Source organism: Cucumis sativus, chromosome 4 (genome assembly GCF_000004075.3).
Source record: "Cucumis sativus cultivar 9930 chromosome 4, Cucumber_9930_V3, whole genome shotgun sequence".
In the NCBI taxonomy this organism is placed as follows: domain Eukaryota; kingdom Viridiplantae; phylum Streptophyta; class Magnoliopsida; order Cucurbitales; family Cucurbitaceae; genus Cucumis; species Cucumis sativus.
This window is the reverse complement of record NC_026658.2, coordinates 16,929,250-17,001,338: the sequence shown is the minus strand read 5'-3', so window position 1 is coordinate 17,001,338 and position 72,089 is coordinate 16,929,250. Positions and strand designations below refer to the sequence as shown.

The 72,089-nt window shown below is 33.7% G+C and overlaps 5 protein-coding genes across 8 annotated transcripts in view; 2 read left to right on the top strand and 3 right to left on the bottom strand.

The window, feature by feature from the left end:
* Window positions 1–23,464: 23,464 nt before the first annotated feature.
* On the top strand, window positions 23,465–28,018 carry LOC101205676 (ubiquitin-conjugating enzyme E2 22). Its single transcript, XM_004142606.3, has 7 exons — window positions 23,465–23,617; window positions 25,188–25,319; window positions 25,841–25,985; window positions 26,075–26,152; window positions 26,326–26,438; window positions 26,594–26,697; window positions 27,401–28,018. Exons 2-7 carry the CDS (start codon window positions 25,317–25,319, stop codon window positions 27,765–27,767), a joined length of 810 nt encoding a protein of 269 aa, XP_004142654.1. The 5' UTR covers window positions 23,465–23,617; window positions 25,188–25,316; the 3' UTR covers window positions 27,768–28,018.
* A 735-nt stretch (window positions 28,019–28,753) lies between these two features.
* Window positions 28,754–30,154, bottom strand: LOC101205905 (calmodulin). 3 transcript variants are annotated; one of them, XM_031883896.1, is made up of 3 exons: window positions 30,045–30,154; window positions 29,841–29,925; window positions 28,754–29,534 (listed from the first exon to the last, which is right to left on the bottom strand). In XM_031883896.1, the coding sequence occupies exons 2-3, from the start codon at window positions 29,914–29,916 to the stop codon at window positions 29,161–29,163; spliced, it is 450 nt and encodes a 149-aa protein (XP_031739756.1). In that variant the 5' UTR covers window positions 29,917–29,925; window positions 30,045–30,154; the 3' UTR covers window positions 28,754–29,160. The 3 variants fall into 3 exon arrangements, with proteins under 3 accessions (XP_031739756.1, XP_031739755.1, XP_031739757.1); XM_031883895.1 differs by having other exon boundaries at window positions 30,001–30,148; XM_031883897.1 differs by having other exon boundaries at window positions 30,054–30,072.
* Window positions 30,155–36,225: 6,071 nt separating this feature from the next.
* On the bottom strand, window positions 36,226–43,200 carry LOC101203083. The gene is made up of 7 exons (XM_011655458.2): window positions 43,049–43,200; window positions 39,622–39,761; window positions 38,888–38,948; window positions 38,606–38,741; window positions 38,128–38,458; window positions 37,236–37,361; window positions 36,226–37,134 (listed from the first exon to the last, which is right to left on the bottom strand). Exons 2-7 carry the CDS (start codon window positions 39,719–39,721, stop codon window positions 36,695–36,697), a joined length of 1,194 nt encoding a protein of 397 aa, XP_011653760.1. The 5' UTR covers window positions 39,722–39,761; window positions 43,049–43,200; the 3' UTR covers window positions 36,226–36,694.
* An 871-nt stretch (window positions 43,201–44,071) lies between these two features.
* Window positions 44,072–52,770, bottom strand: LOC101203567 (glycerol-3-phosphate dehydrogenase [NAD(+)] GPDHC1, cytosolic). Of its 2 annotated transcripts, none has more exons than XM_011655457.2 (6): window positions 52,439–52,770; window positions 51,206–52,209; window positions 50,456–50,677; window positions 49,560–49,807; window positions 44,641–44,780; window positions 44,072–44,396 (listed from the first exon to the last, which is right to left on the bottom strand). In XM_011655457.2, exons 2-6 carry the CDS (start codon window positions 51,837–51,839, stop codon window positions 44,273–44,275), a joined length of 1,368 nt encoding a protein of 455 aa, XP_011653759.1. In that variant the 5' UTR covers window positions 51,840–52,209; window positions 52,439–52,770; the 3' UTR covers window positions 44,072–44,272. The 2 variants fall into 2 exon arrangements, with proteins under 2 accessions (XP_011653759.1, XP_031740207.1); XM_031884347.1 differs by having other exon boundaries at window positions 52,326–52,755.
* Window positions 52,771–61,285: 8,515 nt separating this feature from the next.
* The window catches only part of LOC101203321 (UDP-N-acetylglucosamine--dolichyl-phosphate N-acetylglucosaminephosphotransferase), a 13,000-nt gene continuing 2,196 nt past the window's right edge, over window positions 61,286–72,089 (top strand). Inside the window, exons 1-7 of the mRNA XM_011655456.2 lie at window positions 61,286–61,733; window positions 65,360–65,447; window positions 65,796–65,887; window positions 66,022–66,140; window positions 67,623–67,738; window positions 67,813–67,940; window positions 68,040–68,126. Of these exons, the coding sequence (XP_011653758.1) occupies window positions 61,372–61,733; window positions 65,360–65,447; window positions 65,796–65,887; window positions 66,022–66,140; window positions 67,623–67,738; window positions 67,813–67,940; window positions 68,040–68,126 (992 nt within the window). The 5' untranslated portion in view covers window positions 61,286–61,371. The remainder of the gene's footprint in view (window positions 61,734–65,359; window positions 65,448–65,795; window positions 65,888–66,021; window positions 66,141–67,622; window positions 67,739–67,812; window positions 67,941–68,039; window positions 68,127–72,089) is intronic.

Sequence of the window (72,089 nt, the reverse complement as noted above, 5' to 3'; positions counted from 1 at the left end):
CTTCATTTTCTACTCCAAAAAGGAAAGAGAGTTATAAATATCTAGAAGAAAACATTTTTCTTTAATAAATTAATCAAGAAATAAAGTAATAGTTTCTCTTTAAACATTTTTTTCATCTCAGTTGGTTCCCACAAACCAATCTCATCTTAGAGGATAGGAAGGTCTCGAACGGGTGGTGTTCCAATTTGGAGATTTACTCTATAGATTCAGAGACATAAACAAGTAAGTTTTTCATTCTCTTATCTATAATTAGAAAACATGCTTAGCCTTATGTCTTAATAAGAAAATTAGTTTCTTAATAATTTTTGCCAATGTAATGGTATTTTGGGATTTCCAAATTAAATTGAGGAATGATTTTATAAAATCTTCCGCTGATATGGGTTTTTATTCCTTCATAGTTCACTTCTCTTTCTTTATTAACTTAACTTTACATAATTAGAATTTAGATTTTTCCTTACAATGCTACTTAAACATAATGTTAGGCCCTCCTTGCCTATCCCAGCTTTTCTAACTTCGACGCCTTGCTTGCTCACCTCATCGTATAGCAATGTGCCTTATGCTTTTCTCACCACCAAATGCTGCTACTTGAGATTGAGTATTTTGAGGTGTGGAGGCTCAACTTCTTCAATTACCTTGGACGCCCAACAACCCAACTCAAGGATAGTGCTTAGGACTTCCTTTCTCTGTGATCTTAGTCCTTTGGCTCTCTCACCTTCAAACTGGACCTTACCAACTACAGTGTTGTGCTCGCCTTCCTTCAAAATTGAGTCTTCCACTTTAAGGAGTGATTCACTTACCAACTGGCTCCTTAGATGCAAGATAAGATGACACAAACATCATGTCGCATAAGACTACAAAACAACTCTACTTTTTCTCCTTGACTTGGCTGTCATGCGTAGGAATCATCTTTTACTTGGCTTCAATGCCTAACAACATGAGGAGGGAAAAACTTAAAACGTAAGTTAAATACTTAATGAGTGAGAGTTTTGGAAATACCTTTTTGGGGAATACAAAGAAGTAACACAAAGCACTTTTCTAGTTTCATAAACACGAGCTCTCAATGCCTCTTTTCACACATCACAAAAAGCACACATTGGCTCTCTTATTCCTTTCACCTCAGTTCATGAATCTAACTTTCACCAAGACTATTGGGATCACTCTCGCCAGCATCCGAGGGTTTCCTAGATTGATTTTCTGTTACACCAAACGTCCACACGACATCATCACATATTATGAGCACACCACATATTAACAGCTCAATTGACAATAATAAGGTCAATATAATGTTTTGCTTCCCACAATCCTCGCATAAAAATAATTCATTTTCTATTTTCCAACAACACAACAATAGTATCAATAAAACCATAACTATAAGAATATACTCGAGAGAATATGCATAATTACAAACTTAGAAGGAACGCTTTCAAAATATAACTTTCATCCATAAAATCATTCATTTTATTCACAAGGTTACTCACAAAACATTATTTTAATGGGAGAACACCCACACAAAACATCCTTTAAGCATCTGAATCATTTACACGAACATCACTCACACAAACACTTGGCCTCAACTCCACCTTTTCTACTTTAAGGTTTCACCTTTTTCTTAACTGCTCCTACGACCAACCTCTTAGCACTCAGAGCTTCTTCGGGATATCTTTTTCCAAGATTTTTAACACTTTTTTGAACTCCTTCTCTGTTAACCTATGAGTCTATTTATAGTGACATCCCACCTTTAAGGTAATTTTAACGTTTTACATTTGTTGTCTTACCAATTCACCATACCATGCGACCAACCGAAATCGACACATAGGCTAAAGTGCAAGTGGTGATTGGATGATTCCTTGAGGTGCCAACCTTATCTTCTTGGAAAATTAAACTCTTTAAATTGCTTACCTTTTTTTATCTTCTCGGGAAGCCACAAACATTTATTTCTTCTCATAGGGTCGTCTAGTCTTCTCAACAAGACACCCACTTCCCGCCAAGCTCCTTCAAGCATAACTGCTTCTTCTTGCAATGTCCATCTTTAACACAATTTACTCAAACACATCTTTCTTCCCATAACGCTTTTTTTAGGCTTAACTGTTCTCATCGAGTCACTTACTTTCCTGCGATAGAACTTCAACTTGAGCACTTTTTATTCGTCTTTCCTCTTTTCACGTCCCTTTTCTCGCAAAATATCTTGCACTTTTACCTATCCGAGATAGTCCTTTCGGCAAGGGTTCTTCCTTCGAATCAGGACCTCACACATTCTATGATGTATCTCGGTCCAATCTCGAGCAAAATCATCCTCAAGATTACCCCACAAAATGCATGTGAAATGCAACAAATCTTGGGACTTGTACAACGAATCTCAAGGAAATTTCATAGATCTCAATCAAGATTCTCTCATCCACACAAGCTCAAATTGATGAAATTGTTGAGAGTCATCAAATGAAACCACCTTCATTAACTTAAAATAAACTTCTACATTCAACTACAATAGAAAGTCAATTACAAATTTTCCCATCCACCTCTGACTTCACATAAAACACTATAACATAAACTAAAAACAAAGGAATTGTTCAAAGCAATTCACCTTCAGAGATTTAAGTTCGAGGATGACTTCTTGAAATTTCGCGGAGCAAAAATAAAAAAAAAAAATGTCTTCGATTTGGGAGCAAATTTGTTTAGTCTCGACTGAAATAAACACAGTGCTAGGGTTTAGGGCTTTGTGAGAATATCTAAAGTTTGGGCTTCCAAGGGCATTTTAGTCATTTGATAAAGCCCTTTATTTTAAAATTTAAAAACAAAAACACACAATCTCAGTGTCAATCTCGGTTGGGATGGATCGAGAAATTACGTTGAAAGAGTTTTAGTTTTTTTAAAAAAAATCTCGATGTCGAGATCGACTAAGAAAAACAAAATTACAAGTAACATGAAAGTGTGCTACTTTTGAAATATAAAACTAAAAATGTGCTACTTCTTACCAAAAAAAATTGAGATTAGAGTATTTTTGGACACAAAAATGAAAGTTAAGGATGGATAGAAAAGGAAGAAGGGTATTAGTGTAATTTTTGTAATAGGAAACCACAAATACGTGGAGGCAGGTTTTTATGCGCGTAAAATGGATTGAGTGTGTGAAGGTGTGTATTTTATAATGTAAATTGTGAAGTCAACAACTAGAGGCTTCGCCGCGGCTGCCTGCTTTCTCTCCCAAATCAACGTAAGCAAATAAAAATCCACCACTAGTAGTATTTGAATTTTATCACAACTTCAACAACAATAATATTCATTTTCCATTCAATTATACTCAAATATATCCTCCAACTTTCCTATACATTTCAATTTTCTTAATTTATCCATTTTTAAAATGTTTCCCTTTATTCTTTTTTTTTTTCTTTCTTTTCTCTAGAATGCACTTTACAAAGTTTCTTCTTCTCTCTCTCTTTTTTATTACACCTCTCATCTTCCTACTTTTTACTACCATTTCAATATAATATTACAATTTTATTATTATCCATTTTTAATTAAGTTTTCTAAGAATTAAGGGAAGAAAATTTTTAATTTTATTTTTAAAAATTCAATATTGTAAGATGTAAAATTAATATATATATATATATATATATATATATATATATATATATAATAAAATGGACATTTTCATAAATGAGTTCATGAGTTTCATGAAATGAATGTGAATTGTAAAAGTGAAAACCAATTCCAACTGTCCTAGAGTCAATCTCGAGGGTGTTTTTTTATGTTATACCGTATTAGATAAATAAAGAGGGTGTGTTGGGAGTATTTATCATTCTAAAAATTAATTTCCTACAACCAAATAAAATTCATTTTTTTTAAAAAAAAATCACTATAAACTAATTTGGGAATTATTTTTACCCTTCATAGAAAATAGAAAATAAACTGTAATAATTTTTTAATGATTTTGTTATATAAAGTTTAAATATTGCTCAATTTTTTCTATTTTTTTAAAAGAATCATTTATTAAGAAGATATTTTTATAATTTAAATAAAATTAAATATTTATTACTTAATTTTCATAAATTTAATAAAAGAAAAATATAACAAAATTGAAAAAAATCCATAAAACTGACCAATTTTTTAAGAAAAATATTTCAGTTTTTCCATTTCTTTCTTCTTTTATGTACTTTTTCTCTTTTCTTTTTGGAACTTTTTTAAATATTTATGTTGGTCCTTCATTTCCTTTCTTTTTTTTATTTTTATCTTTTTCTTTACATCCACCTTATTTTTTATTTGAAAAAAATCGTATAGATATTGAATAGACAAATCAAAATGATCGTACTACAAATAGTCAAATCTAAACTGTTTTTTTTTTAAAAATCATTTATATTTTGGTAGCCAAATTTAAATAAAAAGAATGGCCAAATTTAAACTATTGTGTGCCAACAAAAATGTTTCATAAAAAATTGTTGAGATTTGACTTTTCAAATTTAAATGATCAATACTAAATATAAACAATGGTGTACCAATAAAACTTTTGGAATGATCAAATCTAAACGATTCTCTAGGAAAAAGTAGGGATTGTTTACCAAAATTATATTACCCATGGTTTTGTTATATTTTGTAAAAGTCTCCTATTTATTATAATTATTTGTAAATAATTTTGTAAGTATAAAATAGTAGAATTGTTATAAATTATAAAATTGCTAAAAGCAAAATGTAGAAAATTTTCAAATTATATTAATAATATATTTCTACCCGTAACTATGTAACTATTAGACATAAAATATAAAATTTTACTGTATTTTAATTTATTTTATTATATTTAATAATTTCTTATAAAATATATTTTTGTAATGATATCACATAATAAAAATTTTAAATCATTTTTATATATTTGAAAGTCATTTTATAAAATCTATAACAAAACTTAAATTAATTTTATTGGATTTTCATTAAATATAAAAATATTAGGTTAATTTTCATAAATAGAATAAAGCAACCAAATATTTACAATCCGGTAATAAAATGAAAAAATTTATAATTTTTTTTAAATATTTCAGGTTTGCTCCTTCTTTTCATCGTCTTTTTTATCTTCTTTTCGTGTGATTTTCTTTTTCTTTCAATCGTCTTTTTCTCTCTTTTTACTGTTTTTTTTGTTTTTTTTCAAAACGATTATTTAGTTGAAAATCGTGTACCAAATAAAAATATCTAACTTGTTAATTTTTTTTTTCAATTTGTTATTTGGTTGTTTTAAATATAAACTATGCTGAAAAAAATAGTTACATATTGAATAGTCAAATCTAAACGATCATTTAGGCGAGTCGTTTCTCAAATATATTGGGGTCATTTGCATATTTCGCATTTTTTTTCTATAGTAGGTTTGTAAGTTTTTTCGGTTTTGGGATTCATTATGTTTAGCAATTAACTTTTACGTGCATGGACAAGAATATATTCTCTACCGGATATTTATTTCAAACGATCATTTTCTCATAGGTGGGATGGTTTTTTTTTTCTTCTTCTTTTCTAAAGCACGTGTAATGAGAAGTGAAAAAAATTATATTTATATAGAACTTTGAAATAGTATTTATCAAAAATTCAAATTAATGTAGTTTGAAAACTATTTAGAAAAATAATGTTGGTTTTCTTGTCTCTTCTTCAACACTAGAACATTTCTCTTCCATTTTTTTTTTCATTCTTCATTTAAATTAAAAAATTTGTAGGGGCATTTTTCAAATTAGTAAATAAATTAAAATGTTTAGAAACTATACCAAAATTTTGGATTTTATCTATAATAATATTTTATTACTATAACATATCAATGACTATAGAAAAAATATATAAAAAAAAAAAAAACATAGAAAAATTATCAACCAAACAGAGACATGGTAAGAGTATCTCCTTCTCGTCAACACTCATCCTTCTCAACACCATCAAATCTCTCCTTATTTTACTAACAAGTTTTCGAAAATACAATATTTCTATAAATCATCCAATGAGAAGCCTATTTTATTTCTAAATTACAAAATTAATAAACCAATTATAAATTTTAAAGAATGACATGTGTTTTCATCGTGATTATATGTACCTTAGAGGTCATGATATTTAGGCCCAAATTCAAATCAGCTAATAATCATTTCGTTTTTAGTTTTTGGTTTGTGAAAATCGTGTCTATTTTCTTTGAATTTGTTACAATTCACTTTCTCTCTTAAATACAATAATTGAATGAGACAGTTGCAAATAAAACAATTAAATTTAAAGTATTAACATATATAACAACACATAAGAAAATGCAAATATAACAAAAGTCTGTCAGAGTCTATCAACAATAAAAATCTATCAATGATAAACCATTTTACAAATATTTGTGAGACTCGTACCTAACAAAGGCTGAAAATTTAACTAAGTGTTCTAAAGAACGCGTTTTGAGCAATTTTGTGCGAGAAGAAGTTGGCACTTAAGTTAGGTATGTGTTGAAGAAAGGTTACGTGACAAGGACTTCTCAACATTTAAGTGTGACCTTGCGATTAAGATACTACACGAGATGAAAGATTTGGTGAGAAGAAGTAAGGAAACTTCTCAAAAATTTTCTAAGTGTTTTAATGTGCCATGTGTAGAGATTAAGCTAAGCATGATTAAGTTAAACCTTAAACCCACAGGTGCACCACTAAAAGTAGGAGCTGGCGAGCTGACAAAAGTTTAAGGGTAACTAAGCTGATTTGAGAGTAGTATAAATAGGAATCCTCAGCCATATTTTTTTTTAGTATTGTTACTCTGCAAATTTCAGGAGAAAACTTAAGGGCTGAAGTGTTGGCCAAGTATCTATGCAAGAAGATGAGCATTTTGGGTTTAAGTTACCAATTGTTGTGAGTGTTTCTTCAAAATAATTTACATGATTTCAAGTTTTGTTTATCAAGTGTTTATTAATTTGAAATAATTATTTCAATATAAATGTTTCCAAAGATATTTTCATGAAAAGTTTATGTTATGTTGAAAGTATGTTTATGTGATTTTAATGATTGAGAAATGGTATTCAAACCATTAGTATTCTTTCTGTCAATAAGCTAACTGTTACGTGCACATAAGGGGTAAAGATTGTCATGTATAAAAGATGTGTATGGTGAAATGAGACGGGACAATGTATAAAAGATGTGCATTACATCTTGGCCTGAGCAACAAGGAATGAATCATGATATTCTCGGATGCTAGTGATGAGAAGACCATCTCAGTAGTCTAAACGCAGGATGGTGAGACTTTGCGTAGAGAAGGATTTAGGTCCTTGATGAAAGGAATGTTGTTGACTAATGTGTATTTATGTCATATATATGATTTTGCTATTTGATAGGTTTATGTGAACAAATGATGTTTACGAAAGATATTTCGTGAAAGATTTTCTTAAAACCTCATTAAGTCTTTTGACTTATGTTTTTAAGTTTTACTTTCCAGGTTTCAGGCGTTAAAGCCAAGAAAGGAAAGGGTGAGAAGTTGTTAAGCAAGAGGACCTATCAGGCGTTCTATGCTTTTTCTCAAAGCTCAAGTGTTGTGTTTATGTTTAATAATTGTAAAGCTTGTTGTAAAGCACTTAGTAAAGTTTTAATAAAGAAGTTGTTCGTTACCTTATGTGCTTATTGCCTAAAGCTTATTCATTAATTGCAAGTTAAGATGTGTGTGGAACGGGATGTGACAATATTAGTTTATCACTAATAGTATACCATATTGTAAATATTAATCTATCATTGATAGGCCATAAGAGCCCTATCAGATTTCTATCGCTGATACACTTAATTATAATCCCTAAAACTGATACCCGAACAATTACCCTAGTATAATTCTTAATCAAATGCAAAAAATAAAAACAAGTATTTAAAAAATGCAAAAAACCAAAACACAAGTATTTGAAAATTGCACCCTTTCAATAACCATTTCGTTGTTTGTTTTGGTTTCTTAAAATTAAGCCTATAAACATTTTTCAACCTCTAAATCTCTTGTTTAATGTCTACTTTTACTCATGTTTTTAAAATCTGTCAAAATTTCACTACAAGAAAAAAAAATCCAATGCATAAAAGAACTGTCGAGAGAGAGTTGGTTGGGAGAACATAAGAACTCCCAACGAAAACTATAAAGTGTTGAGAGTAAGCAAGAATGCTTGGCGGCATCCATAGGTCATAGGGAGTTAGTTGAGAAACACTTTCACCCCACGACTTGCGTAACAGTGTTGGGAGTTCTCACCTAACTCCCCACACTATATGAATATCGATGAAGTGAGAATCTTTAAAAGTTTATGTCAAACAAACTCCCGACGTCGTTTAGATAGTCTTTAGGAGTTCAACATTACTTCCAATGTCGTTTAGATAGTCGTCGTTGGGAGTTTGTATGTATTAACAAATATGAGTTTCTTATCTCTTTTTTTGCTTGAGCCTTAGATCCCTTTTTCATCCATCTCCATCAGTTGCCGCCTCTTGCTCGATCACCAAGCCCATTATTCACCAGTTAACGTTGCTTCTCCCGTTGTTGTTGTTCCTTATGCCACTGTCGTATTGTCGTCATTCACCAAGCCCACTTTTCTACTCGTTTTTTAGTCATAGGTGTTATGTTGAAGTGTTTTCATAACTTGCTGGTTTAAGGGGTGAGTTTTTGCTTAACTTGTTGTGTTGAAAGGTGAGTTTTAAGGTTTTTAGTTTGAATATAGTACTTTTTTACTTATTTTTTAGTCCTAAGTGTTATGTTGGAGTTTTTGCTTAACTTGTTGTGTTTAAGGGTGGATTTTCACTTAACTTGTTTGGGGATAGGTTTTCCTTAACTTGTTGTGTTAATGGGTGAGTCTTGAAGTTTCTGGTTTGACATAGTATTTTTCAATCTGTATTTTAGTCTGTGTTATGTTGAAGTTCTTGCTTAACATGTTGTGTTAAAGGGTGAGCTTCTTCTTACCCTGTTGTTTACAAGTGAGTTTTGCTTAACTTATTGTGATGAAGGACTGAGTTGTGAAGTTTTTTGCTTGAATAGAACACTTTTGAATCTATTTTTTTAGCCTACGTGTTATGTTGAAGCTTCTAAACTTGTTGTGTTGAAGTTGTCTAACATGTTTAAGGGTGTGTTTTACTTAATTTATTGTGTTGAGGGTGGGTTTTAAAGTTTTTGGTTTGAACATAGTACTTTTCTACTTGTTTCTTAAGTTTTTGCATAATTTGTTATTTGTTTTGGAAAGTTGAATAATTTTTGTTTTTTTAATTGTAAATATGTGCTTTACTTGATGTGATTGTACGTAAATTGTTGTTATCTCTCATGCATATGAGACATGCTTGATAGCCTTTCGTACTCCACTCGGATAAGTCACCACACGCCAAAAAAGTCATCAATTCTCCACAATAAAGTTGCATACAATTGAAAGAACTAATCAATCAAAGAATCATAAGTACGCACACCAGAAGTCCATAACTCTTTCAATTCCTCAATCAACGACTGTAGGTAAACATCAATTCTCTTACCAGGAGATCTTGTACCAAGTATGAGCAATGACATGAAGAAGTTTAACTCTTTCATGCATTTCCAATGTCACACCTTCTCTCGATAATCTACTCTAGATCCAAAAGGTGGCATAATGTCAACTGAAATCATCATCCTCCTTTGAAACAACTTCAGCTGACCCTTAGCTTGAAAACATAAAACATTTGCAAATGGAAGTCTTTAAACATAGAAATAACTTAAAACCGTAGTGTAACCCATTTGGAAATGGCTTTTATACATACCAAGTAAAATGTATAAGAAATGGAAGTATAAATTTTCATAAAACATAATGATACTCTTCATAAATCATTTCCTTTCATGACTGAAAACTTATTTGGCCTGGCAATAGTAATTAAGTTTAGCTTACAGAGATTCTCAATGTGTACCTGAAAAAAGGGAAAACATTTTGAAAGAGTAAGTAAAAAAACTTAGTGAGCAACAGTTTTATAAAAAAAAATTTCATAAACAGTTTAAATAACATTTATTAATAAATAATTATTTCATAATAGGATACTTGAAACACTGAATACTTGAAACATTGAACTTTTGCATAGCATTTGGAAGACATGATCCATAGCCACAGACAATATCAAACCTCTTCGTCCTAAGACGAAATAGTCGATATGAAACAACTTTCACTGAAATCCTCCTCCTTTAAGGCATGCACAATAAATATACCCTTCCTGATGGCCCATAAACTATAGACTCATCAACCTTACCATCAATATGGAGTTAACCACATGTATACAATAGGTCTCATGGAATATTCGGGCTTGGATAAAACATATTGAAAATCTTGAAACAACGTCTTTCCTTTCATAACATGTCATCAAATCAGCCAAACATAGCACAACTATAAAATATCATTAGTAAACAGTTATCATAAATCATATATTGAATAATAACATGGAAATCATGTTTTATAAATAAGTTTTAAATCAATGTGTTACTCACAGTGCTTGGACTGATATTTAGTTGAGGAGTTCCTCAAAGTCTCCTTATCCTGACAAATTTACATTAAAACCTCAATTAATACTTTATTGATCAAGAAAATATTCAAAACTTTTCTTTAAATTCTTAAAAATAGCAAAACAACCCACAAATGGCCTTCTGGCGCTTAATGGTATGGTGGCTAAGCTTGGCTCATGCACATGTTCTGGGCAGGCCTTGTCGTGTGCTAACCTCATTACGGGTGTTGCGCGTCGCTTGGTAACCTTGCAATGAGGTGTCACACTCATGTTATTCGCCTACCTAGCATGCATTCATTTTTGTGCCTTACACGTGTTGTGCCCATCATTGCACGCTAACATGACCGCGCATGGTCATGCACGCAGCCTGAGCGCATCCCTTGCCGCTCGACTATGCCATGGTCGTGTTGTATGCCTCATAACAAGTCAAATAAACTCTATGAAAATGAAAATCATGCTCATCTCGCCTAGACATGCTTGACATTCAACACTGCCATTGAAAAATCATAACTTAAAATTCATCTCTTTTGGAAAAACTTTCTTATAAAAAGTTACTTAAAAATGTATTAATTTCTTACCTCAAAATCTCATAGTCAAATTCCAACTGACGTGTCTTGCAGCCTCATCAATGTTCACCTTGGTCACTTTTCCTTTGAAAATGACATTCTCGCCTACTCCTTGCTTAAACACATACCTATTTGCGTCCAAATTGAACAGAAGCAATGATATACAAACTAGACTCAACTTATGAACTTTGGAAGTAATTTGAGGTAAAATTCATGAGTGGATTGTGAGAAATCCTTGTTCGAAGTTGCCTATTTATAGTGATCCTTGAATGAAACTTTATTAACACCTCATACTCACACTTTTCACCTCATGCTTGCATGACTTTGTATTGACACCACTTACTTGATCCCTTTAAACCTCATGCTTGCAAGGCTAGCACTTGACATCACCTCCTTAGCCACTTTACACCTCATGCTAACCTCTCCACACATCAAACAAATCACCCAACGTGCAAGCAAAACGCCTAGGAGTCCAAAACGTCCAACTAACCTCCACGACCGCAAACTTTCCTGCATGCGTAGCTTTGCTCAATATCATATCACCTTACCATCTTGCTTGCTAACCTTTTAGTCCATCGTCTTAAATGCCTATGAGTTGTCTTAAAGGTTATTTCAAGGTGGGCCGCCTATCACATGCCTAAATGCCTATCCTCTTGTGCTTTTCTCGCCTAGCTTAGAGGTTTTTCCTGACAACACTTAGCCACCTAGAACATGTCATTTAGAGATTATCTAAGTCATTTGGCTGCCCACCTAACCTCTATACCACTAGCTCATTCCTTTCACACTTAGAAGCCTGAACCTTGCATCGACTTTTCCAATTATACATACACATTAAATATACACATAACACATACACACACATAAAATTATACATACAAATTTTATATATACATACAAATTAAATATACACATACACACATAACACATAAACAACAAATATACATACAAATTAAATATACACATAACGCATACACACATAAAATTATATACCAACACATAAACAAAAAACATATACATAAACCCTAAACATAAACGAAAAGAGATACAAAAAAATGACCTCAAGATGGCAGTCGGCAAGGACGACGGCGACAGTGGCGGTGCAACAACGGCGAACGGCAACAACAACGGCGACAATGGCGGCAACGACAACGAATCTCACTTTCTCTATCGATTTCTCCCTTTCTTTCTCACTTACATTCTCTTCGGAATGAAACCTGGGTTGAAATAGCCTGGACTTTCCGCGACGTTTTCAAAAACGTCACAGAAAGTACATTTCCATGACGCGGAACTGGTTGACGTCGCGAAAGTGGAAAATGCAATTTATTATGTTTCCACTTTCTGCAACGTGTGTCAGAGGCACATCACAAAAATATTCCCTTTCCGGAATGTTCAAGGACAACCACGTCACAGAAAGTAGAAAACAAAATTTATTACGTTTCCACTTTCCACGATGTGTGTTAGAGGCACGTCGCGAAACTGTTACCTTTCCGCAACATTCAAGCACAACAACGTCGCAAAAAGTGTAAACGTAATAAATTTGGTTTCAATTTTCGCGACCTGTCACTGACACGCGTCGCGAAAACGTGAAACATTATGTTTCTTTGTTACCTTTCAACGACGTTCAAGGACAACCGCGTTGTCGAAAGTGGAAAACAAATTTATTATAACATTAATACGTTTGATTTTTTGCGACATGCGTCAGCAGTGCGTCGCGGAACGTCGAAACATTTCGATGACGTTTCGTCCTACGACGACGTCGGAGGACACTGCATCGCGAAAGGTCAAGCAGCGAAATGAATCGTTGGCTGTTCTGTGACGTTAGTTAGCAGTGCCTCGTGAAAAGAGGAATCGTTACGTTGAAGTTTCGACTTTCGGCAACTTACAAGGACAGACGTCGCAGAAAGCTTGATAATTTTAAATGATCATTTCTCTTTCCGCGACGTCTTGTAGAAGGCGTCGCCGAAAGGTTATCATACCACATTATGGTTTGATGTACCGCGACGTGGAAGTGACTTGCTTCGCGAAAAATCTTGACCAAAATGAATCGTTCGGCTTTCCGCGACATGTTCGAGACAGATGTCGTGGTAAAGCGAAACAATATATTAATGAGTACATCTTTCGCGACGTTCGTTTTCCAGATGTCACGAAAAGTTGTATTGGAAACATACTAACACAGACGTCGCGGAAAGTCCAGCAACGCCGACATTTCTTTCAGTGACGTCATTCCTGGCGTTGCGAAAGCTCAATTTTCTTGTAGTGTCTGCCAACTAAAAGGTTTTTGTCGGCAAAAATAAAATTTCTCCCCACACTACATTTGCTTTTAATAATATTTATTTCTTTTTTGCCCATGCACCGAACGTCACCAGAGCTTTCTAATTGCCAACATATTTCTAGCCACATAAAAAACGTGACAAAAACTATTTTAATTTTTTTTACATTTATTATTAATATTGTATGCTTCTAAATAAAATTTCAAATATATAATGAATTTCTTGCCTATAACAAAATATATTAAACACTACAAACAAAAATTTAAAAATGAAATTATTTACAACCATTAATATTAATTTTGTCAAAATATGACAATGCATAATTCAAAACATAGTCAGAATATGACAAAAATCATTCTCTAGTGTGCCAAGGTTCATGAGTCATATTAAATTTCATTTTGACATAACAAAATGAACAAAGAGAATATTACATACACAAAAAATGGTTAACTCAGTTAGAAAGTCTTCATTCTTCGCTCTTTCAAACTACGTAAACCTAAAAAAGGTACATTAAAATGAATAAGTTCCATTTTAATGTGAAGGTTCAAATTAAACAACATGCACGACCTATGTTAGGTAGATAACTTCAAATGTTTACATGTCTAAATTAGGCAACATAGCATTTACAAGAAACCAAGTTTAAAATTTCAATTATAAGGCATGTACACAAAAGCATTATTTCAAGTACCTCACGACCAACTATTTGCATAACAACATTTCATTCTATGGTTTCTTGGGATATCATTCTCATGTTAAAATAAGAGATTAGCTTAAAAAGAAAGATCAAAACACTTGAATTACGCGTTCGAAGTATTTTCTAATTCCATAGCAACAAAAATCAAGAGCAAACTCAATTTCTTGTTTTTTGCCACGTAAATTACGTCGCCAAATATTTAAAATATCTTCCCACATACAATACGTGACCATAAACTAAAATAAACGTCGGTAGAACTTCAACTTAAAAATTATTCTTACAACCACACAACTTTTTGCCCACATATATATTTGTGTAGGAAAAAACGATGATATGCCCACGCAATACATTAGTTTTTGCCCACGTCTATATTTTCGTCGGCAAAAACGAAGATATGCCCACGTAATGAAATTTATGTAGGCATATCATATCTTTACCCACAATTTTTTTTACGTTGCCAGAAAAAATTGTCGCCAGAGACAAAAATTCTTGTAGTGAAGTAAAGCCTGTTTTGTAGTATTGTTAGTTTATTGGATTTAGCTTATTAAGACAAAACTAATAATATAATCAATAACACTTATTGAAATAATAATAATATAATTTTATTAGTACTAACAATGGATTATATTTACTATCTACGAGTTTTAGGACATAAAACCTAACAATTAGACACTTAATAGATGATTCTAATCAATGAAGTGTCAACATATTCTCATGCAAGGATTTCTATAAATAGGCAATTTCAATAAAGAATTTCTAATAACTAACTAGAACAAATTTACTCAAATTAGTCTTAAAATATCAGAAATTGGGTCTAGTTTGTGGAGAAGGACTATAGTTAAAGTTGGATGCGGGAAGGTTTGCGTTTGGATCAAGATCAGGTGAGAAGGTCATTCTGAAAGAAAATATGAGCGAAGTGCATTCCAAGTAGGCTACCGTACTCGTCTTTTGGATTTTAGCTCTGAAGTTTTTAGGTAAGAAAGGTAAGACATTTTAGGGAAACTCTGTAGAAGGAAGTTTGGTCGAGTTATGGATTTTGAGGTATGATTTTTCAAAGTTGAGTCATGTATTCTGGATGAAAAATGAAGTTCTGGACAGTAGGTCGGTATCAAGCACGTTGGAGAGATGGTGGCGTTATGGTCATAGAGGTTATTTTGTATTATTTTAAGGTTTGTGACAAGGCCATGACACAACTGAGCAGTAAGGGATGCGCTCAGGCTGCACACACCTTGCGTTAAGAGGTTAGCGCGCAAGGTGTGCAGGGAGCATAACACTTACAAGGCACACGATGGACATGCATGGTAGGCAGCAAGGACACGTGCCAAAACCCTCATTAGGAGGTTAGCACGTGGCGTATGACCCACCTTAGTAAGGTTAGCACGCGATAAGGCCCCAGCCCATGCATGTGTGGCCAACCCCATCGACCATGTCTATGGGCACCGTTGGGCTATTTTTAAGTTGTTTTGGGTTGTTGTGATATTTTTTGGAAAATTTAAGGGAAGCTTTTTATATCTTCATGTTCAAGTGAATAATTAAGGGTTAATTATGGATTTTTCAGATCAAGGAAACTTAAGAGGAATCTCACGACCAAGGCTTTATTCAAGTGTTGTGTGTAACACATTGATTTCTAAAAGTATTTATTAAACATGATTTCAAGTTACACGAGCAATAGCTTATGAAATGTGAACATGTTTTCTATTACTGTTCAAGTTGTAATTTATGATAAATGTTTTATGAACTGATATTCAAGTTATCTAGGTTAGAAATATTTCATGATCAAGGCCAAAGAAAATATTTCTACATTTTAAATGTTTTCTCCATACCCAAAAATTTCATGAGACCTATTGTATACATGCGGTTAACTCCATATTGATGGTAGGATTGACGAGCCTATAGTTTATGGGCCATTTGAAAGGGTATATTTTTATGCCTTAAAGGAGGGGACAACTTCCCAATGACTTTTCCATCTTCGGACGAAGAGGTAAATACTATTCATGGCTATGGAAGACTGTCTTCAAAAATAAAAATCTTCAATATTTCAAGTATCATGTTGTGAAATGATTGTTTACTAATAAATGTTATTCAAGCATTTGTTTTATATAAACCTGTTTATGAAAACCTATTTCCTAAAATCGTTGCTCACTAAGTCTTTCGACTTACTCTTTCAAAATGTTTTCCCTCTTCCCATGTATAGATTGTGAAACTCTTCATGCTAAACATATTGTTGCCAGGACAATTTAGTTTCAATCCTGGAAGGAATTGTTTTGCTAAAAGTATTACTATTTCACTATGTTTAACAAAGATTATTTTCCATGTTTTATTTTCATAAAAAGGCATTTCAAACAGGTTGCTTTATGTTTTCAAAGTATTTCAAAGTTTTAAGATTTCTGCTGAAAAATATTTTTATCTTTTAATGTTTAAAAGTCTTTCGTTGTTTAAATGTTTCAAGCCTTCAAGTCATGGGTCAGTTTAAGTTGTTCTGAAGGCGAATGGCTTCAGTTAACATCACGTCGTATCTCAGGCCTAGCTAGCAGGTGATTAGGTCAAGGTGTGATAGTTTGGTATCAAAGCAATAAAGTTCCTAGGGAACGGAGTAGTAAAAGTCGAAGTTTGTTTAAAGAGTCTAATACCACTTGGTACCCGAGCAATAGTTATTTTCTTGAGAATAGAAAAATAGATTTTAAACAAAATTTAAAAAATGCATAAATGTAGATTGGCTGGCAAAGTATGTAAGCAGCAACCCGAGACACAATCTTGCCCAAAATCTATGTAAGTATTTCTCTGTTATTATTTCAAGCTAAGAAAAGAAAAATGCTTATAACTCACAGATCTATGGAAAACAAAAATGTAAGAGGACAACTAGAACTTTGAAATATATCTGACTGAAACTGAGGAATGGATGCATAGGTGCGAGAGTGCTTTGAAATAATTAGTTGTGATGGTGATATAAAAGTGACATTAATTGAGTCTATGCTTATTGACGATGCGAAAGAATGGTGGTTTACATTGAGGGAAAAATTGACTGAAAAAACCAGACAGGATTGGGAATGAAGGGATAAAAGCCTTAGGCAACAAAAGATTTTACATAATCATTCCTCAAATTAATTTGAGAATCCGAAAATATCAATCAAAATAATATAGAAACTAATTTTCTTATTATAACTTAAAGGCTAAGCATGTTTTCTAATTATAGATTAGAGAAAGAAACAAAAACTCCAAATTGAGATACCACCCGTCAAAGACCTTTCTATCATCTAGGATCATATTGGTTTGTGAGAATCAATTAGGATGAGAAAAAGTTTAGAGAGAAACTATTTTTGCAGAGAGCAAATGCATTGGCTTAATTAAGAAAATTTGTTTTTTTTTAATATTTATAGCTCCCTTTCCTTGAGTGAATACGAGAGAATTATGATATTCTATTAATTTAAAAAATATTAAATTAATAGAACTTCAAATTAACTAATTAATTAATTAAATCATATTTAATTAATATTTCATTTAAATCATATTTAAATTAATATCTCTCCAATATCTTATAGTTTTAAATTAATTTAATTAAATTAAATCAAATTAAACTATTAATTAATTAATAGCTAAATTAAATATCTTATATTTAACTTAAATTAAATTTGAATCATATTCAAATATAAATTTCTCTCACAACCAATATTAAATTTTAATATGAGTCCAATTCACATTGAATTAATATTTGAACTATATCTAGATGACTTGACTTATAATACTTATAGGACTTCTCGTTTAAGGACAACAACCTCTTGACGCCTAATGTACGATTTGTTCACCTTTTGAGATACAGATGTTGGAAGTTACCTTGTCAAGGTGAAGTTTGTTGACAAACTCCTTACGCGCATTAGCTCTATCTTTGCTACTTACCCTCTCGGGTAGCTGGTGATTGACACTGGCCGCCAAATGATGAATATAGCTCAACTAATGCGACAAGGTTTTATAAGCTAGACATTTTATCAAGAACCTATCACAACTTTAACTACTGATAACACATTGACATGTGAGAAGTCAAGAAATGCTGGATTGAAGAGAATGAAAATACATAATATATGTATAAAGAATAAAGGCCTTTGGTGGTCACTGTACAATATGAACAACATATATTACAATGAAATGTAAGAATGAGGAGAATAGAGAATGGAAACATATTACAAGTTAGGGGAGAACGGAGGAACGATTCTTCTCTTGCTTGAGCTCTCAGCTCTCTAACTGGCCTATTTAGGCCTCTTATGGTCCATTCAGACCTCATTTTCTAGTTTGAAGGAGATGACTTTATATAGGCAACATTTGAGATGGAAACTTCTGTTCTTTTGAACTTGTCAACGCCATCCACCGAAAAGTGTGTGTTACACGTCACATAAGCTCCAACTACCACTCTTTGTCATCCAGTGACCCTTCCTTGCCTGATAGCGTTGTTCCTCACCTGGAAATGTTAGTCACCAAATGAGTTTCCTATCACGTAGTTCTTGCGCGAGATGTTTCCTGCGGTTCACTAATTTCCTTCTTCGTTCATTATCCTGCGTTTAGACATTAAAATCACATAAAATAGGCATGATATTTATGTAAAAGTGTATTTTCAAATACTTATGCATTTACAACACAAGTTATGCGTTCTGATCATCTTCTTATGCGTTTTGACCTTATTATTCTAATAAAAAAAGCTGTAATAACGGGTATTGATATACTTTATCACCCCATGCTAATATTATATTTCATCCACACTTAGACTACTTCCTACACCTATAAGCCATCAACAAAATCTCTTTATCTTCTTCGATACTTAACTAATTCTACTAATAAGTGATATAACAACAATACTAAACAAACTTCAACAACAATACTTTAATAAGAGATAGCAAGATTAAGGTTTACATTATGGATCTTAAAATTATGTTTGAAAAAGATTTTTTTTTTCAAATATAGCAAAATAAATTAAAATATTTGTAAATTTAATAAAATATTACTCATAAATGTTGAAATATATTGATAGATTACTATCATCTATCACCCATAGATACTGATAGATGTTGATTAATACTTATCAATTAACATCTATCAACAATAAATTATAAAATTATTTTTAGAATTTTTACAATTTAGAACTAAGTTTTTTAAAAAGAAAATTTGATGATGTGAATTTCATTATTTTTAAAAGAGTAAGAAGTTAAATCCATATAAAATTGAAAAGAAATTATATTTGTTTGGGGTTGTAAGAAGATATAGGAAGACGAGAAGGAAGAGGTGAGAGGAAACGTTGAAGCGATGAAAAAGTTGAGTCAGAGCAACGGCTAGTTTTATTCAACATTCTGATTCCATCTCAACGTCCCCACCACTTGTCGCCAAAACTTTGACCCTTACTTTCTTTTTCTCTTTTCCTTTTTTCTTTTTCAAATCCAAATTGTTTTTTTATTCAAATTTATTTATACATCTCTTTCTTTTGTGCATTTTCAAATCCAATTTTTTATTTTTAATTTATTACATCAACTTCACTGTTTTACCTTTTTTTTTTAATTCGTAAAATTATTATGAAAGGTCAAATTTTTATTCATTCCTTTAACAAAATTGACTTAAGTTTAGGTTACATTTGCCCATTTATAAATTAGCCCTAAATTTATAAAGTTTTAACCACCTATTAAATATTGTTTTAAAGTTTAGGGACTAAATAAACAGAAAACTTAAATATTTTAGCATTAAATTTTTGTATAACCCTTCTATATTTTAGTGCTATTGTTACTAGATTAAAATATTGTTTTATTATGTATTGCATAACTCATCTAATTTTATTTTGTATACTTAAAATGAATTATTTCAAGTCCGTTTCTTCCTAAGAATAATAATTTTTTTAAATATATATAAGAAAAAGATTTCAAATTCCATTAGTTAGCTACTAACAAACAATAAATTGTACATGAAATTTCGATGTTACGTTGTTATTTATCATTGATAGATTTGAAAACAGTAAATAAATAAACTAATCAAAGCAATAGAGACTTATTCTTTATATGTATATAACAAGGGAAATTGTAAAAAATAGAATATTTGATAAAATATTATAAAAATATCACGTCTAATAAATTTTGTTAATTTAGTAATTTTGTTTTATGGAGTGTAAATAGTTTTTCAATATTTTTTATTCTTTTAAAAATTTATAAAACATATAAATGGTCTCAAAGTAGATGAAAAATGATATTTAAGTATTATTTTTAAATAAAATTATACAAACCACCACTCTTGAATGAGTTTGTTATAGTTACACACATTAGCTTTTATTACTAGCACATTTTTTTTAGAAAACTCGTAAATTTATTTTTCTTGGGGTAAATCAAAATTCTTTCTAAATTTAAAAAACTCTTTGAATGAAATTTCTCTGTCTCTCTTGGCCGAGTGCATAATCGAGAGAGTGTGTTTTTCATTAAAAATTTGAAATTGGGGTTAGCTCTTCTCGGACCAAATTTTCCATGAGAGTCCTTGTTGGGATTTATGTGTTCTAAAATCTTATTTGATCTGAGATCATAAAATAACCTTGGATTTTTCCAATTATACACAAATTAATATTGCATAAATAAAAATTAAACTAATCAACTAATAAATTATGATAATTTAGAACACATAAATCCCAACAGGGTGATACTTTAAATCATACTCTTCTCAAAGCATTTAGGTTAACTGTTTCTGGGCCATCGTGGCCTTGAGATGCACCAAATTGAAAATTTTAAGCAATTATGCCAATTATCCCGAGCCAAAGTTGCTTCGAGATGGCCCCGAGCTAAAAAATATAAGCATTATATAATATGATATCGGGCTCTGGTTGTCCCGAGATGGCCTCAGGCTAAAAAACATAAGCTAGTCGTATGATCTTGGACTAAGTTTATCTTGAGATGTCCACATGTTTAAAAACATAAGCAATTATGTCATTGATCCCAGTCCAAAGTTGTCCCGAGATGGCCCCGAGCTAAACAACATCAGCATTGTATAATATGATTTCAGTCTAAGGTTGCCTCGGGATGTCTCCGGGTTTAAAAACATAAGCTAAAATGGAAACTAAAAACTAAGACCTAGACACCTTTTAGTTGTTTTTTAAGAAAATATCTTAGCCATAAATTAAAGAAAATGACCAATATGGAAGTTCCTCCATCACTCGACCAAGAGAGACCGAGATAAATCCTTCCAAGAGTTCTTTAAATTTTGGAATAATCTTGGGATTGATCTCAACTAAGATTGATCCCGAGAAAAACAAAATTACGAGCTTTCTAAAACTGTGCTACTTTTAAAATATAAAACTAAAGATATACTAGTTTTGTAAATAAAATTTTGATCAATCACACCTTGATTTATTTACAATTACATCCCTAAACTTTTAGTTTTATGGATTAGCCCCATTCATTTGTTAATTGTCCCATTCAACCATATGTTAATATTGATATCAATATATCTGTAATAAAATAAATTATATTGATATTATAACATCAATGCTTTAATAATTGATTTCATGCTTCTCAATGGTGATGTCAAACTAGTAAATTTATGACGTGTTAATATTTTTATTATGTAATCTACATGAAAACTTTATATATCTTTATTTCTTATTTTCAATTTTGCTCTTCCATTTTACTTCAATTTTTTTTTATCAATTTAATTTCCTTTTAAACTTTATAACCAAAAAATAAAAATTGAATTAGCAAATATTTATTATTATTTTATTCAAAATATTCATAGCAAGGTTGAAAGTCTCTTTTATAAACTCATGAGTTTTGACCTTAAGAACACCTAAGTTTTGGAAGGGATGAGAAGATAGGCAAATGTAAGTTTGCCAATTGATATTTTTGATACACTTTGACAAGTTTTACTATATTTTTAATTTTTTGTAAAATGTTGCTATATATGCTAATATTTTAAATCATTTCAATTTTATCGTGACTTTTGTTAATTTTCTTTATAAAATTTAAATTCTATTGGATGTTATTTTTTAAGAAAATCAGAATATATATATATATATATATGCTAATAAACAAAGGTAAATATAAAGTTTTAACCAATTGCATTGGTAGATTGATAAAAGTTATAAGTTTGATATGTAATTATAAGCAATCATAAATAATAATTATAATAATTAAGTTTATATCATACTTGTTTTATTATTTATGAAAATAATAAAAAAAAATAAAATTCAATTTTTACAATATAGCTAAACTAATTTGGATATGGAAATTTTCAAATAATAATAATAATAATAAAAAAAGTTGAAATGTGTGATGATAACAAATGTGATAGTTGAGGATGGTTTGGGGAATTATTTATTATTGTATTTCTTTTTAAAATTTTGTTGGGCGGATGACTGTGGATTTGAATTTAGAGGGGGCCAAAATAAAATTCACATGCACAATAGAACTTATTGCTATATTGTGATATTATTATTATTTTTTACAAAGTAAAATTTAGTGAGGGGAAATAGCAATCCATGAAAATTAGAAAGAAAATAAATAAGAGAGACTTTAAAGACTTAATTAAAACAGGTTGGTTGTAAGTACAATAATTTGACCTTGGAACACAAACGGTTCAATTATTTCATTTTTGTTTGTAGTTTTTGAAAATTAGAATGATTTGCATTTTTCATTTTTTTTTTGGTAAAATAGTTAAACCATTGATTTCTTCACAATTTTAAGGATGATTTTCATCTTTTTAAAATAAAAATAGTTGAGTTATTAGTTTTTTTGTTTTTTTTAAAGAAAAATGATTGTAAATGATAAAACTATTAAAAATATATTTTAAATTATTTTAAAATTAATGAACATTTAGTCATAACAAAAACTAAATCATTATCCAACCACACTTCACAACTTTTACAAAAGGTTCTTTCAATACGTTTTTCTGTTTGTTAAAATGAGTGATTTGGTGATGTGGAAATGGATGGTTTATTAGACTAATGAATGAATGATGATTTGAGAGAAGTTAATTGAATAACAGTAAATGAACCCAAAATAAAAGAGTAGGCAAATAATAATAATAATAAAGCAATAGGGAATTAAATTTAATAGAGTGGTCCATAAAATATATAGATATATATCTTTTTATTTTCTATTCTTTGCAAATCTAAATTTTTTTCAAAATTTTTGAATGTTAAGTTTAAACTTATAATAAACATCACTTGTGTTTTAAATTTGAAAAACACTTACAAAATATAGAAAATAAAATGTATATGATTGAATTGTATCTCCAACTGCCCTTTTTGAACCAATTTAATAACACTATCAAAGATTGATTTGAGTTGATACTGAGATTGTGAAGAAATTTTTTTTGTGACAATATTTATAGAGTAAGAAAATGAAATTAAAAATCTTGAATTGATAATACAAATTGAGGACAGCTAACATGTTGGAAAAAAGAAAACATTGTTTATTTCCACTAATATATATTTTAATTTATTACATCAATTTTTTTATAATAAAAATTTATAATCCATAAATAAATATTCAAACGCTCCCCTCTAAATCCTCAATCAATCATTTCAAGGAAAAGAGAAGCTTTTTTCTTTTCTCTCAATACTCTCATCGTCTCTGTTTCCTCCCATTCTTCTTCTTTCTTAGTTTGGTTCCTGAGAATAATCAGAGCCACGGAGAGTTTTCAAAGGTAGTCTTTTCCTCATCTGGGTTTTCATTTTTCTCACTTTAACGCCAACCCCTTTTGATTCGTTTCTGACTTTTGTTTTTCTCACTCTAATCATGTTTCTGCTCACAATCTCATTTCGATAATCTTCTTTTCCATCTCTTTACTTACTAATTGCTTGATTCCTTTCCGATTAGGATAAATGGGGCTTCTTGTTCTTGTTACTTTATTTTGAATGTGTAAATGGGGATGAGGGATTTTGGAGAATTAGGGTTTTTCTTGATTGTTCTTACCCTCGATTGGAACATTTGTTTCTATCAGGGTTTGTTCTTCCGATTTTGAAGTTTGCGAATTTGGAGTTAGTCTTAGCAATCACTGCACTTCTTTTTCAGTATTTTTATTAATTAAAAGCCGCGGCATCTGATTCGTGTATCGCTTCCATGAATTGCGGCTCCGAGACACTGCTTTACGGGAATAAAGAGTTCTAACAATGCTTTAGTTTCCCTGTGAAACTTCACTTTTGGGGTTTTAGTAACCCGAAGTGTTTTCTGAAATTAAATGCTTTTTGTTTCTGATGTTTGATTTTGGAGCTCTATTCGTATATTCTTGCTTCGTGTCTTGTTAACTTTGAATGCTTTGAAAAGTATGCTCAAATCAGTGGTGATTGCTTGCTATTGATTTCAAGGTTTGTTGCCTGTGTTTATTTTTTAGTATGAGTAACGCTTTTCCTTTTTGTTCTTCATCTTGGTGACGTGACCTTTGTAGGATTATGCTTAACATCTAGACCATAGAAGCTTAAAGACCTGGGAATGTGGAAGCTGTTAATAATTTGACTTTTTTATTTAAGAGTTCTGATGTTGAAATCAACAGTTATTTGGTATAGTGTCTGGCATCTATGCTGGTCAATGTCTGTGGGTCCATCAGAAAATGGTAATGTCTAGGATTGAATCCTTAACTGAATGCCCATCTTAGTTGTGACCTCTCCTCTCGTCTACTGAAATTGTTGCAACCTAAACCTGCAGTTATGCAATGAGTGGCAACATATGCTGTTTGGTATGTGTGGCAAATGTACCAGTACCAAGTTACTAACTATTGTTGTTTTATGTTTCTGCTTGGGATGTGTTAGAATACCTTTGTACAAAGGTGGTATAGGATCTTAAATTTGGACAACCTACATGCATATTACTCTTGTCATGTTGCTGGGTGGATCCCTTCTGAATTTGTTCAATCAATTGTGTCAATTCTTCAATGTCCTTGATTTGCTGCATCCCAAAAGCATAGGTGTCCTGGGGAAGATTTAGGTCACAAGTCATGTACATTTCTCTTGAAATTGGGCAGAAGCTTGACTAAGGCTGCAATGAGCATTCTAAAGATTTTACTCTGGCACCTATTTAGTACTGCACCTTTAAGTTTTATTAAAGGTTTTGATGTTTCATGACCCTAGAGATATTTGTTGTTCCTTTGCAAAGCAACATGAATTGAGTACAGATGCCCTATTCTTATGTTCTGAATGTATCTCAACTTACATCAATAATATACTAAAGTCTGACTTCATTTTTCAATTTGTATGTTAAACTTCCAATTCAATGTGCAGGTTCTTCTTTGCCTCTGGATTGCTTACACTCACCAAGTGGAAGTTTTTCAGTCCAGTTTCTGTTGATTGTTGAAAAAAGTTATTCAATTTTGCAGTTGTGTAGAAGTGCTCTGTTTTCCCCCACTGGATATGGTAATTCTTGGCCTATTGCACATCACATCATATACTTTAATGACCCACCCTGGAGACTGGAGAGGTATACTTGTGTACAGAGGGATGTGGTTATGCTATCAGTTTGAAGGTGTACTTGTGAACAATTTTTAGTTAGATTTCCTGAGCATGGAAGTCTGTTGGCGAGGGAGAGAATAAAGACGATACAGGAGAGAGGGCGAAGGACTCAGGCTTGTAGTTGACAGACCATGCCTCCACTCCAAAAGATTTAGAACTCTGTATATAACTTTTTGAATGCATTACGTTCCCTTTAACTTCGGCTTCAGGAGTGACTGGGTGTAAAAGAAACAGTTAGGAAGAATATATTTTCACACCTTTATCTCCTGGTTTGCTTACTCGATTTTATGAATGGTTTTGATGTAGAATATGTTTAATTAAGATACAAACAGCTAATGATGCTTTGATGCTCGGATGAAAAACAGTTTCTCATTCTGTCTACTGCTGTACCCCATTAATGGTGCATACCTTTCAATTTGATTCAGGCCACTAATGAAAATCTTCCACCAAATGTTATTAAGCAACTTGCAAAGGAGTTGAAGAGCCTTGATGAATCCCCCCCTGAAGGCATAAAAGTAGTTGTTAACGATGATGACTTCTCAACAATATTTGCTGATATTGAAGGCCCAGGTATGTCATTTATCCCTTTTTTAAATGAAGTTCATCTTGTTGACATGGAGCTCACTTTTCTTACTGCATTGTGATTGTTTCACTTGCAGTGGGGACTCCCTACGAAAATGGTCTCTTCCGCATGAAGTTGATATTGTCCCGTGATTTCCCATGTTCTCCTCCCAAAGGTTTGCTCTGATAATGATTTGGTATAATTTGTGAATTAACAGCTTTAGCCTATAGCTGAATTCAATTTGTGGACCATATTTATCTGAGGATCTAATCTGTATGATTAGACGATAAATTGAATTTATACTTCTCCTAGATCCTATTACCTCATCTTTTATTAATTTCTTTATAGGTTACTTCCTTACAAAGATCTTTCATCCGAACATTGCAACCAATGGCGAGATTTGTGTCAACACTTTAAAGAAGGATTGGAATCCAAGCCTCGGACTGCGACATGTTTTAACTGTAATTACTTTTTCAAATTTGTGGCCACTATCATGTTTCTTGCCTGATATCCTCATTGACTGAAGAGAACTGTTTTTACAAATGCTTTAGTACATTGAATTCAGTTTAATATGTTTTGTTCGTTTCAGAATCTAAATAGGTGTTATGTTGAACAGGTTGTTAGGTGTCTACTGATTGAACCATTTCCAGAATCAGCTTTGAATGAACAAGCTGGCAAGATGCTGCTTGAAAATTATGATGAGTATGCCAGACATGCCAGGTTAGTCAGGCCCCTCTCCAAATTATCTGTTTTATCAATATAAGGTGATAGGAAACGCTGGAATGGTTATTATTGTTTATTTAGATAGAATTCAGTTGATTTTACTGGTGCACTCATTTGATGTTTTGGAAACGATTTTATTGTTCGACTCTATTTTTGAAATTTATGTTGGTTTCCACCCAATTTTGTTATTCTTAGTATGGTTTTTAATTTGAACGCGAAGCTTACTTTATTTTTCAACACCCATGTGATGTTGGACCCAATAGTAACTATTCAAACTGAGATTGAACTTGCTCGACTATTGAAACGGCTAAAAGTCCTTTCAAAATATTCGACGTCTAAAGCATTATGTGAAAAATTTTAGAATCCCTGGAAACCGTGCAAGAGCACTTAAGAAGAGGAGGCTTCTGTTGGCAGTGATTTTATTGTTTGACTCTATTTTTGAAATTTATGTTGGTTTCCACCCAATTTTCTTATTCTCAGTATGGTCTTTAATTTGAACGCTAAGGTTAATTTATTTTCAAAAACCAAAATTGAAATAACTATTGAACCAAATCTGTCTGCTTTGTCACATCCACTCCTTTGTTCTATATTTGTTATTAAACATTTAATTTTCTAGTAAATTGTAACGTCATCCTTTAAAAGATAAAAACGATGGTATGATCAAAATAACAAGCAGCCAACTTTCGTTTTGCTTTCCCAGGCTCTATACAGGAATCCATGCAAAACCAAAGCCAAAATTCAAGACTGGAGCCATCTCTGAGTCAACAACCGCCCTCAATGTCGACCCAACGAATGCATCAGCACTTAGTACAGATCTGAAAAATGCATCTGCCACGGCATTGCCTTTGGTATGTCCAACTGCCAATTCTATTACCGTAGTGAGAAGTGGGCAGGAGCAGCAGCAGCCAAATGTTGTTACAGCACTAGCCTCGGAATCTGGAGTCGGAGGCTCCGGTGTGGGTGAAGCACCAGCAGCAATGGTGAAGAAGGAAAGTGGACACTTAAAAATGCAGCAGGTTGGGAAGAAGAAGATAGATGCAAGAAAGAAAAGCTTGAAGAGATTGTGATGTTTTGTTATTTTGAATTGAATTAAAAAATGGATGGTCAATTAATGGCGCAGGGCTTTATTAAGGTTAGCTCTCTTGTTCGATAAAAAGAAGGGAGCTTAGAAGAAAAAAAAAATTAAGAATTTAGAATGGAGAGTTAAAACAGAAGTGTTATGCTGTGCAACCAACGTGTAAGGAACACACTTTCATCAGCTGAATCACTCATGGAGTCGACTTCTTTCTTCAACATTTCCTTTTCCAGTTTTTAAAAATGTTGCATAAATTTCGCTTAGGTTTTCCTTAAATTACTATGGTCTTGAAAATACAATTTGATCATGGTCTTAATAACAATTTGTTTAATTGTTTTCTTAGGCTTTGGAATTGAAATGTATTATTGAAGAATACTAAAAATCTAAAGTGCATCAAGATTTAATCCATTTTAAATAAAATAGGTAAGGTTCAAAATTCTCACACTAAACCTGAATTTTAAATAACTTGGTTAAACTACAAACAAACCATTTTAAATAAAACAACATAGTATCATAGAAGTTACACCCGTTTCATTTGCAAAATCCAAAAATCCATTAGCAACTCATTTATTCGCAAAATCCATTAGCGCTTCTAATCTCAAATTCCAAAACCATGTGTTGAGAGTTTGCTTTCTATTGCCTTTTTTTTCTCCCCTTTCGTAGGGTATGACTTTTCAGCATATGGATTCTTATGATTTTGAATAATAAGAAAAATATTAACAAAATATAATTGTTCATCCGTATCAATTTGAACTGTGTTACAAACATAAATGTTTATCAATACGAACCATGTTAGACCTACAATATGAGTCTATTGTAATAACAGTCTATCATGGTCTTTCACCCAGAAAGAACATAGTGTGCATTATTTGTTATTGCAATACACTAGTCAATCAATACTGAGGGGGAGATGGTAATTTCAGTGATCTAAACACAAGATTCTTCTAAAAATAGAATGGTTATGCCAAAATCCAAATGTAGAAAAAAACACTTCCAACCATATTTGAATCCTCTTTAAAGCACTGACTTTGGCAAGGAGACAAGAAAAAACAGGGGGGGAAAAGGCAAAAAGAGGAACAGCAAAGACACTTTTTCTTTTATCACATGATTGATAACGATGATGACAATACATATTCAAATTCAAAGGGTCACAAACACAGCAAACAACTAATTTCCCTAACTTCGATTTTGATTTAAACTCAAGGTTGATGGATGATAGCAATCAAAGGACTAACCCACGAACTGGATGATCCAATTATATAATAAAGTCAGCAATCATCCCTATTTTTTTTTTCTTTTTTCTTTTTTCTTTTTTGGATTTTGAGTTAAGATTATTATGATTGAGTGCTCTTGATGAGATAGTAGAAGGAGGAGGATGATGAAGCTCACTTGGCCATCATGACCTTCACAAATTCATCGTAGTTAATCTGCCCATCGCCATCCACATCAGCTTCTCTGATCATCTCATCCACCTCCTCCTCTGTCAGTTTCTCGCCAAGATTTGTCATCACATGGCGGAGCTCAGCAGCGGAGATGAATCCATTCTGATCCTTATCGAACACACGGAACGCCTCTTTCAACTCTTCCTCTGAGTCCGTATCCTTCATCTTCCTCGCCATGAGGTTTAGGAACTCTGGAAAGTCGATTGTTCCATTTCCATCAGCATCCACCTCATTGATCATGTCCTGAAGCTCCGCCTCTGTTGGATTCTGACCTAACGACCTCATAACAGTACCAAGCTCCTTGGTTGTGATACAACCTGAACGATCACAACCAAAACAGAAACTGAGTGAATCCAAATTCGTAATATCCTAATTTTTCACTCAGATTCAGAAGGACTAATCATCACATCACAGAATAACAGAGATTCCACGTTTTATAAATCAAAACAAAATTCGCTAAATGATGCAGGGATCCGACACCAAACGAAACGAATAGATATAGAAAACCGAAATCCAAGGGAAAACAAAGATCTGGTAGAGTGACGAGAAGACGAGGAGGAAGAGCAATGCAGAAGGAAAAGCAACGCTGAATCAAAAGAAAATAGAATAGAAAAAGAACGAACCGTCGCCGTCCTTGTCAAACAAGCTGAAGGCCTCCTTGAACTCAGAGATCTGGTCATCGGTTAGCTGATCCGCCATTGGTGAGTACTGGAGAAGGTAATCAAATGCAGTAAGCTTTATAATCAAGGAAACGATTGAGAAGAAGAAGTACGAAGTATAAACCTAAAGAGAGGAAGTTAGAGAGAGAGAGAGAGAGAGAGAGAGACGGCGGCCACCGGACGGAGAAGAGAAAGAAGACTAAGAGAGAGGGTTTTTTGGTTGAAGTTTTTAATCGTGAAAGGACGGAGGAAGGAGAATTAGTATGATATCGATAAGAGCGCTCCACCTCTAGTTTAAATGCTTTGAATCTAGACTTTTCTTTCTTTCTTATTTACTCTTTTACCCTTCTTCTTTTTTCCTAATTACCATTTCCATTTTCACCTTTTGTCATTTTCCTTTTTAAATTTTTTTTTTTCTAGTCATTCAATTTCCCAATTTTAGTACTTGTCCATAGCCTAAGGTAAGGCGGTCTGTAAGAAGGATTTATGATAAGACCTCTAAGTCTAAACGCTCACAAGAGAAAAATTCTTTGCGAGAAAAGTTAGTAGTTCGCAAAGAAAGTTATGCGATGAGACCTTAGGAAGCTGTTAAGTGGTTAAAGTTATTCGCGGAATGGTATTAAGCGAGAAGATGTCAAATCTGATTTGACAAGGGTTAACTTGTAAGATTAAGGTTTTAAGCATTACTAAAATAAATTGAAATTTTACAAGTGTAAATTTGAAGTAGGAGTTGGTAGTCGGATCAAAAGAACTAGGGATGACTAATCCAAATTAAAAGAGTAGTATAAACAGATGATCTGGGTAACTAAGTAGGAGATGATGGGAGTCTTGTTGAAATGCTAAAGTGCTGCCACTTGGTCTTCACGAGAAGAGGAAAGTTGAAGAGTGAACGCTTTTCTTTCAAAGTTTTGTGAGTGTTTTCCTTAATATTTTATGTCAAATGTTTCCTTATAAATCTCTACTGATTTGAGTTAATGATTTCGATTCAAAATAATTCTAAGAGAGATTTATATGAAAGAGTGTTATGATGTTCAAAGAATGATTTGATCTTAATGTTTATGATATAGTTTGTAAACTATTAATTACTTCCTTTGAATAAGCTAACTTTTATGTGAAATCTCTTTAACTTCTTCCTTTATCCTTATATCTTCTCAAGGAAACCCATTTTCAACTCACCTTGAACTCTTTTGAAATCTCGACAACCTTGGCTTGCATAAAACTAATTCTACCAAGCTTGCCCTAGCTCCAACGAACTCCTAATCAGATTTAGAGCCTAGTACAACAATAAGAAACTTGTAAACTTGCTCTAAATTGTCTTAAAGAAGGAAGGAGAGCTTTAACTTACCTAGACCTAAACCTTAGGCTCTTAACCCTTCCTATTTAGCTCTAACTTGCCAAAGACAACAACTTCTTGGATACCTCTTGCCCGAACATTCAAACCGATGCTTGGTCAAACTACTCTCTTCTGGGGCTTCCAAACTTCCAAGAACACTAAACTCTAACCACAGTTCTCTCTGCTCTTTTCTCTTAAGCTTGAAATGGCGAGAAATGAGGGTTTGTTGCCTTTAGGAACACCCTTTGCATTCGAAAAATGCTAATCTTGCACATTAGAAATTTTCATAAAAACATTTGTTGTGTGTCTAATAAAGCATCTCGGTTGAGATCAGCTCGAGATCCACCGAGATTTGCTTCTTCTCGATTGAACAAGCAACGAGAGCTTACTCAAGAACCCTAAAATGTCCTTTTTTGCTTCCAATCCTAGGCAAATAAAGCCCCAAGATGGCCTTTGTTATGTTTACCTTTTGCTCTGAGTTTCCAATCTCAGCCAAACACGCCTTTGAGATTGCCCAGAAGCACAAATCCAAACCTTTCTGTCCTTCATCTCGATCTGTCACAGCCTCAAGAGCACTAAGATTTCACTTCTGCCTTTACCCTACCTCTTATCTTTGTTGAACAAGATCACGTCCTAAAGCCTCTGTCTTGAGATTCCTTTTCCAAGACACTTACCTTGGCTAACAACCAACTTTTCCTTAACTTCTCTTCCTATCAACTCAACACAAATTCAACCTCAACATTAACTTGAACCAAATCTTAAAGTTTCTCTTTCTTTTACCAAAGCTTAACAAGTCCTAAAGGTTATAAAAAAAATAAGGACTTAGTATTGAGGGAACCAGGAAAGCCTGAAATCAAATTTGTAGGCGACAAGAAAGTGGAATTAGCAAGCTTAATATCCGTACTAAAGGTAAGGAACTTGATCAAGAAAAGGCATATTGCTTATCTTGCCCACGTGATTGACACCCAGGGGGTCAAGAATAACCTAAAAAGTGTACCTATAGTCTGTGAATACTTGAATGTCTTTCTAGAAGAAATGAAGGGATTTCCACCAAAAAGAGAAGTTGAGTTTACATTCGAAGTTGTGCCGGAACAACAACAGTCTCTCAAACCCCTTATCGAATGGCACCAAGCGAGTTAAAAGAATTGAAGGATCAATTAGAGGAATTGCTGGAGAAAGGTTACATCTGACCTAGTACTTCACCTTTGAGGAGCCTCTGTTCTGTTTGTAAAGAAGAAGGACGGATCAATTAGGCTATGTATTGATTACCAACAATTGAACAAAGTGACAATAAAGAATAAGTATCCCCTGCAACGAATAGATGACCTCTTCGATCAATTCAAAGGGCCTTAGTTTCCTCCAAGATCAATTTGCTTTCAGGGTCTATTGCTTGTGTGTTAACCAATGAAGCCAAAGACTTGCTTGTGACGTGTAAGTTAACTTAGGACTCTGAACTTATTATAAAATGGTTGTTTGTACGTTTATGGTGTGATTATGTGTCATTGAATACGGATCATTGCATACAAAATGTTCTTCAATATACTCTTCATCATACGAGTTGACATGATCATTGCATGCAAGAGGCTCCTGATGTCTCCACCACTTAATTTCTTGTCCTCGTTGTATAAGTTTTCGTATTGTTTTCTCAAGTGTAAATGATGAAGAGGTACACAGTAAGCATTTTGCATGCTACGATCATGACCCATGACTCATCGCCTAGAATCAAAGCATGTTATACAAAGAGTTACGGTGAGGGCATTATGCGTGATGAACTGACTTAGTGATGTATTGCACTTGCGTTACACACACAAAATTAATAAGTCCAAACCAACAACCAAGTATATCATCAGGCGTCATGGAGAAAAGGACACTTATCTTCTAAGAACAGGATTAGAGATGCCTAGTCCTAAGGTTTGGAGTTAGGGACGCCTAGCTTCAAGGAACAGAATTGAGGATGTCCTTCACTCTAAGGTTTGGTTTTAGTATTGATTAGCTCTACCATCTCTTGAGCAGTACATTTTTGGTCTTAAACAATAAGAAATCAGTACTTATGTACTGAGTTTTAAAATGTTTGACTAGTTATCGTATTTATATTATCATTATGTTTGTGCTTTCATTGTTTATGAAATATCGTTTTAAAACCTAATCACTCACTAGGCTCATTTAGCTCAAACTTTCAAAACTATTTTCCACTTCCAAATAGCGGTCGTGTTCTCGGAGCCTAATACTCTATTGTTTGTCTGCTGAAGGGTTTTGTTCTTTTTGTGTATGTGTTTTGTTGATTTCCAAATAATGTATATTAGGTATTTTGATAACGTCAAACTTAGTTAAAATTTGTTGGTGTAGGAGTCTATTTTCATGTAATTATGGTCTTTATAGATTGTCTATATAAAACTTATGTAAATTTTGTTTAATGAATGAGTTGCACTCCAGTTTTGTTTAATAGTTATGTAATTGGCATCTGCTTGCATTTTATTTAAAGGTTAGTGGTTAAAGGTCAATTGGTCTCGTTCAAAAGGGAAACGAAATTGGTAGACTTCACATCCTCTCTCGGGTCAAGAGTAGGTGATTCGAGAGGGGGTGTGACATTACATAAGATTAAAACCATGAAATATCACTTTTACGTTATAATATCATTGACTATATAAAACAAACTATTTTGATTATTAATGACATAGCTAACTTAATCTTAATTCTAAGCTAACTATGAACATCTGTTCACACGAAATTATGCTTAGATCTACATGGGTGAGGGTAGCTCAGCAACGTTGGCCCAAAAGTCTCTCATTGTAGGGGTAGAATCGAGTGGATAGCTAGGGACATAAGGTGCAAGATGAAATTCACTCCTACCCGCTTTAGGGTTAGTAGATATGTTGTTCCCTTAAGAACTAAATCTAGGTCTTGAATAAGGGGTTCACCCTCTTATTGGCACAAGAGAGATTTGATTTATAGATTGGACTTAAAACCAATTGTTCAATAGTGGATCGGTGAGACTTAAGGAGCAAGGCGTAATCTTGGATGTGATATTTTGACTTAGTTGAAGGTACGAACAACTTGTGAAGGATTGCCTCAGTAATCATGGTTATATTAGATGGACACAAATATATCTATAGTGAAGGGAGTGCAACAACAGGACTATAGTGGAATGACATGTTAGCTAATGAATGTTGATTAGGTTGGTCTCAAGGGGTTTAGCTAGTTAATCTCAAATCATTGGAGCCCATGATCTATAGGTCCATTAGGTTACCTTACTAACTCATATGGAATAAACTCCAAAGAGTATGAGAGAATAATTTGACAAATATATGTGATATAGCTGCCAATTATCAGTTTGATAGAGCTTTATGTTAAAATGTAATTTCAATATCAAAAATATGAATGCAGATTCGTATCCGTTTGAGATAGAGCTTTATGTTAAAATGTAATTTCAATTATCAATTTGAGATAAAGCTTTATGTTAAAATATCATTTCAATATAAAAAATGAATACAGATTCATATTTGAAAGCTTGGAATCGATGAAAATGGTCAAAGTTGTAAAAAGACAAAATGTTGACATTTGACTTTGAAAAGTCAAACTTTGATCGACTTTATATTCAAATGTGATTTGAATTTTAAAAAAATGATTGCGGACTCATGCTCGAAAGGTCAAAATTAGTCAAGATGGACAAAATGATAAAAAAAAGTCAAAGTTTAACTTTGACATGAATAGTCAAATGATCATATTGTCTTTTGACTAAAGTTAGTGGGAAAATCCAAAATTTTGTTTCATAATCCCACTAACACTTAGTGGGATAAGTGGCTACATGGGATGTAAACACCTAACTCACTAAGTTCCACTAATGATTAGTGAAATGTTAGGTGTTGAGATTCAGTAAACTAATTACATGCATTTTTGCATGTAATTTGGTATAAATAGGCAACATTTCAAATAAGCAAAGACTTCTGGTATTTTTTTTTATGTTGTTGACTTACAAAAGAAAAAGATTTCTCAACTCTCAACCTTATATCATACCTTCAATTTTCATCTCTCTCACTTGATTCCTTCACTTATCGAGTCCCACAACCCAATTCTAAGTTTGGAGAATAACGGGTCAACACTAGTAGTGGTCACAGGTTCGTGTTCTTGAGGAGATTACAAGGATAAAAACGCTTCAAATGTATGGTTCTCTATTAACCATAATTTTGTTTAACTAGGGTAATGATGGATGTTAGTTTCTAAATGGTTTAGATGCATTTAAGGTAAAACTGATTCGTAATTCTGTTGTGCATGTCTACTGCTTTCTATTATGACACGCTTGTCATGAGACAAGGCGATCAACTTGTGACACGAGTTATTGTTGAAATCTAATAATATTTTTAAATGGTTTAACACATTTAAGTAAACCAATAAGTCTAGTTATGCAATTGGATCTTTCATATTTTTTGAAGATTGATTATAATGGTTAGCAATTTTAGGAATAATAATCAAGTTTAGAGCTACCTTTAAAGTGAAATTGCAATGCAATGTGATAAAGTCGACTTCTATAGTTAATAGACTCTTATGATCTTATTGATATTGATAGACTATAAATTTTGTTGATATATTTGTAAAAAAAATTACTACAAATGCTTTGAGTCTAATTTCTATAAATTCAAACTGTATATAGCAATACAATCATCACTCATACCACTATGATTTTCTTATCTATAAAATATATCACATATGTTGGGGGAGAGGAGAAAAGTTTGAGATTGTTGTTTTATCATCGTCCTACAAGTAAAGTGATATATTTATTGAAAAATATCTAAAATATATCTAATGTTCAATAAATATTGTTTAGTAAAAAGATGGATATCTCTGGCTCATTCAATATCATATGATCACTTAACCAAAAACCGGAGGGCTAATGGTTATCATTTCCCATCTCATGAAAAGAACCCTTATACATGTTCAGAAGTAAAGTGTTGAACAGAAAGCACATAACCTAGTAAACAAATAAATCAAACCTTAAGATGTAAACATAGAAATCGAACCTTAAGATGTAAACATAGAAATCGAACCTTGCGATATCAGACACAAATATAAGAGCATCCACACATAATAACCAGTGATGTATTCAAAAAGTTGCACATCCTTGATAACACTAGACAGATATAAATTTGAAGTACTTCCCTCAAAGTTGCAACTCAATTTAAAGTTGATCACAAAGCAGCACAAACCCAAATTACGCAACACAACTTTTCCTAAGAGGGAAATAGAAACCCAAGAATAGTATGTTTCTGCATGGCTGCCAAGTTCAAGCTCATGTTCAATGATTAAATCAGCGATATCACAACTCCACCAAATTTGATGATTGCTTGCTTTTTGCATTTTCACTAAGGGACGGCAGAACAATTGACCAAGGGAATTGAGCACGATGAACAAAAGACCTTTCCCCGCTCACAATGACTTGACCATTCCTCCCATGGCAGAAACCTTAATCACATTACCGAACTTTCTGCTGTCATCTCGTTTCATCTTCATCGTCGTCATCACTACTGCCCGCGAACATGGCAGCCATTTTCGTCGCCAATTTTGCAGCCATTTCTCTCCTTTGAAAATCAGGCATCAACCTCAAGCTGTCACGCATGTTTCCTATCTCAGACATCAATCGTTCTAAATCCTCGAGATCAAGATGTTTTCCCTCGCATGGATTCGTAACTTGATCGAGTTCTCCATCCATAGCCACAGGGTTTTCTTCACCCTTCGTCTGTTTGCTGATATTTTGACATGCCCGATTTTGCTCAGCAATGTCATCATCTTTTCTATGAGCTCCAGCATCCATGGACAAACCTTCTCCATTCAATGAGCAACCTTGGTAATCAGTGTCATCCCAAGGCTCAGCTGAACCCGCAGATAGCACTTCGTAGTCAATTTCAAAATCAGATTCTTCTTCTGACAATTCTGATTGAATAAAACAAAAAAGGCAAATACTTCGAATTTTAACAGATGAAAAAATGTACTGAAGGTTAATGTCATAAATAAATAAATAGTAATAAAAGAACCTTCTTTAGGTAATGATGGCTTGGTAATCTTATCTCCAGATTTTAGAGTCATCCCAGGCCACATATGAGCAGAAAGAGCACCATAGAGCCTTTGAACTCCTTGTATATCACCATCAATTGATAAACCTGCATATAATAGTATACTTATGTCATTAGAAAAAACAAGACAGGGATGAATGTGACACGGAATTCATAAGATAGTCCAAATCATCACCTTGTTGGATTTCTTTTTTTAGGACAAATGGAGTAGAAAAATTTGAACCACGGACCTCTTGGTCCTCAACAGATACAGATGCCAGTTGAGCTAAACTCTTGTTGGTTTCTACGGTGCATTTACCAGACCAATTTCAATCTCCTACCACTAAATATGTAATATGAAAGGGATAAGTTTCTCAAACTCAAGCCAGTATCAAGGAGGTTCCATAAGGAGGTTTCATTAAAATATCTCAAGTAATTACGCCTAGACAGTTAGATAGTTCTTTAATTTGAACTATGTTGGTTTTCAAAACTGGAGCTATCCACCACTCGGTCCTCTCTCTGAGAGGTTTGTTTCTATTTCTATATGCACGATCGTATATTAATCCAGAAATTGTGAACTGGAAATACCTTACTAAGAATTAAGAAATCGGCAAGATTATACTTGCAGAAGTCAAATAAATTTTGGTCCAAACAAATAAAAAGGAAAACTAAGTTGAGATTCTTTGGGCTTCTACGTTCTCAAATTTTATAGTAATATCTGAATGTAAATTAGAGAGGAAACTTCTCTTTTTTTTCACCTCCAATGGAAAACTATTATGTTGAGATGATTACCTTTTTTTTTAAAGAATACCACACTGACGAACTAACATACATACATACAGCATCCGAGCCAATAGTAGGACAAGAATCTTACATTGATCAAAATCAGCATTAGACGCACAAGCCTCAAGGAACTCAATATTACGTTCAATGCACCACTCCAAACAGGACCTCCTAGTTTCCCAAGAGGAATCTTCGTCTCCCAGTAAACTACTTCCTTCAGTTTCAGAAATTCCATATTCAGCTGTATCAGAATAATCTATAGAAGAGTCTTTAAGCCTCTGTTTTTGCAGAAGTTTCCTGTACTCCATATGAACTGGATGACCTGGAACAAGATCTACTTTATTTCCTATGCATAATAATACATCAAAGTTTTGTAGATCAACACGAGTGGCCCAGTCCTGAAGTGTCACAAGAGATGAAAGCTGCAATGAAAAAATGGTAGTAGGCATAAGAACATATGACATCAACAAGAAATCGATCAATACTATTCGAATTTAGAAACTAGACTCCCAGGAGACATGGGATTAGAGAATAAACAAAATTATACGATGCAAATAAAAAGGACTAACGTCGTTCATGTCAAAGACCATGACCAAGGCAGCCAATTGGTTGAACATAGGCAAAGCCTCGATGGAGAAATCCTCATGCAAATGAGCCACGGATACAGAGACATCAGCTGTGTAGTATTGTGTATTGATAGTCCAACTGGTTGCCAAGGAAAATAAAATCCATTTTCAGCTCAAATTTACATCAACCAACTCAGGAAATGCAACTAATTTTAATTTTGACCAACTACATAAAAGGATACATTGATAGTTGAAAGAAGAAAAATGAAAAATGCTTTTATTCACCCATGGACTGAAACTTGAGAGGATGAATTCAAAGCGTCTTCAAAGTCCACAGTGAGTAATCCTACAATTTCAGAAAAATATTGGGTACCGAAAATGATTAGTTTAACTAATGCGAACAACAAAGAATTATGCTTCTTTTTATAGTCCATCAATGTCAGGTCATGTGCATCTAGAAAATCCCCAATAACTTTACAACATTAGTCACAAAGGAAAATTACATAATAAAGAGAAAGAAAACATATAACTAGCAAATGCATGTTTTCCTTCTATGAAATTGTGGCCACTTTTCTCTATTACAAATTATTAAACCACCAATTCATCCAAAAGCTTAAGCTGGTGGTTGAAGGCAACTTTAATTATATATCACCAACACTCCCCCTCACTTGTGGGCTTGAAATATTTGAAAGGCCCAATAAGTGGAATCAATTTCACCTCACTTTTGAGTTTGAAATATTTAAAGGCCCAACAAGTGGAAATTGATTTTAATTGGGGAGGAAACAAAAATTCAGGGGCTTCAACACAGGACCTTCCTGGACCACCTGCTCTGATACCATATTAAACCACCAATTCATCCAAAAGCTTAAGCTGGTGGTTGAAGACAACTTTAATTATATATGAGAATATTCTACGGTGTTGAAAATCCAATCATTATTATACTATAATAATCAGCTTAATAAACTGCAACAATTAAAAATTGAAATAGATTGAATTTAGATGGTAAGAGAGAGAATTACTAGATAGGAGGGAGCGCTTGCCAACATTCGAAGATCCAACTAAAAGGATGCCAGGTCGACTCTCCAAAGGAATTGCATTCAGAGGTAATTCTCCACCCATGACTATTCTTTAATTTAAACTCCAACTTTCAAATTGTTTTCTAAAAAATGTACCAAATAAAGCACACGTGAACAAATGGGCAAAGACCTTTGAGGTTTAAGGAGGTGTAGTGTAGTTGAAGAATCTTCAAGCATAAGATACAAGTTGGAGTTGATTAAAAATCCTTTACCATCATTTAGTTTAATTAATTTAGAAAAAAGTCTTTAATTATGTGAATGATGATAGCAAACAGCAACAACAACCAAAGAAGAGACAAGGGCATACAAACAGAGAAATTATATCAGCTAATCCTCCCCCTCCCACCACCACCACCTGACTTATTTTAGTAATGAAAGTAACTAACTAAATCAAAAGTTCACCACATCCACCCATCACATTGTCTGAACTTTGAAGAAAAAGAAATTGAATGAGTTATAAGATCTCATTCAGTGAACTGTGTACTTTCCAACAGAAACTTTTGTCGACAATTCATCCTGTTCCAATAAAAATCTCTATAGTACTCAGCAAACAGTGCTTCATTCCTCAAGTCTAAACTCTTAAGAAATGAAATCCTTCATTTCATCAATCTACGAAGCCACACTGCCACAGTTCTCGTCTTACCAAAACAAACCCATTCCACCAGCTTAGTTGTGAAGTATAACCTCACCAAGTGACAATATTTTCCCTCTCCCTTTCCATGCCAAAAGAAATCTGTAGGAATCCACACCTATCCCTTAGAAAAGAATAAACAATTGCAAGAGTTCCTTCTCTATGGAGAATCCTACCTAATCTCACAGCTACCTTGTTCAGAACCCTGTTCTGGCAATCCTACAAATCTTACAGCAACCTCATCTTCAATTAATACTCTGTTGTTAGAAACTTTCTCATACTCTTGCCTAAACCTCCCGATCAATCAACCTGCTTAAACTATCACTAGGCAACACAAATAAAAAGCGAAGGGTAGGATCTTCCACACTTCCACAGACATGCTAGCTAGAATATACCTTTTGGAACTCCCAGTCAAGAAATTATTAACCTAGCCAGAGTTGAAATTCCACGTAGACTCAAAACCCTTTTCCCTCAACATTTTCCGAGGAAACCATCAATTAGCATGAATGCATGATAGCTTCTTCCAAATCAGTTTTAAACTATCAATTTTTACACCCTTTATAACTCCTACTAACAAGTCACAACTGAACTGATCATTTAGGAGGTTTGGGCTTCAGAAATTAAGACATATCAAACAAATATTCACTTTGACAGTCAGAAAAATGAAAAAGAGACCAAAATTTGAAGACGCTGAAATTGTAAGACGGGACTAGAAAACTGATAAGGGGGTAGAGGAAAGGGGAAGAGAGAGACGGACCTTAAATTTCAGACGCAGGAGACAAACGCCGGAGACCAACAACGAAGATCACCAACCTTGAAGATGTCAAAGATGATTGACAAAGACAATGGGAGAGACCAACAACAAAGACGACATTAATGAAGCCACTGAAAATCCCAAATTTGGCCCGCCTAAAATACCACCGAAAATTCATTCCTCGCTAGAAAATGGCCAAATTTAAGCAGTTTTGGAGTTGGCTCAGGAAAAGGCGAAAGGCGATGCCCCATACTCAATTTTTACTTTGGGCTCCAAAGTGGTCCTTCAACAGTTTCTTTAGTTTGTTTTGGTCCTAAGACCAAGGACTTGCGTCTACATTCCTAGTATGGTCCCTTACACATTTTCTTAAAGTATAGGTCGAGAGGGGAGCTCCTTAGTGAAGTACTAAGGTACTAATCAAACGATCGAAAAATGGCCAAGGTTTCCAAAAAATGACCAAATTTTGGTCAGTGCAAAAAACCATTGAAAACACATTCCTCGCTGGAAAATTGGCCAAGTTTAAGAAGTTTTGGCTGGCGTTGGTCCTAAAATAAGGCAACTGGCGTTGCAGACTCAATTTTTATTTAGGGGTTCAGAGTGGTCCTTCAACTGTTTCTTTGGTTTGTTTTGATCCTAAGCCTTTCTACTTCACAGATTCTAGGATAAGGGCTTGCGTCTACGTTCCAGGTTCCTTTACACATTTTACTCAAAATATAGGTCGAGAAGGGAGCTCCTTAAGGGAGTACTAAGGTACTAACCAAACGATCCAAAAGTAGCTAATGTTTCCAGATCAAATTTTGGCTAATATAAAAACCATAAAAAATTCATTCCTAGCTGGAAAATATGTCAAGTTTAAGCAGTTTTGGTGTCAGTGCCAAAAAAGGTGAACAACAATGTATCGTCCTTATTCTCTCCTTTTCCCTCTCTCCTGTATCATCCTTATTCTCTCCCTCACCAACAAACTTCCATGCTCAGGCAATCCAACTAAAAATTGTTCACAAGTACACCTTCAAACTTATAGCATAACCACATCCCTCTATATACAAGTATACCTCTCCAGTCTCCAGGGTGGGTCATTAAAGTATGTGATGCGCAATAGCCCAAGAATATCCATATCCAGTGGGAGGGGAAACAGAGCACTTTTACACAACTGCTAAATTGAAAAACTTTTTTCAACAATCAATAGAAACTGGACTGAAACAGCGTACTTTTAAGTTTCTATGATCTAGATGTTAAGCATAATCCTACAAAGGTCGCATCACCAAGATCGAAGAACAAAAAGGAAAATTGTTACTCATACTGAAAAATAAACATAGGCAACAAACTTTGAAATCAATAGCAATCGACCACTGATCCGTGCATAATTTTCAAAGCATTCAAAGTTAACAAGACACGATGCAAGAATATACCAATAGAGCTCCAAAATCAAACATCAGAAAAAAAAAATCATTTAATTTCAGAAAACACTTCGGGTTACTAAAACCCCAAAAGAGAAGTTTCACAGGGAAACTGAAGCATTGTTAGAACTCTTTATTCCCATAAAGCAATGTCTCGGAGCCGCAATTCATGGAAGTGATACACGAATCAGATGCCTCAGCTTTTAATTAATAAAAATACTGAAAAGGAAGTGCAGTGATTGCTAAGACTAACTCCAAATTCTCAAACTTTAGCATCGGAAGAACAAACCCTGATAGAAACAAATGTTCCAATCGACGGCAAGAACAACCAAGAAAAACCCTAATTCTCCAAAATCCCCCATCCCCATTTGCACATTCAAAATAAAGTAACAAGAACAACAAGCCCATTTCTCCCAATCGGAAAAGAATAAAGCAATCAGTAACTAAAGAGATCGAAAACAAGACGATCGAAATGAGATTGAGAGCGGAAACATCATAGGGAGTGAGAAAAACAAAAGTCAGAAACAAATCAAAGGGGTTGGTGTTAAAGTGAGAAAAAAGAATACCCAGATGAGAGAAAAAAACAACCTTTGAAGAATCTCCGTGGCTCTGATTATTCTCAGGAACCAAACTCCGAATGAAAAAGAAAAATGGGCGGAAACAGACAATGAGATAATCAAGAGAAAACGAAGCTTCTTTCCTTGAAATTCCTTGAAATGATTGATTGAGGATTTAGAGATCAGCGTTTGAATGTTTATTTATGGATTATAAATTTTTGTTTTCAAAAATTTATGTAATAAATTAAAATATGTATATTATTGGAAATAAACAATGTTTTTCTCGAGAAATTTGGATAAATAATCTAGTTTTTAAAAATAATTATTGAAATTTTTTTTTCTCTTATGTCTTGGATTAGACATTGTATTTTTTCTTTTTTTAAAAAAATAATTTCTATTAATTTAAAATTTCATCTTCTCTTTCTTAATATCACTAATTTTGTGAAAATTTATAATTGTATTTTTCATTATTAAAAATGGTTTTTGAATTGTTTTTTTTAATAATGACCCATAATTGATAAAAATTAAATATAAATTAAAATAGTTTTTAATAACCAAATTACATTCATCTAGAAGATTAAAAAATATCAATATGTTCCACAACCCGAACGTCGTCGATTTCGAGCTGGTTATCGTCATCAACTTTGAACTCTATGTTGTTCTGGCTCTTCTTGGTTATATGGTTCTTGTTGGTACTCTTGTCGATCTAATATCTCTTCAGGTGCTTCATAATACATATATTTGTTATGTTCTTTATGGCCACTTTTCGTGTCCATGCATGTAAGAAGTTGATGGATCGGCATTCATGTATGAAGACGATGGATTGACCCTTGAATCATAATTTCTTGTATTGACCTCAGAATCATAATATTCTAAACCAAAATGTTGGCACTATCATCATTGGAGTACCATAACCAGTTTGGTTATGTGTCTGTGTCATAGGAGGCACTTGTTCCACATTATGTGAAACTTCATTGAGTTCAACTTCTTCCACTCGAACACGTCCCCTAATAAAATTTCTTGCATATTTAAGAGGAAAAAAAGGTACCAAAAGTGAGTTTCACAAGAAATAATTTGAAGCATCAATGGTGAAACATCAGTAAATGGGTGAATAAAATTCTGCATTATGGAATTACAAATTTCTCCATGTGACATAACTATTGTCTATAGGACTAAGAAAGAAACCTATAGACTATACATTACCAAACAGTTCAAAAGTTTACTCAGTTTTAAGTTTTTCCATAGAATCTACAACTCAAGGTTGACCAAGAAGTGAAGGCCTATAGAAAGCATGGCTTTGTGCTAGCTCGATGCGGTCTCGAGGATCATTCAAAGTCTCATCCCGCAATGCTTCAAGTATAGCTTGAGGTGTTCCATCCCTAATGACCCAAAACACGGAGAAAAGGGAAATGATCATTGAAAAAACTTAGAGTTCGAGTTTGGATTAGGTTCAATTGAGCATGAAGTAAAGTTCATAGAAATATCTGCAGGCTAGTTATTTTCAGAATATGATGTGCAAATTTTTTTTTTATTTAAACAAAAAATGAAAGAATACAATGATGTGCAAATTATAATACAGCAACTATGTGATGTATAAACATTTTGAAGTTTTAAGGAAATTACCTTTTAATCAGTATTTTATATAATGTCTTTAAGATTGGACAGAGTTGCACAGGAGCAACAGGTTTGTTGTCTTCAGGATGCAACACATTAAGGCTCGACTGACTCAGAATTTCATAGAAAGCACTAACAGCAGAAACTCCCTGCAAAACAGAACAAAGGATCTTTTCACCACTATATAGTGTATATATCTACCTAGATTCGTATGAATTTTAGTGAGATTGTGTGTACATGGATACAGATGTATTTTAGTGAATTTGCATGTGTGCATGTGTATATGTGTTAGCATGTGTGTGTAAGGCCCCCAATTGTCCATACATAAAACGAAGGGGTAGAAAGGTAAATGTGCAAGCACCTAATAATGAGGGAATAATAGAGAAAGATCGTGCAGGTCGGGCCAACGGGGAGGAATGAGAGGCAGTGATATAAATGTCTTTTTGGGACTAAGTAGCTAAGTTTTATTTTGATCATCTTTTCATAGGGGGGCTACTGTAGCCTGAGAGAATATTCAGCTTGCTTTAAGGAAGCCGGGTATGTTTTCTGATACCTTTTCTTTGTTATTTGCATATTGTGACTGCTGTAACACTCTTTTTGGCTTATATGTAAATAAAGTATATCAGAGTGCTGCCTCTATTTTGCTATTTGTGTAGGTATTTTAGTGCTATACTTGTAGACTCTCTACAATTGGTATCAGAGCCCTCACACTGGAGGTGGTAACACGACTAATGACTCAAAGACAAATAGAAGAGAGAGTAGATGGAACCGAAAAGGAAATCATGGGCTTGAAAGAAACGATTCTGGAGATGAGGAAGACGGGTCCTATAATGATTATGTCAAGAAATTCATCAACTATTCAGCTCCATGGCCACATATGGCCGAAAGTGTGCTCAGCGACGCATTTTTTACGGGTCTGGAACCTGCCCTCCAAGCAGAAGTGATCAGTAGACACCCTCAAACCTTAGAGGAGTGTATGAAGGAGGCACAACTGGTGAACGACAGGAACTTAGCACTGAAACTAGCCAAGGCAGAGTGGGGAAGAGTGGAACAAAAGGGAGGAGAAAGTGCAGGCAAGAATTAAGTCAACAGAGAGAAAAATATGCCATAACTTGGAGCATACTTGTCCGAATTGCGATTTTTTACTGTCTGCATAGGTTGACAAGCATTTCAATTACTAACTTTTCAATTTCTTACTCCAGCCCGGTGTTGTTGGTGAAAAAGAAGGATGGAGGATGGAGATTGTGTGTTGATTATCGAAAATTAAACCAAGTGACAATCTCTGACAAGATTCCCATCCCAGTTATCGAAGAGTTACTAGATGAATTACATGGAGCAACAATATTCTCCAAATTAGACTTGAAATTAGGGTATCATCAAACAAGGATGAAGGAGGACGATGTGGAGAAGACAGCATTTTGCACTCATGAGGGCCATTACGAGTTCTTAGTCATGCCATTTGGACTCACCAATGACCCGACTACTTTTCAGTCCTTAATGAATCAGGTATTCAAACCTTTCTTTAGACGTTGTGTTCTTGTGCTTTTAGATGATATTCTAGTATATAGTGCTGATATTGATGAGCATGTTAAACACTTGGGAATGGTTTTTGCAGTCTTGGGGGATAACCAGTTGTTTGCCAACAAGAAGAAGTGTGTAATAGCACTTTCTCAAATCCAATATTTGGGGAATCTAATATCCAAGAGGGGAGTACAGGCCGATGAGGAAAAGATTAAGAGTATGATCAATTGGCCGCAACCAAAGGAAATAACTGGATTGAGGGTTTTTGGATTTAACAGGCTATTATAGAAGATTTGTTAAAAGTTATGGAGAGATAGCTGCACCATTAACTAAGTTGCTACAGAATAATGCATTTAAATGGAGTGATGAAGAAACAACTGCCTTTGAAAACCTGAAGTTAGCAATGACTACAGTACCGGTACTAGCTTTACTGATTGGTCCCTACCTTTTACTATTGAGACTGATGCTTCTGGTGTGGGTTTAGGGACTGTGATATCTCCAAAAGGCCACCCTATTGCTTTTTTCAGCCAGAAACTGTCTCCAAGAGCCCAAACCAAATCTATTTATGAACGGAAACTTATGGTTGTGGTACTTTCGGTGCAAAAGTGGAGACACTACCTTCTTGGGAGGAAATACACCATAATTTCAAACCAAAAATCTCTCAAATTCTTGTTGGAACAAAGAGAGGTTCAACTCCAATTCCAAAAATGGTTGACAAAGCTCCTCGGCTATGATTTTGAGATATTGTATCAGCCTGGACTCCAAAATAAAGCTGCAGATGCTCTTTCAAGCATGGAACAGCCGCTGGAATTGAACACCATGACAACCACTGGGATTGTTGATGTGGAATTGATTTGGAAAGAAGTTGAAAAAGATGAACAACTTCAGAAGATTATAAATGACCTGAAGAGAAATCCTGAAGGAGGCAAGCATCAGTGGATTAATGAGAGACTGCTATACAAAGGAAGAGTGGTGTTATCCAAGACCTCTTCTCTTATACCAAGGTTACTGCATACTTTCCACGATTCTATCCTAGGGGGCCACTCAGGGTTTTTGAGAACCTACAAAACGAATCAGTGGTGAATTATATTGGACAGGAATGAAGGCTGATGTAAAGAGATATGTTGAACAATGCGACATTTGCCAATGAAGCAAATATGAAGCTACCAAACCTGCCTGGGTGCTTTAACCCATACCTTCCGGATAGAATCTTAGAAGATTAGACAATGAATTTTATTGAAGGATTACCCTTGGCCGGAGGAGTTAATGTCATCATGGTTGTGGTTGATAGATTGAGTAAGTATTATTACTTCATACCCCTGAAACACCCTTACTCTGCTAAGCAAGTAGCTTCTATCTTCCTTGATAGAGTGGTAAGCAAACACCGCATTCCCAAATCCATTATTACAGATAGGGGCAAAATCTTCCTGAGCAACTTTTGGAAAGAGTTATTTACAACCATGGGAACTATTTTAAAAAGAAGTACTGCTTTTTACCCACAGACGGATGGGCAAATGGAGAGGGTAAATAGATGCCTCGAAACCTATTTAAGGTGCTTTCGTAATGAACAGTCACGGGAATGAGATAAACCAATCCCCTGGGCAGAATTGTGGTACAATACCACCTTCCATGCATCCACCAAAGTTACTCCCTTTCAGACGGTTTATGGCAGACCACCTCCTCCCCTGTTATCTTATGACCTTAAGAAGTCCCCGAATAATGAGGTGGAAACCATGTTAAAGGAAAGGGACTTAGCCTTCAATGCCTTGAAAGAAAATCTATGTGCAGCCCAGAATAGGATGAAGAAAATGGCTGACCAGAAACGAAGAGAGATGAAATTCAAAGTAGGAGACGAAGTTTATTTAAAGTTAAGACCTTACTGGCAATGCTCATTAGCTAGGAAGAAGTGTGAGAAGCTGGCACCTAAATACTATGGACCTTATAAAATTATTGAAGAGATTGGAGAAGTTGCCTATAGATTGATGTTACCTCCAAAAGCTATCATTCATAATGTATTTCACATTTCTCAATTAAAGTTGAAGCTGGGAAAGCAAGCATGAAATACAACATCTGCAATCGATCCTAACAGAAGATTTTGAGCTGCAACTGTGGTCTGAAACTGTGCTGGGGATCTGCTGGAATCAAGAATTAGGAGGAAATGAGTGGTTAGTTAAATGGAAATGTCTGCCGGATAGTGAAGCCACGTGGGAATCAGTATACCAAATAAACCAACCGTTCCCTAGTTTCCACCTTGAGGACAAGGTGAACTTGGAACCGAGGGGTATTGTAAGGCCCCCAATTGTCCATACATACAAAAGAAGGGGCAGAAAGGTAAATGTGCAAGCACCTAATGATGAGGGAATAATAGAGAAAGATCGTGTAGGTGGGGCCCACGGGGAGGAATGAGAGGAAATGATATAAATGTCTTTTTGGGGACTGGGTAGCTAGGTTTTATATTGATCATCTTTTGATTGGGAGGCAGCTGTAGCTGAAGAGAATATTCAGCATGCTTTAAGGAGGCTGTGTATGTTTTCTGTTATCTTTTTTTGTTATTTGCATATTGTCACTGCTGTAATCATTCTTTTTGGCTTATATATAAATAAAGTATATCAGAGTGCTGCCTCTGTTTTGCCATTTGTGTGGGTATTTTAGTGTTATACTTGTAGACTCTCTACAGTGTGCTTGCATAAATGAGTGTGGAAATGAGTGTGTTTCCAATGAAAACAACTTTCACTGAGAGAAAAAGGAAAGAATCCAAAACCATAAGAAAAATACAAATCCACAAAAGAAGGGAGCTCTGTTTACAAGGAGGGACTCCAAATATGCAAAATAACACCATAGAGTAATTACAAAAGGTCCTTCAAAATTGAAGCATAAAGAGAAACATGGGAACAAACAAGGGACCAAATCTTAAAAGGGTGTTTGGCCAAAGGAGTTTGTGGGTCCCACTACTAAAAAATGTCAATTTCATACCTTATTAACTCCTAAAATTGTGCACTCCAGAGTTCACAACTCCCTAGATTTCATAACTCCTCTGAGTTCACAACTTCACTTCTTGCCCCCAAGTGCCCCCAAAAGAATCTCTTTCTCATCCCTCGAAAAACCTTACTTCCTTTCACCCCACAAAACCCATAATTGCACATACCCTTGGTTAGCCATAAAAAGTCACCCATCTCCCCCCACAAGGTGAGTTGTGAAGATCATAGAAGTGTGTGTGCACACATGTGCGCGGTGCATCTACAAAAACCACTCTTCTTGAGGAGATCATTACTGAATATAGGGGCATTTCTTTCAGAAATTAGTGGTTCAAAGTTCCAAACGCAGTTGGTGAAGCTTTAACAAAGAAAAATGCAAATGATCCTCACAAGAAGTCATAATGGCGCAAGAAACAAATGCTGCTATTTTACCTGAATCATCCCTTTGCCACTAATGCTATCACCCATATCTAGGTTAAGTGCACCCTTGGCCAGCATTTGCCCATACCAGGCATTACGACCTTTCAACAAGGTCACATACGTGTCAGCGAGCAAAGGCCCAGCTAGCTTCTCAGGTTCTTCAGCTAGCAAGTAAGTAATGAATATCATCTCTGAGGTACAATGAGCAAAATATACTGATTTGCTGGTAGCACTCTCATTGGTAAGGGCTGCCACCATTCCTGAAAGATCAAAATGGAAAGCAATGACTATGGTATAAAACTTACAAAATTGGATCATTAAGAAAACTACCGTTTTGAGTGAGAGAGAAAGATTAGTCCAGGCCTAGGACGTTCTACAAAGATTGAGACACTTCAATATCGTGAATGTACGATAATAATGATTGAAATGCTAGACCGGAACGCAAGGAAAGTTGTAGATAGGCAGATAGACATTTGTAAAAGAATTTGCCATAATATTGAAAAAGATTCGACTATTCAAGCTAGGTGATTGCAAAACAGAATCCAGTCAAAACAACTACACCAGAGTGCCACCAAAAACAATTATTTAAATGAAATCTTGTATAAATTGCAATGGACGTGAAAAAGAACTAAAGCAATTGCTATAACATGAAATGTGAAATATTTGATAAAAAATTGTCGCAATCAAACTGGTTGTCAATTTGTCATTGATTATTTTCCTAAGGATTGAGATAGAATATTATTTCAAAATTCTAAATACACCTGGAGTATAAAGAGATGACCAAGCTCCTTCTCAATCAAAAGTGCTTTTTTATTATCGAATTATAAAATCACAGTTCCAAACGAAAAAACAGAGAGGTAATTTCCATCACCATTGAGATAATTAACTAGAAAGTATCTACCACTTGCCTGCTCCAATAGCGTAGACATTTTTCAGACCACCCATGACTTCATGTGTCACAAGGTCACTATTGTCCCAGACAATAAACTGAGGTTGTCTCAAAAAGTTTGCAAGTGGTTTCCTCCACTTCTCAGCTCCGCAAATTCGAGCATTTGCATATTCCTTGTTATAAATTTCCGACGCGATATTCGGTCCACCAAGATACAATATATTCTCTATAGGCACTCCAGCTGGGAAAAATACATGTCAAAGTTAAGATGTGGTTGTACAGATAGATGTAAAGGAAGAAGAAGAGAAAGGGATAATAAGTAGAAATCTTTTTGTTTCATCCAATATTTACTATCATTAACAACTTGGTAACATTTAACTTCAAGAATCGCAAGATTATAACAAATTATTACTAAAAAAGATTCCAGAAAGAGCCCAAAATGTTTCTAACTCCAGTATTATAGTACAACTCTTATGTTTGTAATTTCACAAACACAAAACCCACTGAACTAACAATGAGATGCATACTTCATAATTCAAACTTCCTCAATAATCGAGTATCTCAGTCTTTATAGAATCTTTGTGAGATAATATTCTTTCCCCTGCTAAGAACTCAAACTCAGACAGAGATTCACTCCTTTACAGCTAGCTAGCAACGTAAGTGAAAATACAAACAAAGAAAATAATCCCCATATTTAAGGATCATGTTGTACAAATGAATAAGTGAAAATAGAGCAGATGAAATGCTAAACTTGGTCAGAATATCTTACTTGCACGATTGATCATCAGAGTAGGAGTTATTATGTGGGGAACAGGTTGCAGAGCAGCTTCTATACCCTTTGCCAAAGAGATAATAATAGGCACTGTAATTCTCTCTTTCCAATATTTACTTATCTCTTCAAAAATCTCCCTGGTTTCAGTGGAGGGTAAGCCATTGACTACAATGTCAGCATCCCAAACAGCCTCCTGCAAGTTAGTAACCACCTTCAAAGGGCAAAGTGGTGTGTCAATCATGTTCAAGCAAAATCCATCTTTCAAAATCTCATCTGCATACAGCACCCGATCACCTAGCCTTGCTTCGACGTACTTTAAATAAGCACATCGCCTAATCAGCCTCCTCAGCACATCTTCCCTTGAATTGATCACTTCAAAGAGGTGTTCTGCTGTGACTTTATCCACAACTCTTCCTGCTCTTCTCCATATCCGGATTTGAACCTTCTCTCGAAATTGACCATAACTATCTTGAAGCAGAGCTGCAAAAACACTCCCCCATGCTCCAGCTCCCACACCAACGATCCTCAATGGATCACCATCAGACTTACCTATAAGCCTTCTAAGTTCATCAAGCTTATCTTCCAATCCATTGCAGTTATGAGTTGAACCATTTGTATGTGAGGGACTCATTGTCTCACTCTATGAAGAAAAACCAGCCCCAGAAACAAAAGAAAAGAAACAACCCCAGGAGAAGATGATGAAGACTCTAAATTATGCAATTCTTCAAGAGGCTTATATTTATGTGGGTTGTTCAAAGAATCTACAGCATACAGATCAAGTAGTTGGAACAAATGTCTAAATCAAATCAGTGGTGTCTAGAGTTTTAGATTGGTTGACAAGCTTGCTGGCCAATTCTTTTCTCAGACAAGAATGCTCTGCTTTCATCTAATCACCGTTAAAGAAAAGGGTTTTTCAAATTCCACCAGTTTCTAAATCCTTCATCCAACCACCATATGAAAAATCCCCAAGTTCATTGCTCTTTCCGACAGAGTTCGTTCATCTACCCACACCCAACCACAAAACACAATTAAAATAACGAAAACAGAAAACAAATATCAATATATTCAAATCAAAGCCCAGTAAGTGTGAAAAGGGACAAAAAAAAAAGTCAATTACGTGGGTCTAGTCATCAACTCGACGGAAACTACAAAGTGGGGGAGGGGGGGTACTGGAAGGGGTGTTTAAATTCGAAATCACAAGAGCAATATCTTCAAAACAACGAAACCCACCTAAAAAATTCGAAGATCCCACAGCCCCAGCATTAATGGAGGACAGCACAAGATCTCACAAACCCATCAGACAAAGACAGCAAACTCAAGAGAACAAGAAAGGGAGAAAAGGCCACTTGAAGGAGAAGAGAAAAAAGCCAAAAAAAGTGGCGATTGAAGCCGTGAAAAATGGATGTAAGATATAGGTTTTTATCAGAGATGAAGAATGTAAAGAGGAAAAGAGAAGACGAAGGAGGAGGAGGAGGCATTGATGACGGTATGGTGGAGTCAAGGCTTTAGGCTGCACTATCTATCTGTACACAAAAACTGCATTAACTGAAGAGGGCCAACTTCCCGACAAGCAAATGCATATGCTTCTAATAACTACTAGATCTCCAATTGGATTAAGGTTGAAGGGGCCTTTCGTAACTTTAGTAGTCTTTTTTCTTTCTTTGAAATAAAATTATTTAGACCTACTAAATGGTGAATTACAATTATGGTTCAAAGACTTTTTGGATTGCCTCTATGGTTAGTTGTAGTATTAAGAAAAATTTATCCAACCCTAAGTTCACATGGTTTTTTTGGACAAAGATTGATTAATTCAATCACATTGTGACAAATACAACAATGCAAATAGAATAAAGTAGGTTAGTTAAATAGAATATAGTGAGCTAATATTCGGTCAATCTATGTACTTTGGGATTTATTCAGTTTTGATTCATCATCTTGATTGAAACGGTAAACATGCGCACCGAAAAAAATTAACAAACTTTACTCTAGTTGTAACTAAACAAAATTTAATAATCAACATGCATAATAACATAATATAAACAATGATGAGGTTAATAGAAAAACTTGCCTTTGAAGTTTTTCTTCTCTTGTATTCTTTTCACGAATTTGAACAACAAGTGTTATTATTTAAATTAGTATAAGAACAATATGGTAATTTAACATTTAAATCAAATTCAAAGTTTCACTTTTTCAAGTAAAAAAGTCAACATTTTGATTTTTTACTATTTTGTTCATCTTGACTAATTTCGACATTTCGAGCATGAATCCGCATTCATTTTTCCGAAATTCAAATCGCATTTGAATATAAAGTTGGTCAAAGTTTGACTTTTCACAACTTTGTCATTTCCATCAATTTTGAGCTTCTGAATATGAATTCATATTTAAAATTTAATATTTAAAGCATATTTAAACATGAAGCTCTATCTTAAACTTATAACCAACGACTATATCAAATATATTCGTTGGTTTCTCTCTCTTTACTTAATTCGAACAATTCGAATTATTCAATCATAATGTTCTAAGTTGATTCCTTGTGAGCTAGCGAGGGAACCTAATGGATCTATAGATCATGGGCTCTAACAATCCGAGATTAACTAGCTAAACTCTTTTAGATCGAGTTAATCAACCTTTTTAACTAACAAATCATTTCACTAAAGTCCCGTAGTTGAACTCCCCTCACTATAGATATTATTTGTGTCCATGTGGTATAACCATGATAAGTAAGTTAATCCTTCACAGGTTGTTCGTAATCTTGACTGGGTCAAAGTACCATTTTACCCTCAAGACTACACCTTGCTCCTTAAGTCTCACTGATCCACTATTGAACAAATTGTTTAAGGTCTAGCCTTTAAACTGAATCACTGTCGGGCCAATGAGAGGGTGTGGCCCCTTGTTCAAGACTCAGATTCAGTCTTTAAGGGAACAACCTATCTACTATCCCTATAGTGGATAGGAGTGACTTTCGTCTTGCACCCTATGTCCCTAGCTATCCACCTGGCCTTACCCTTGAAATGGGAGGCTTATTGGGCCAATGCCATTGAGCTGCATTCACCTATGCAGAACTAAGGATAATTTTGTGTGAACAGAAGTTTATAGTTACCTTAGGATTAAGATTAAGTTACACTGGATATCTATAACCGAAATAGTCAATTTTATTAAAGTTAACGGTATTATAACTTAAAAGTGACTATTTATATGGTTTCAGTCGTATGTAAACTCTTTACATAGGATGCCCTCACTTCCATGTCTCTACATGAACGATTCAGGATCACATTGTTTGTACTAACTACAAAGCGGGTCACATCCATAGTGTCCCCAGAATAGGTGCTCCACCATATTCGTATACTATAGACTATTTAGGATTTATACTCGAACTTGATCCACGTTTATGTCTCTACATAAAGTTCATGTTTACTCAATAATAGCCTCGGGTCCTTAGTTTATTGGCTTTAAGATTATAATATCAATAACGACTTTATTGAATAGAATATGATTTACAAACTACGAGTTTTGGGACATAAATTCCAACAAACTCCCTCTTGTCCTAGTTTACAAACATCATAGACCTAAACTCTGTAAGTGACCCTCAAACACTTTAGTCGTGAGGGCTTTTTTTAAAAGTATCAACAATGTTTTCCTCATAAGGTATCTGAGTCACTACAACATCACCACAATGTACAATTTTTATGATAAGATGGTACTGACGTTCGATATGCTTTTCCTATTTATGGCTTCGAGGTTCTCTTGAATTTACAACTGCACCACTATTGTCACAATATAAAGTGGTTGGCAGATGCATATTTAGAACAACTTCTAGATCTCCCAGGAATTTCCTTAGCCATACTGCTTCCTTTGCTGCTTCACAAGCTGCTACGTATTTATCTTCCACTATGGAGTCAACTATACAAGTTTGCTTTACACTTCTCCATTTAGAGTGATTATTGATCATAATGTAGACTTTCTAGCATCTTTATTAGTTTGTAAATCAAAATTAGTGTATCTAGTAAGGATTAAATCCTTAGTACCATACACGAGCATGTAGTCTTTTATTCTTCTAAGATATTTTAGAATATTCTTAACGACTGTCTAGTGGTCACATTCGGGATTGGACTGATACCTACTAACCATCCCTACTAAGTAGCAAATGTCAAGTCTAGTACATAACATTGCATACATCAAACTCCTAACGACAGAAGCATATGAAATAGGAGTAATTTCGAACGATGTTCCAATTTCTTATGATTTTGTACCAATCCATGTGCCAGGGATCCCTAAATTCTAAAGTGATGTAAACTTCCTTTACGCCCTTTTTAAAGCTCATAAGTTGTTTCTAAAACACTTTTAGTGGGAACATTGTTCAAAATATAGACAATTGTCTCTAAAGCATGTCCCCAAAAAGAATCTTCCAACTGAGCAAAGCTCATCATAGAGGGAACCATGTCCAATAAGGTTTAATTTCCTCTTTCTGATACATCGTTTTGCTAAGGTGTATTAGGTGCAGAGAATTGTAACTGGATTTCATGTTCTATCAAATAGTCTTGGAATCGAAAGTCCATGTACTCTCCACATCGATCTGATCGAAGTATCTAGTGAGGTTTTATGAAATCCTTTTTGCAATACCTTTTCATAAATATCATTTTATCAACAAAACGATAGAAATATCTATCAATTCGTATAGATGTATCATCTCACATAAACACACATTAGTTACCAAACATTCCTTTCGCCAAGGATCCCGAATAACTCTCTACGCAAATATTCAACATCTCGTGTTTAAACTACTGAGGCTACCAGTATCTGAGAGTATCATGATTCGTCCTTATTGCTCAAGCCGTTTAACACAATGCAATCCTTTTCTACATTGGCCGGCTTCTCTCCACCACGCAATCCTTTGCTACATGGTTGCCTTTACTCTTTATGTGCACATAAAAGTTAGCTTGTCCAAAGGATGTAACTAATGGTTTGAACATTATTTTGCAATCATTAAGAATAATCAATAAACATGCTTTGAACATCGTAAAACATAGTTTAAAACACAAACTTTTCATATATAAATCTTTATTTAGAAATTTCATATTTGAAATCATCATTTCAAATCATGAAAGACATTATAAGGAAGCACTTAACATGAAAACATTTAAAGCAAACACTCACAATACTTAGAATAAACCAAACTCCTCCTCTTCTTCCTCCTCACGTGAAGTCTTCTCACATTTCTTGGGCAACACTTCAACACTTTAACTTTTCTCTTGAAAAATTATCCTAACAAATGACTGAGGGTTCCTATTTATACTACTTCATAAATCAGCTTAGTCATCCTTAACTTCATAGTAATTTTGTCAGCTCTCTCACTTAATGGTGCACGTATAAGCTTAAGGTTTAATCCTAAACATGTTTAAATCTAATCTCTGCACGTGGCCTATTAACACACTTAAGAAATTTCCGAGAAGTTTCCTTACTTCTTCTAGCCAGACTTTTCTTATTGCGTAATGTCCTTATCATGACACTTAAACTTCAAATGTCTTCCCCGCGAACTACCTTAGCCTTCAACTTCTTATCGCATAACTTTGTTTCGCGAAGAACTCCAATTAACCTTTCAAAAGTCTTTCCGCATAACCCTTCTCATGGACCAACCTCTCCTCACATACTAAATTACCATAAGATCCTTATCGCATACTTCACTTCAAAACGACAAGTTCAAAACTTAACCAAAGGTTTAAATCTTTACTTATACGTTAGGCCCGAGCCTCACAATTTAAGTTCAGCCACAACCCTTTTTAAGTAACTTTGATACTTTTCTTGGTGAGTTTTGTTTGAGTTTTAGATAATACCCATCAATGGTAATTTTTTGTTCTAAATAATATTCTTCGATTTAATTTGAAATTTTTTTATTGAAAGTTTGGTTGACTAAATTTAATTCAAAGATGTGTGTTGTAGAATTTTTTCCAATCAAGGTTGAATTGGAATTCAACCTCAACTTTGGGTAAGTTGATTTGTGATGATTTTTAGGGTCATTAGCCAACAGTTAAATTATTAAATTTAGTTATTGTTTTTCCCTTGCTGTTTAGGATTGGATTTTGGGGAATTGGTTCATTTGAAACTTTGATTGCCAGCTAGTTGTTAGCTATCTCTCAGGCAAGAGATTCTACTACTAGATCTCAAAAATAGAATTAAGAGCTTGCATGTATTTATTGTTATGCATTGATGTACCTAAGATGCATAATGTGTTGATATTGAGGACTGACATAAATTACTGATATTGATAACTAATATGTTAGGATGCATGATATATTAATCATATGATAATGACTATATGATTGATATTCATGTAATGTAATGATATTTATGTTATGCTACATGATACGGTATGGTGTTCTGTTAACTTTGGCTGTTAGGGTTGTACCTACATGGGTGCCACTCGGGATCACCACCTTTCACAAATTTATGACTATATGAGTTCGATGAGACCACTAGTCTGGCATGACATGTTTTATAAGTGGTTTGATGGGGTTACTTACAACCCAATGTCTTAGGTGTTCCTTTGGGTCCACCGACAGATCCGATGTGTTTCTACAAGATCATTAGATTGCATGTGTTTAGAAGCACAATATTTTGGGTACTTCCTTGCAGAACCCTAACAAAAAGTTAACAGATATCTAGCAGGGCTAGCAGTGGGTTCCTTATTAAGTATATGTTTATACTCTCTCTTTCTATGTTTAAATTTTTAAATAGAGGTAGAGGTAGGGCAAAGTTGGCGAATGACAAGAAGTGACCGTGATTTGTCATAGGGAAAAATTTTATGCTTCTGCTTTTATGTTTATAGTATTTAGATTTTAATACTTTTATTGAATTTATTGAACTCGTGATTTATTTCTATGTTATTTTTCTTTAAAAGTTAGATATGACTCAAACTACGATTTTATCCTCTAGCTTTTATTTCTATATATTTTTAGTTATGATTTATAAATGAGTATTTAGAATTTTCATTGAAATTTTAATGTTCTCTTTAATTTCATTTTAAATAATAAAGTCTTTATTTATTTTAATAGTAGTGATCTCAACTTAATATAAAGAGTTGGGTCATTATAACCTTAGTGTAGATAACTAGTATAAATTATACTATGCATATTTTCATACTGTATTGAGTATACCACACGAGTTTAGTGGTGTGATAAGTTCATTAGGAATGTTAATTTCTTGTGTTTGACCTTGGACTTGTCAGAAAACCTCTCTTTGCTTGCACTTGGACTATAGAGGTGAAAACTTGCACTACACACGTATTATTAGAAGTTTTGTGACGCATGAATAGGATTGCACATTTTATCGCACAAACCTATTTAGCTACCTACTAGTCACTTGATTAGACTCTTAATATTGTCTACGAGATACTACATATGTACATAAATTCTAACAAGTAGTTGTCCATTTTTTCTAAATATTTCAGGTTTGCCATTCATTTCCATCTTCTTTCTTCTCTTCTTCTTGTGCAATTTTTCTTTTCCTTTCCATCACCTTTCTTCTATTCTTCTTTTGCAAATTTTCTTTTATATATATATTTTTTGAAATCATCATCTATCTTTTCGATCAATCATAAATCTTGTATTATTTTTTTTCAAAATGTTATTTGGTTAAAGATCGTGTACTAAATATAAAAGATCTTGAAAGAAATTGTTGAAATATTGGTACATGATCATTTAGATTTGGGCAGCCAAATCACCAAATCTAAACGATCGTATACAAAGAATCTAAAAAAAATCATTTATATTTGGGTAATTAAATCTAAACGATCATGTAACCAAATCTAAATGATCGTGTCGAAGAATCTAGAAAAAAAATCATATATATTTGAGTAACCAAATTTAAACGATCGTGTACCAAAAAATCTTGAAAAAAAATTAAACCAAATCTAAACGCTCGTGTACCAAGAATCTTGCAAAAAAATAAAAATTTTAGATTTGGATAGCCAAATCTAAACAGTCGTGTACAAAGAATCTTGAAAAAATTGTTTAGATTTGGCTATCCAAATCTAAACGAGCATGTAGCAAAATCTAAACGATCATGTAACCAAATTTAAACGACCGTGTAACCAAATCCAATGATCATGTTCAAAGAATTTTGAATAAAAATCGGTGGGATATTGGTACATGATCATTTAGGTTTGGCACGGGCCAAATTAAAATGATCGTGTACCAAATATATTACGTGCACGAGTCTCAACTAATTGCATGTTGTTTGGGGTATTTTTGGTATTTTCCATTGTGGACTTGTGGTATTTTTCCATTTTCGAAATTGTTCTATACAATGTAAATATTTTGTCAGTTTGTTATAAATGTAATTTTATAAACCACAAATTTAATTTTCATGTAATTAATTTAAAACAATTAATTTTATAATATATAAAATAAAAAAAATTATTAAATTAAGGTAGTCAAATGCTAAGATAATTTTATAAACCATAAATTTAATTTTCACATAATTAATATGAAATTATTAGTTTTAATAATATAAAAAAGGAAAATTGCATCAAATGACAATAACATTTAGAAAAAAATAGCACATGACACCTATTTTCTGCGTATTGCGAATATGGAAAAATTAGTGATATCACTATCAGACGATAATCATAGGCTATCAGACGGTAATCATAGAGTAATCGACTTTTAAATTTACTACTTTTGTGATTTAGAAAATGTAATGACATGAGTCTATTATCATAAATTCTTTTGCTATTTTTGCAAGAGTTCCTTTAAAAAAATATATATATTAAAAAAGAAAAGAGAATGGAGAGGAAGAAAACCCATCATTTTAAATGAATATAGTTAATTGGATAAATGATATACGAGAATAACTTATTCCAATTACCCAAACTACAAAATTTTGGATCAAACATGGACATATGGTTATGTCATACCCATTCTCACCATTATTTCCATCCCAATTCTATCGATCCAAATGACCCTTAAGTTTATACGTAAAAGTAATTATATTGAAGAAAATTTCAACAAATGATTTAAATAGTAAAAATAAATACACGTGTGACACGTGGTACAATGCTAGTATAAAAGGGTCAAAAGAGAAATGGAATGTTTTCCGTAGCTATTTTTAGGTTTATATAGGTATACAAATTTTGATTTTCTTCCGATTACTAATAAAATTTGATTTTTGTTAAAATTTTATAGACTCAAAACTTAAGATTTTTTTTTAATGATTTAATAAAAGTTAATTTTCATAAATATAACCAAACACAACAAATATTTATCGTAACAAAATCTAAAAGTTTACGAAACTGATAACATTTTTAAATATTATAAATTTGTCATTTTCTTTCATTTTTTTCTCTCATTCTTATTGTGATGTGATTTTTCTTTTTTTTTCTATTCTTTTTCTTTCAAAGTATTTTGTTATTCAAGATCATGTACTAAATATAAAAGATCTTGGTACACCATCTTACACAAAAATAGTTGGGATATTGTTACACGATCGTTTAGATTTGGATACACGATTGTGTACTAGATCAATTGACCCTATGCGATTTTGTATCATATTATATGATTGTTTAGAAAAAGAATTAAGAGCGTGAGTAGTCAATTAACAATGTGTTGACTAAGACATTTTAGGTATTTTTCATCGTGGTTATGTGACATTTTTCTGTTTTCAAAATTGTTCTATACAAAATAAATATTTTGAGAGTTTGTTATATCTTTTTTAAAATCCCTTTAGTACATTTCAAATGAACTAAGAGATGAGAAAAAGTAAAACTCAATGTTTCTCTCCTAATCCAGATAAATATAAATAGATTTGGGTTCATTTTACCATATTTAAAAATACCCACGGTTGTTTTTAGGAATTATACTTATCCTATACTGTTATAACACAACAAGATATTTTTGTGACATTACCGTGACATTTTAAACAACTAAACCTTGGTAATTATGTGTTAGTATGGTTACCGCCCAGATCAGTTGATCCTACAACTTTTGTACCCCTACCACGTGGCATAAGCTGAGAGGGCGAGTTTGCTGATTTGGCACTATTTGGTTGGCCCAATGACACTAAAAAAATGAAAAAAGAAGGAGAAATGAGAAAACCCATGAGAAAAAGACTAATTTAGATTAGCATTTTACATTGGAATAGGGAAGCTCAGAGATTTGTCACCGTCCGCCATGGCTGCTCGCAAGAGAGCTTCTGCACCCCAATCAGTCAAAGAACCTTCTCCCAAAGAAATTGACAAAACTCGTCAAAGCAAATACCCAGTAACAGATGATCCGCCCATTGCGCCACCGAAATCAGGTTTTATCTTCAAGCTCATTCTCTTTTTCTCTATCCCATACCTTTACCTCATCTTCTACCACTACAAGATCGACTTAGAGCTTAGAAGGTCAATCATCATCAATGCCGGACTCAGTCTCGTTGGGTTCTTTGTCACTCTGCGGATGATACCTGTTGCCTCTAGATACGTTATTAGGCGTAATCTATTTGGCTATGATATCAACAAACGGGGTACCCCTCAAGGCGCTGTTAAAGTGTATGTGATTTCTATTTTGAAATGATAACTCTTATTAGATTTAGTCATTTTATGAACATGATTTGGTTTTTTTGCTTACGAGAAATTTTGTTTAGTTTGCTTTAACTTTCTAGGTGACTTCTCGTTTTGAATCTTCATCAATTCTGTGAATCCGACGTAAACTTTTAGTTTAAATTAGCTTTGGAATTATTTATGTTGTTTTTGGTCTCACCTTAAATTTTTGGTGGTGCACATTGGATTAGTTAGGTTTTCATTGTCTATATGGTGGATGAACCTTTTTAAGTTATTGAGGAAGATAGGTTATGGCTATACTATTAAAAAAAAAAATACCTTGAAGCTTTAACTTTGCCTTTTGCTCCAAAGGTACTCCTATGTTTTACGAAAGTTGCAAATATTACTCTTCACCTTTCATAAATGTTTCATAACTACCTTTGGGGTGGAAATAGCAACATTTAAACATGTCGTTTTTTCATCAAATATTCTAATGGCTTTTCTATTCCAAGAGTAGTTTTGACAGGTCATCGGTAATTTTGTAACTTTTGAAAAAATAGTGAGATTTTTAAAACAAAGGGCAAATTTCAGTTTTTATTTTTTTCTGTTTTAAATTGGCATTTACAAACCCAATAGTGAAATGGTTTGTTAGAACAAAGAACTGTAATACCTTTTTTTTTTTTTTATGGGAACAGCTAAATTAAATAGAGGTGAAAATTTTAATTTTTCCGTTGTTACTGAGAACAAGGAGTTTTTATGAGTGAGTGGAGCATTGAGAGAAGTTCTATCATCTTATGACTTGTATACTTTTTTTTTCTATTTTGTTCGGGCCATCTTATGCACATCTGAGTGATCTCACGGGATAACATGCTTGACCCTAGTTTTGAAACCTCCATGTATGGGGATATGGTGTTTGGCCTCAATGGTTTCACGTTTGGCTTTCTTTTAGGAGTGTTGAGATGTCATCAAGGCGGGATTTTTCAAGGTTCTTGTTGAATCTCACGTGAGGGCCTTAAATTATAGCCATGAATAAAATCTACATTCAGAATAACAAAATGCTGTTAGAGTGAGCTTTTTTATGCCTTTAACTTAATGAAAATTTCATACAAAATCATTGCAAAAGCTAGTTGTTAGAATGTAGGTCAAGGTGTAATCTCAGACCAGGTTTAGGAATCATGGAGGCCTTTGTGGCTGGGAGATAAATTCTTTTGGAGGTTCTTATGACTAACAAAACTATCAAATAGCCACTAGAAGAAATCTCAATAGATGAAATTCTAGATCTACAACTTTTTGGAATTCAAGAAGTATGGTTGATTTATAAGTGAAATCTCAGTATGTATTAGCTTGAAAGCCTACTTGGGTCTATTAGGGATATGATTCTGGATCTACAACTTTTTGGAATTAATCTAGATGTGGAATCATGGCTTGAGAAGAAATCTCAAAATTGACAAAATAGAGGAGTAGATGTCCTTGATTACTAAACTGTACCTTTTTATCTTCATTAGGAAGATAGAGGCAAGAGAGGTTAAAAGCTCAAGATTTCAAAGCTTGAAAGGTTTGTTGTCTTTAAATAAATATAAACCAAGGTCAAAGAATTGAGAGTTTCCAGAAAAGCAAGGGTAGTGGTTAATCATTCTTATTTGATGTTATAATTGGGGAACTTTTTTTTTATTAGGGTGATCTCTTTTCCAGTTTGTGGATATTAGGTACAAGAGTTGGATCTTTTGTTTCTTTCTTGATAACCAGTGTATGAAGGGTCACGCGAGTTGGATCATTTGGAGAATGTTTGGCGAGCTTGATTCATATTAGCTAGCTAAAACCTAGATGCAGACTTATGGAAAAATTGAAAAAAGAAAAAAGTTGAAATAATGGAGTAGAAACAAGAAGGAAATTTTATGTCACAATTTTTCTTGTTTGTTGTTGTTAGAAGGATTTGGCTTGAGAGAAATAATATAGTTTTTAAAGGAATGAGCATTTTGTGTAAGATTTGTGGAGAGTCATTGGGTTTAATGCCTTGGTTTGGGTCCTGGTGGTTAACGTATATTGTATTTATCAATTAGGTCTTGTTCTTTTGGATTGAGGCCTTTTCTTGTAGTTTCTTTGAGTTCCATTTGTTGGGTTCTCTTTTTTTTTTGTGTGTGTTTGTGTGTGTGTCCTTATATATTCTTTCATATTTCTGAATGAAAGTGTAGTCTCTTATAAAAAAAAAAGAAAAAAAGAAGGAAAGTTTGATATAAGAAAGTTAGATTTTAGAAATTATAATTTCTTGATCTGGTGAAGGAAGGGAGATCTTTACTAGAGTATTATTGAAGCAGAAACCTTAGCATTATGGTGAAGTAACAGAAGAATTACCAGCAAATGAGTGAGTTATCTTGTCTTAAGGGATTTCAATGGAAGGCTTTTTTCCATTAATTGCTTTTTTTTATATCTATGAGTGTTCGAGCCAGCTTATGTGCACTTCGACTAATCTCACGGGACAACCCGCCTGTCCGTACAACATTTGAGTGTCAAGGAAACTCGTAAAAAATTAATTCCTAGATAGGTGGCCACCATGGACTGAACCCATGACCTCTTAGTTAGTTATTGCGACTATGTCTCCTTTCTTAATTATTTAGCATTGAGAAGAAAAAGAAAGGTCTCATTTTAGGATTATTATTGGATGGTGGGGAAAGTAAAGTGAAAGATAAAGAGTTGGAAGCGTGAATAGTTGGCTTCTCTAGGAGGTTGTATTCTAAAGTTGAGGGATAAGTTCAATTCTTGATGGGACAAATTAGCCACCGATTTCTGGAGAGGAGAGATCTTTGCTGGAAACACCAGTCATATAAATATTTGCTCTCGAGTCTATGGTCATTTTCTGTTATTTTAATCTCAATTTCCTGTTTCTTCCCCTCCCTTGGCTCACATTTTCCACCCCAAGTTTTAGAAAGTTAACATCTCTGAGATCTATTTTTTTATTGGTTGGTTGCACTTGAGGAACTAACACCATGAATCATTTTTGGAGGTTTTGGTCTATGGTCTTCGGCATAAATAGTTTATTCTTCATAAATAAGTATCTGGGCTTGGTTATGGATCACTTTCTTAAATGCTATTTTTCCAACAATATTTTAGACAACTTTTGGATATTCTTGCACTTAGCTTGGTTTTGAATAGGTATCGGGGATGGAGGATGAGTTCTTAGGCAGTCTTAAGGGAAGAGAAGTTAGGAGGCTTAGGAGGATTTTAAAGGGATAGGATAAAAGGATGTTTGGAAGCAGGTTTGACGCACTAAAGTATTAGATCACATTCTTTATTTTAAATTCTCGTAGAAATCCTCTGTTTTGGGCTTGCAGGCAATACTTTTGTAATTTTCAAAACTTGTTATTCATTAAAAGAAATATTATGAATGATATTTTATAGACATAATAGCAGTCAGTTATTGAATTCATGTGATCAATAGTACATTATATACTTGATGGTTGAACTGTGGTGTCATATATAAGTGAGGTGGCAAATAAAAAAGCTTTCTTTTCCATAGAGGATTTCTTTTAAACTGATGATATGTGTTTCTAACCTTTGTTATTATATATCTATATATGTTAATTTTAAACCACATATACATTTTGATTTACTTTCTAATGCTTCAATGTGTATTGCAGGCCTGAGTCGCTGGGAATTGTTGTGGGGATTTCCTTCTTGGTCTTGGCAATTGTGTTTCAGTATTTTAACTTCACTTCAGACTCAAATGTGAGCACCAAACTTATTAAAAAAGAAAATCCATTTGGATTTTGATTAGCAGATTAAAAAATGACTATACCATGTCCTTAGTGCTGGGCAGTTCACTTCTTTTGTATACCGAGATGAATTTATTCTTTTCTATTGATTAGATTGCAGTTATTCTTTCTGTATCTTTTCATTGATTTATTTGCTATAATAATTGTTTAGTTGTTTATTTTTTTTGTGGGAGCGGGGGGATGTGAATCACAGCAGCCTAAGTTAATCTCATGCTTAACTTTATCAAGCAACCCTTTGCATAATTTTTGTCAAACTTTATCTGTAACTTTTTCAAAGATTTAATTGGTAAACAATATGCAGTGGCTTGTTGAGTACAATGCGGCCTTGGCATCTATTTGCTTCATGACGTTGCTTGGATTTGTAGATGATGTTCTTGATGTCCCATGGAGAGTGTGAGTATTTTCTACTCAGTTTACTCACTCAATTGTTTGTTCCATTTCTAAGAATGGTCCTCTAGCATGGTGCTTTATTAATGTTAACTTTAGTTTATTCTGACACACAGTCTCTTATTTGTTGTAAAGATCAGGAAACTGCTACTCCCATCGTTTGCTGCTCTTCCTTTGTTGATGGCTTATGCTGGACACACTACTATTATAATCCCGAAGCCTTTGATTCCATACCTTGGAATGGATGTTTTAGATCTTGGTAAGATTTCAAACAACATTTTTATGTTGAAGATGGAATGCATGAGCACATGAGTATGTGCATGTGCCTTGTAGTGATTGTCACATGAAAATTTGTTCAATCTTCAATGTTGATCCAATGTCACAAGCCTTTGGAGTATCCTAAAATTCCGTTATACTGGTTTGATTCTCCTGTGCTCAAGTCCTCTTGAGTTTTGCCCATTTCTCCCACGAGTCAACTATAAGTAGGATATCTCTCATCCCTGAGGGATGAAGCCTTTCAAGATAAAGATGAGGTTTCTAAATGAGATTTGGTCAACCTTGGAGTCTTGGACAAAGAGAGGGCTCTTGATATAATTAAATTTACCTAGCTAATTAGCTTAAGCTTTTGGAGTTGGTGGTTGTTTAACATGCTATAGGAGTAGGAGGTTTGTTCAAACTTTTGTAATATTTTTTCCTTTTAATATTCATTTTCACTTGTTGGAGTTTCTACAAAATTTCAAGACCACAAGTGTGGGGAGTTTTAATTTTACCAAAAAAATAAAGTGTGGGGAGTATCAAAGTTTTGATACAATTAAATTTACTGTAATCTATCAGTGTAAGTTCTTGGGTTTAACGATGATTCGACAATTTCTTATGTGATTTGTGGATGGTGGAATTCCTCTAACTTGGTTTCTTAAATCTTCCTTAGTTTCGAACTGTTTTCACCAGGATAAGTCTATCGAAAGTGGTTAATGCTCGAGAATCTTGTTTCCCTTGTTTTAGGTTTGATCTGGCCGTGTGAAGGATGTCTGTCTCAATATAAGAGATTATAATGAGAATAACCCATGAAATAATGTTTGTAGGCCTTTTTGTATAATTTCACCATTCTTTCAATGAAATTTCCTCTTTTTTCCCAATGATGTATTAAGTTTTAAACCTAATGGACCCACTACAGATGTATTCTACTAAGGGAGTCCTTTTTGGTTTGTATGTTTATGTGAATGTTCTAGATAAATGCTTCAGGAAGTTTTGTTATTTATTTTAGTTTTACACTATTGGTATAGGGATCTTATGTGTATACCTGAAATATATATGGCTCTAGAAAATGAAATAAAATTGTGCATTTTCTCTCAGTAACCTGCCAGTTTACAAGGATGCGTTTGTTTGAGAACTACTGCTTGTAACTCATTGCCAATGATGAGCCATTTCCTGAAATTATTTGGTTACATTTCTGGAAGCAGTCCTTGAAAATTGTGGTACTGTACATGGTGTCAGGAACTTTATTAAGGATAAAAATCAGTACTTTGAAGTAAGTTGCAAGTTTGGCAACAGCACGTCTCCGCTTCCTAGGCAGTCAGTTAACTCTTTGGTAACTTTAGTTATTACTTCTGTTGGTGTAAAGATGTCAATAGATGTTCTTGGTTTGCATTTTGAATGAGTGATTGTTATAGTCCTATCTTGGATTAGCTCTCCAACAATTTTGTGACGGAGGTACTAATTTCTACTAATATATAATATACAGGATGGATATATAAGCTTTATATGGGACTATTGGCAGTGTTCTGTACAAACTCCATTAACATCCATGCTGGTTTAAACGGTTTAGAAGTTGGGCAAACAGTTGTCATTGCATTTGCGGTGAGTACTGAACCTCCTGTGGTAAAGGGGTCAGTTTTCTTTTCTTGAGCATGACATATCTTAGCAATTTGCAGATCTTGGTCCACAACGTCATGCAAATTGGAGCATCGACGGATCCCGAGTACAAGCAAGCCCATGCATTTTCTATTTATCTTGTTCAACCACTATTAGCCACATCTTTAGGCTTGCTCGCTTACAATTGGTAATTTATCAATTTTTACATTGATTCATGGTTGTACCTGTTTTTTCTTGATGTTTAGATAACTCTTCTCTCCATTTTCCGATGGCTTGCTTGATTTAGGTACCCTTCATCCGTCTTTGTTGGAGATACCTATACATACTTTGCTGGGATGACTATGGCCGTGGTTGGGATTTTAGGTCATTTTAGGTATGTACTTTGTTCTAAGTTACAATATTTTGCATTCCACCTGGCTCAAGTTCACTTTTTATTTTTTTCTCACCTTCTAAAAGTCATTGGAATTTCATTGTCTAGTGGATGGAATACACAATAAACGGCAAGGAGATGAACATCTGCTCTTGAGCACTCAAAATGAACTTTAGATCTCTTAAAAATATCCAAACATAAGTTGATAACACTATAAATAAATAATAATACATGATAACAATATCCAAACATAAGTTGATAACACCGTAAATAAATAATAACAATAATAACAATAAGAATAACAATAACAATAATAACAATAACAATAACAACAAAAATAATAATATTAACAACAATAAGAATAATAGCAGTAACAGTAGTAGTAGTATTACTAAGAGTAGTAGTAGTAATACAAATGGCTTAGTTAATGACCATTATACCCTTATTAACCTAATGATATATATAAATTCTACCCTTAGGGGGTGTTTGGCCCATGAGTTTGGAATTAGGGGGGTTTAACATTTGAAGCCATACCCATGCTTGGACACTAGGAATAAACCGTGAGATTAAGGGTTGGGAATATGTTTGTTTTTTTAATTTTTAATTTTATTTTATTGAATGTCATATGCTTTAGAAAAATTTTCACTTCAACATCTTGATCATTAATGATCATTGGCAACAAAGGTTAGCCAACTTCACGATCAACCACGATGATCGATTATCTTAACCGTTGACTCCGGATCATCTTGATCGTCGACTCCCGATCGTCTTGACCGTTGGTTATCAATTGTCTTGATCATCGGTTACCAGTCATCTTGATTGGTGGTGACCTACAACTTTGGACGTTACTGTTGTGGGGTGAACATCTTGATCGATGACAACCAATTGTTATCGTTAATTATTGATGTCATGCCTAATAATAGACTATTGTAGTGATGGTCAAAATGATCAATAGTCATGACCCTTGACAACTGATTGTCATGATGGTCAACAACCAACCAATCGTCTTAAAATTGATGACCGTTGATCGTCTTCACCAAGGCTTCCTACAACTATTTCCCATGGGATTGAATAGCAAACACTTTCCAGCCCATGAATTACATTTTTTTTTTCTAATTCAATCTAGAAAAGTCATCGACCAACCCTAAACACCACCCCTATTGACCATTGTCGATCGTCCACTAAGTGTCATTTTTGACAACTTCGCCGACGAACTTTCGATGACCACCAACTTCTGCAACTGCTGCAAACCTTGAAAAATTAACAAAAATGAATTTTTGAAATTTTTTTTCGAGTCATTCCAAATACACATTGAATTTAATCACAGTATATATATATATATATATATATATATATATTTTGATAAGAAACATGTGTAAGAACAACCTAAGTTGCAAGGACAAGAGGGCCATCCCCAGAAGAAACTAAAAAATGATGGCCTTCCAGTTGTTGAATATCATTGTGAAAGGCTATAATGACAAAAGTGTTTGGTGTAATTTGTACTTCACCAAGAAGCTGTGTGTTGCAACACAGTCCAAAAAGAATCAAAATAATTATAGCTATCTTAAAAAGTTATACTATTCCTTTCTTTCCAAATGCACCACAAAAGGGACCGAGTAGCACATCTCCATAAGATGTTTCCTTTCGGGCTATAACTTCTAATGTTGAGCCCTTCAATCATCCATTTATCAATCTTACTAGGAAGACAAAGCTCCAAATAAAAAATTCTAAACAAAGTGTTCCAAGTTTTCTTAGTAAAGAGACAGTGCATAAATAAATGGTCCAAGGTTTCCTCTTATTTAAAGCAAAGGCAACACATCGAGGGGCTAAGCATAGTGTACTTAATTTTTTTTTGTAGCTTCTCATAAGTGTTAAGGCTTCTGTAAGCGAGCAACCATAAGGAACAACAATGGAGGGTGATCTCTTGGTTAAGTTGAGAAAAGTAGACTTTGTAGTAAAGTTGCCATTAACGTTAGGAGTCCATTTAAGACTATCATTCCCATCTGAGGAGGCCCAAGAATGAAGAATTTCTAAAATTGAGGCCACATTGGCAATCTCGTTATTGAGCATATTCTTCTAAGGTCTAAGTTCCACGAACGAGTAACAATACATCAACATTCAGCCACATAAGCATCTTTATTTAATGACAAGGAGAACAAGTTAGGGAATTTTTCTACAAGTGGCTCTACGCCGCACCAGTTGTCCTTCCAAAATCTTATTTTGGTTCCTTTTCCCAGCACAAAAGCTGAAAATTTAAAGGTCTCCTTGTGCTTCAAAATTCCGGCCCATAATCTATAAGATTTTTCCCTGTTCGGATATTTAGTAGACCACCCATTCTCCTCTAAGTCGTAAATGACCACAATTAAACACCTCCATAAGGAGGCTTCTTCCTTGCTAAACCTCCAAAACCATTTAGTGAGAAGAGCAGCGTTCTTTTGCCTAAACAAGCCAATCTTAAGACTACCATAACAGATTCGGGGGGAAGTACAATCCGATTTGCGAGGTGGGCAATTGAATTAGTAGACCTTCCTGTCCAAACAAAATTCCTGATCATCTTTTCCAATCTATTAATAACACTGGCTGGAGCTTGAGCAAGGGAGAATAAATAACAAGGAAGACTATTGAGAACTGATTGCACCAGAGTTAGCTACCCCCTTTAGAAAAGGACACATTCCTCCACCTGTTGATTTTATATCTGAATCGCTCTTCGAGGGTGTTCCACATCTCTTTTTTATTACGACACCCTCCAGTAGAAAAGCCCAAGTAGTTAAAGGGAAGACTTTCAACGGAGCACCCCATATATTTACTATAAGGAGCTAAGTTACCAAACCACAGTAATATTTTTTAAAATACACATTTTTTCATTATTCTATTTTCTTTTCTTCTTAAGTTTTTTTAACAACTATTATTATTAAATCATCTTTTTTAATTATCTCTTTTCTCTTCTTTATTTAAAATTAATATTTCCTTCATTCTAGGAGAGTATTTTTTATTTTGTTATATTTTTCCAAGTGGAAATTTATGACCTATCTGTTATGATCTCAAGTATAAATCAAATATTATTATATTGATAACATAGTGGAAATTGTAAATATATATCACATATATACCATGGTTTATTTTTAGTTTAATAACATTTTTCATTTGTTTTGTTAGTCAATATAACTAGAAGACTAGGACTTATTTTGGATTGACATAAGAAAAAAATGTTTTTTTTATAAAAGAAAAACTCATTTTTTACTCTTTTGATAACCGTGATTTAAAATACATTGCATGCGCGTCATAGGAAGACAACCATAACTATGGCGTAGTGTACCTCTACTTGACTTTCGCTTTTGTATGACCTTTTTGGTTATGCTTGTTTTGAAGTCTATAATTAGACCCTTTTTAATGTTTGGTTAACTAGAACTCTCGTAAACTTCATTCGATTACATAACTTGTTATATTTTGTAAATAATTTGTAATATTTATAATTAGACCATTCTTGTAAATAATTTGTAATATTTATAATTAGACCATTCATGTTAATACAATTGTAATCAAAATTATTGTTATCGAATATTAAAATTTTTTGTTTTTCATTATTTTCATTAAAATAGTCAAGAAATTGAATCAGAGATACAAAATATGAAGAAAAAAATCAATTAAAAAATTTGATACAAAATAAGTTTAGGAAGTACAATTAATAAAAAAACCAAACAAATTAGCTAAACCCAAGAATTAAAAACTAGTACCCCAAACACAGACATCAGAAATACAGGTTTCCAAATCCTGTATCCAAACTCAGACATCTGCAATTCCCGGGCATCAGAATCTCATCAAATAAGCCCACAGACATTTAATTTCCAAGCATTTGACTCCGAACCTGCTCGCCAAACACCCCTTTGAGGAAATCTGAGAAAATTGGAACGATACAAAGAAGTTAAAATACTATTGATTCCTATTTTTTTCAGACTTGCTATATTT

Coding starts and splice junctions, on each gene's coding strand:
- LOC101205676 (XM_004142606.3), top strand. Junction 25,986..26,074: donor TGCTGATATTGAAGGCCCAG/GTATGTCATTTA, acceptor TTTCACTTGCAG/TGGGGACTCCCTACGAAAAT. Junction 26,153..26,325: donor CCCATGTTCTCCTCCCAAAG/GTTTGCTCTGAT, acceptor ATTTCTTTATAG/GTTACTTCCTTACAAAGATC.
- LOC101205905 (XM_031883896.1), bottom strand. CDS start 29,916: ATGGCGGATCAGCTAACCGATGACCAGATCTCTGAGTTCAAGGAGGCC. Junction 29,535..29,840: donor GTTTGACAAGGACGGCGACG/GTTCGTTCTTTT, acceptor GTGATCGTTCAG/GTTGTATCACAACCAAGGAG.
- LOC101203083 (XM_011655458.2), bottom strand. CDS start 39,721: ATGGGTGGAGAATTACCTCTGAATGCAATTCCTTTGGAGAGTCGACCT. Junction 38,742..38,887: donor TCTCAAGTTTCAGTCCATGG/GTGAATAAAAGC, acceptor CTTGGCAACCAG/TTGGACTATCAATACACAAT. Junction 38,459..38,605: donor TGGTCTTTGACATGAACGAC/GTTAGTCCTTTT, acceptor TTTTCATTGCAG/CTTTCATCTCTTGTGACACT.
- LOC101203567 (XM_011655457.2), bottom strand. CDS start 51,839: ATGAGTCCCTCACATACAAATGGTTCAACTCATAACTGCAATGGATTG. Junction 49,808..50,455: donor TGTCTACGCTATTGGAGCAG/GCAAGTGGTAGA, acceptor TTGATCTTTCAG/GAATGGTGGCAGCCCTTACC. Junction 44,781..49,559: donor GTGGCAAAGGGATGATTCAG/GTAAAATAGCAG, acceptor TCTGTTTTGCAG/GGAGTTTCTGCTGTTAGTGC.